Genomic DNA, 69,926 nt, shown 5'->3' with positions numbered 1-69,926 from the left:
TGAGGGAGGATGGGTGATTCAATAAGAGTCTTAGAAAATTCTAGAAGTGTTACTTAGGGTATAAGGGGCAGTTTGGCATTGCAAGAAAGAAATGACTCAGCTGCCTCGTCTTGCTGCCCTGCTTGTGTCTTACTCATGCTACAGGCAGTCACAAAGTACCTGCCCTGATAAAGCATGAGGCTGAGCCAGCTGGCTCTGCAGCCAGACTGCATGGGTTCAAATCCTGACTCCCCCACTTGCTAACTGGGTGGCCTCAGCAGGTCAGCTCCCCTCTCTAGAGACCACTTTCCTCAGCTCTAAAATGGAGACGATGCCCAGGCATGGTGGCTCACAGCTGTAATCCAGCACTTTAGGAGGCTAAGTGGGGAATCACTTGAGCCCAAGAGTTCAAGACCAGCCTGGACAACATAGTGAGACCCCATCTCAATTAAAATAAAATAAAGTAAAATAGATGATGATGCTTTTGCCTCCTAGGAGGCTCTGTGGTTATGAGCACCTGACTTCAGTGTGCCAGGCCATCTGTCACCCTGGCTTGCGGCACAATCCCTGGTCACAAGCACAAGGCTATCTGACTGCCTGGGCTGGCAGCTCAATCCTTTACATCCCGGCCATGGTTCGTTGGGAAAATTTCATCACTCTTGCATCCTTCCGTGTGCCTCATGTGCAGACTGGGAGAAATCAGTCTCCACGCACAAGATGGTTGTGAGGATCGAATGAGTCTGTGCAGGAAAGTGCTCAGAACAACACTTGGCACAGCATGAGCCGTCGGCAAATGCGGAATTCCCGCTGGTTGTCGTGACCACCCTGCATCTTAATCTCACTGCAGCCCTAGCAGGAGGTATGCATTCACTCGCTCCGTCACTGCTGTGGACGGAACATTTGTGCCTCTGCCATTCCAGATGTTGAAATCCTGACCTTTCGTGTGATGGTTTTAGGAGGTGGAAACTTAGGGAGGTAATCAAGTCCCTCCCAATGGGATTAGTGCCCTTATAAAAGGGATCTCTGAGATCTCTCTTGTTCACTTTACACCACGTGGGGAATGCAACTAGAAGACGGCAGTCTGCCACCGAGAAGGGAGCCCACACCAGAACGTGACGATGCTGTCACCGTTATATAGGGCTTCCAGCCTCCAGAATTGCATGAAGTAGCTTTCTGTTCTTTATAAATCACCCACACTGTGGTCTGTTACAGCAGCCCAAACTGACCAAGAGCCACTCAACACACATTTCCTGAGTGCCTACTGTGCCTGTTCTAGGTGCTGGGGACATAGCAGATCACGAGACCATCAGACGAGGCTGGATGCAGTGGCTCATGCCGATAAATCCAACACTTTGGGTGGCCAAGGTGGGATAATTGCTTGAGCCCAGGAGTTTGAGACCATCCTTGGCCCCCATCTCTACAAAAAAAATTAAAAGAAAAAAATAGCAGGCATGATGGTGTGTATCTGTAGTTGCAGGACTCAGGAGGCTGAAGTGGGAGGATTACTTGAGTCTAGAAGTTTGAGGCTGCAGCAAGCCATGATTGCACGACTGCACTCTGGCCTGGGTGACGGACCAAGACCCTGTCTCTAAAAAAAGAAAGAAGAAAGAAAAAAAAGAAAGAAGGAAAGAAAGGAAGAAGGAAAGGAATGAAGGGAAAGGAAAAAATGAAACAGAAAGGAAAAGGAAGGAAGAAAGAGAAAGGGAGGGAGGGAGAGAGGAAGGGAAGGAAGAAGGAAGGAAGGAAGGAAATAGGAAACAAAAAGAGTAGGGTAAGGAATATGATTATTCCATCCCATAGTTAAAAACACTGAAGCTCACAGAAGTGAGATGACCTGGATAGAGTCACAGGGCGTCTCTGGTCCTGGCCCTCAACGTCCGTGTTCCCCTTTCCAAGGACCCTTGGATTGCCCCCAGCCCCACCTTTCTGTACACTAAGATAATGATCACCTGTGGCCACATCACCCTGCCACACCCTCAAACTCTATGGCTCCCTGTGCTGAGACCCAGGCCAGCCCAGCATTCAAGGCCTCTGCCACCTACCTCGTTCTTCCCAGAATGTATGAACCTTGTGACCACCTTCCTTCTCCCAAACCAGGTTCCCTCCCCACCACCTCTGCCCTGAGGCACTCTCTCCTCTTCCCCTCCTCCCCACCCAAGAGGACAGAGCTGCTGCTGGAGTGGACTTCCCAAATCTGCCCCTTCATGCAGAGGCAGGGTTTTTCTCTCCTGCAATCCCCACCAACTCACCTACCAAGCCCCTAGGGCAGATTCCGTCTTATGCTGCCCCAAGGAGAGAAAGGGACTTTTTGGGTCCCTCCCTGTATCACAACTTTCAATTTATTTCCAACAGGTGAAAATAAACCAGGTCCTCTTTACTTCGCATTCTCACCTACCAAGTCTCAACCATGCAGGCTGGCTCAAAAATGGTGTCTTCCCTGGTGGGACTGACCTCCCAGCCCAGGCTGCCGCCCTATGACTGTGCCTTCCCAAGTCCATTCACTCAGCAAAGATTTATATGGCCCTACTATGTGCCAGGCACTGTTTCAGGTTTCGGGGAATGCCAGCAAATGAAACAAATAGAGATCTCTGCCTTTATAGAAATAACATGTTTTGCAGTGCTGGGAGGGGAGGAGGGAGACAAACAGTAAGCAAGATACATGGAAAATAACTTGCCGGCATGGTGGCTGGGGCCCATAATCTCAACATTTTGGGAGGCTGAGGCAGGTGGAGCACTCGAATCCAGGAGTTTAAGACCAGCCTGGGCAACATAGCAAGACCCCACCTCAAAGTAAAAATATGCTTTTTAAAAAAATGTGAAAATATTAAAAATAAATTTTTAAAAATTAGAAAATGTGGCCAGGCACAGTGGTTCATGCCTGTAATCCCAGTGCTTTGGGAGGCTGAGGCGGGAGAATCACTTGAGCCCAGGAGTTTAAGACCAGCCTGGACAACATAGGGAGACCCCATCTCTACAGAAGATTAAAAAGTTAGCTGGGTACGGCGATGTGTGCCTCTACTCCCCACTACTCAGGAGGCTAAGGTTGGAGCCTTACTGGAGTCCAGGAGTTTAAGACCAGCCTGGGCAACATGTTAAAACCCTGTCTCTACTAAAAATACAAAAATTAGGTTGGCATGGTGGCGGGCACCTGTAATCCCAGCTACTTTGGAGGCTTAGGCAGGAGACTCTCTTGAACCCAGGAGGTGTGGGTTGCAGTGAGTCAATATAGCACCTCCAGCCTGGGCGACAGAGCAAGACTCTGTTTAAGAAAAGATTATTAAAAAAGAAAATTTTCCAAAATTAGATGGGTGTGGTGGTGCCTGTGGTCCCAGCTACTCAGGAGACTGAGGCAGGAGCATCTCTTAAGCTCAGGAGTTGGAGGCTGCAATGTGCTGTGATCACACCTCTGCACTCCAGCCCAGCTAACAGAGCAAGACCCTATCGACCATATCTCCAAATTTTTTTAAAAAAAAGATTCATTTTTAAAAAGAAAGACTGTGGGAAAGTATCAAATTAAAAGAGGGTAAAGAGACAGGAAACAAAATGCAGTATCTGACTAGAGACTGGATCCTGAATTGGATGGGGGAATAGGCCATAAAGGACTTTACTGTGCCAATTGACAAAGTTGGAATATGGATGATAGATTACATAAAAGTATTGTATCCCTGGACATTTACGATGGTGATCATTGTGGGTATGTAAGAGAGTATCTCTGTTCTTAGGAAACACACACTAATATGTTTATAGGTAAAGAGTCGTGATGTTTTTAATTTACTCTCAAATGGAGGGAGGGAAGCGGGGGGAGAGAGAGCACAAATGATAAAGTAAATGAGAATAAATATTGACAGTAGATGAATCTGAATAAAAAGCATATGGGTGTTCTTTGTACTCTTTATTTTTGCAACTTTTTATAAATTTGAAATTATTTCCAAATAAAATGTTTCAAAATGTTATTATAGAAAAGACCAAGTAGCCCTCAGAAAATGTTTTGCTCCTACACTCCCATCAACCACTTAGGAGCGCTCACTTCCCACACCTTTGGCAACATTGATTAGAATCACACTTGAAAAGTTTTAAGAGGCTTATAAATAAGGGATTGCCTTTATTATTAGTGAGGTTGAACACCTTTTTATATCATTATTGACCATTTCTATTTTATCATTTATATCATTTATATAAATAATGATATCATTTATATCATTATATCATTATTGACCATTTCTATTTCTTTCTCTGCAAACTGATTATCCAAATCTTTCTCCTGTTTTTTCTATTGAAGTATTTTTTCTTAGTGATTTGTGGAAACTCTTTATTTATTGTATATATTATACGCAGACTTTATGTGATAAGTAAAAGGATTAGTACAGGGAAGGATACAGAATAATTACTCAGAAGAGGGATGCTTTGAGCACTGTTACTTTAATAAAAGGGTGGGGGTGGTAATATTTAAATTCTTTAATGTAGTAACACTCTAATGTAGTACTCAAGAACATGGGCTTTAGGGTTGAGCAGAGACTGGGTTCAAATCCCAGCTCCATGGGTGCCACTGGCCATGTGGTTAGGCTCCCTGAGCCTTAGCTTCCCTACTCATGAGTCTTATCTAAAAGTTGTAGTGAAGAGCCCATGACATTCTATCTGCAAAGGATATACAGTACTTAGTACACAGAAAGCACTTTATAAATGTTATTGTTTATTGTGCTACCAGAGAGCCTCCCCACTGCTTCCCGAGGGTACCAGAGACAAGTAGCATAGCATGATGGTAACTGCTTTCACCAGAAGAGATGAGATGCAGGGTGTAGATGCCATCGTCCAATGCACACGCATCAATAATGGTCAGGGAACCATCAGGACTGCCTGTTTCCCTGCCAGTGTGGGCTGGTCCTGGGGTGTAGCCATGGCTGAAGAAGTTAAAATTGAGGATCCAGGTAACCTGACTGGTGGTTGCTCCTCGGAGTCAATTGTAGGAGATGAGATTCTGAGGGATCCCCTGGACAGACAGGGTGACGTTGCCCCCCTTAATGGCCCGGGAGGGAAGGATGTGATCGTCACCTGAGCAGACACCTGCTTCCTGCAGAGATTCAGGAAAAAAGCCAAGGGAGGAAAGGAAGCAAAGAGCACTACTACAGAGGGCACTTAGCAGTATTGCACGCTAGACTCAGCCACTGCCAGAGACTCACTCATCGGAGTTAAACTGTGGGAGTGGGAAGAGCATGTGCAAAGGCCCTGGGGCAGGAGAGAGATCATTATTTTGGAGGGAAAAGGAGGGAAATCAGTGTGGTTGGAATTGAGTAAGTGAAAATGAAAGAGGTAAGAGATAAAGTCAGAGAGGTAGGAGAGACAGATAAGTTACAACTGGCATTGGCATTTTTGGCAAGACAGTTATTCCTGCTGTGGATCCGTCCTGTGCATTGCAAGGAGTTCAGCCCCACTTGCTCTCCCTGCAACAATGGCAGCAGTTCCCTCCAGGCATTGAGGCCAGAGAACCTTCCCACACATTGCCAAATAGCCTCTAGGGGGCAGTATTAGCTCTGGTTGGGAACATCATGTAGGATCTTGTAGATGATTATAAGGGCTTTTTTTTTTTTTTTTTTTTTGGCGACAGAATCCGCTCCGACACCCAGGCTGGAGTGCACCAGCATGACCATGGTTCACTGCAACCTCTGCCTCCCGGGTTGAGGCCCACCACATTATGGAGGGTAATCTATCTGCTTTACTCAATGTCTACTGATTTAAATGTTAATTTCATCTGAAAAAAAAAAATTCTTTTACCATGACATCTAGACTGTTCTTTGACCAAATATCTGGGCACCATGGCCTACCCAAGTTGACATATAAAATTAACCATCATAAAACTTGAGTAAGGTATTCATAAAATATACTGGGGTGAATCCATTTGATGGAATATTTCAGAAGTCTGAAAAATAAAATAAGAACAGAACATTTATCTACAAGGTGATTCTTGTACCTCAGCCTCCCGAGTAGCTGGGACCACAGGCATGTGCCACGATGCCCAGTTAATTTTTGTACTTTTTTGTAGAGCTGGGGTGTTGCCACGTTGACCGGGCTGGTCTTAAACTCCTGGCTCAAGTGACCCTCCTGCCTCGGCTTCCAAAAGTGCTGGGATTACAAGCATGAGCCACTGTGCCTGCCCGTAAGGACTTTTAATTGTATTTTGAGGGAGTCAGAGAACGACTGAAGAATTTTGAGTTAAAAGATTAACACGCTGTGTGCCTCATATTCTGAAATGATCATTCTGGCTGCAGATTGAATTGATTTTGGAGTTCAAGGGTAGGGTTGGAACATTGCTCAGCTCCTCGGAGTGAAAGAAGTAGCTGGAAGCCAAGGGACTGGGGGGAGCCCGTTTGGGGGGGTCTGGATGGTTGACTCCTAGGAATCAAGTTCAGCATCTTCACCGTGGCTGCAGAGCTCCCTGATGTGCACTAGAGGGCGCGCCGGCCCCGCACTCCCTGGGTCTGGCTTCCTCCCGAACCTCACGCCAGTAGAGCCTGTGCCTGCCACTATCCCCTCCAGGTTCCGCGAGTTTGGGAACTTCTCAAGAGCCAATTGGCTCAGGCTTGGGAAGGCAGGCTGCTGCCCGCAGCCCTGCCTCATCAGCTATGCAAGGGATATGTGTGGAGTTACCCTGCCGCCCCCTCCCTGGGCTTGTCCAGAGATCTCAAACTCGTTTGCCCCTGAGGCCACGTAGGTCGTATAAATGGATGAAGCAGTTGGGAGCCTGCTTCACTTTTACTTTCCCACTGTTGCTGGAGACAAAGACATCGTGCTGAGAGAAAGTTCCCACAATCTAGTGGATAACTGCCGCCTACCTTGAGAGCAATAGAGTGTGGTGGATCCCCATCTGACCGTGGCCGCTGCCATATTCAGGCGTAGCTAATTGCTCTGATTGCTCTGATGTGGGAATGGAGGCCTAATGCCAGAAATCTGGAGAAGCCAGAAATACAGATTTGTATGTGAGATGTCCTGATTTTTAAATTGTTGGCAGAAACTAAATTAATTCAGAAATTAAATCTGTAGGCCAAACAAGGTGCAGGACCCAGCTTTGGCCCCACGCCCCTGTAGGTCCCTCTGGAACAGTCACCACTGGGGCCCTGGCTGCTCTGCCAGTCAGGGATGCTGGGCACTGCTGCGGGGTGGCCAGGGTGTGGGCTATGCGCCCAGCATTGTGGTTCCTTGGTCCCGCCTAGCAGTGTCCTGGGCCCCTAACAGGTGCTGGCTGTGAGTGGTTTATACACGCTGCAATAAATGCAGCTCACAGTGTTAAAATATATATATATATAATAAATAAAATAAAAATAGGCCGAGTGCGGTGGCTCACACCTATAATCCCAGCACTTTGGGAGGCCAAAGCAGGTGAATCACTTAGGTCAGGAGTTTGAGACCAAACTGGCCAACATGGTGAAACCCCACCTCTACTAAAAATACAAAAATTAGCCGGGTGTGGTGGTGTGCACCAGTAATCTAAGCTACTCAGGAGGCTGAGGCAGGAGAATCGCTTGAACCCAGGAGGCGGAGGTTGCAGTGAGCCAAGATTGTGCCACTGCACTCCAGCCTGGGAGATAGAGTGAGACTCTGTCTCAAAAAATAAAAATAAAAATAAATGTATGGACTGCTTTGACCAATGGAAGAAGTTGGGGTAATGCCCTCAGCTATCGTGGTGAGGTCATAAAAATCAAATAAAAATATAAAATAATAAAATAAAAATAAATGTAAAATAAAATAAATATATAAAATAAATGTAAAATAAAATAAGTAAAAATATAAAATAATGTAAAATAAAAATGAATAAAAATAAAAATAAATTATTTTATTTTATATGTTGAAATAAAAAGATTGGCTAAGTGTGGTGGCTCATGCCTGTAATCCCAGCACTTTGGGAGGTCGAGGCTTGTGGATCACCTGAGGTCAGGAGTTCAAGACCAGCCTGGTCAACATGGTGAAACCCCATCTCTTTTAAAAAAAAAAAAAAAAAAGATTGTATATATTGAAGCCGGGCGCGGTGGCTCAAGCCTGTAATCCCAGCACTTTGGGAGGCCGAGGCGGGTGGATCACAAGGTCAAGAGATCGAGACCATACTGGTCAACATGGTGAAACCCCGTCTCTACTAAAACTACAAAAAAATTAGCTGGTCATGGTGGCGCGTGCCTGTAATCCCAGCTACTCAGGATGCTGAGGCAGGAGAATTGCCTGAACCCAGGAGGCGGAGGTTGCAGTGAGCCGAGATCGCGCCATTGCACTCCAGCCTGGGTAACAAGAGCGAAACTCCATCTCAAAAAAAAAAAAAAAAAGATTGTATATATTGAAATCCTAATGCCCAAGGTGATGTTATTAGGAGATGAGGGTCAGGGCAGTGATTAGATCATGAGGGAGGAGCTCTCATTGTGGGAGTGGTACCCTCTTATAAAAGAGACCCCAGGGAGACCCTCACCCCTTCTGCCGCGTAAAATCCACCCAGCATGCTGAGAGCTGGGATGGTTCACAATAAGCAAGGATGGTCTTGGTTTTCAGAGCCAGATTTGGCTCCAGCCCCTTGAGTATTGACCCTTTGCCTACTGAGTTCCCTCCACCAGACTTCCCCTCCCTCCTGTTCTCCACTTCCCACCCACTCCTGCCGGTTGAAACTCAGCTGAGCCTTCATAGCTGAACAGTGAGTGAATGGATGAATGAATAATCGAAGACCCAGCTTCCTGCTTCAAGCAGGAAGTCCCTCCCAGAACACTGACAGCATCAGTCTTATCTCCTTTATTCACCATAAATTTCCCAATTACAAACACAAGGCCTGATTCATGTGGACGTCCTCCTCTTATTGAATTTCATTTCTATGCCAGGGACTTTACACGCCTTATGTCACTGAGTCCTCACAATGACACAGCGACATTCCACAGTGACACGTCATTCCACAGAGGAAGAAACAGGATAATGTGCACAAAGTTACCTGCCCAAGACTGAGATAGAGGGAGGATGCAGGTGTAAGCATAGGACATTGATGTGGAGCCCCAGAAGAACATGTATTCTGGCCGGGTGCAGTGGCTCAAGCCTGTAAGCCCAGCACTTTGGGAGGCTGTGGCAGTTGGATCACCTGAAGTCAGGAGTTCGAGACCAGCCTGGCCAACATGATGAAACCCCATCTCTACTAAAAATACAAAAAATTAGCCGGGGGTGGTGGTGGGCGCCTGTTGTCCCAGCAACTCGGGAGGCTGAGGCAGGAGAATTGCTTGAACCCAGGAGGCAGAGGCTGCAGTGAGCCGAGATCCAGCCGAGATCCATTGCACTCCAGCCTGGGTGACAGAGCGAGACTCCATCTCAAAAAAAAAAAAAAAAAAAGAACATTAAGAGCTGCACCTGCCCTGACAGGATGCACCCTGCATTCCTCCTCCCAGAGAGAGCAGTTGTGTAGGGTCCAGCCCTACAGGATTCTGTGAGCCCCTCTCTGCCGGTATGGAGACGAGAAATTGTAAAAATAAAAGACACAAGACACAGAGATAGAGAAAAGGAAGTTTGGGCCCAGGGGTCCACTGCCAACCAAAACACGGAGACCAGCAGTGGCCCTGAGTGCCTGGACGCTCTGACTTTTATTGAGTTGCAAATCTGGGGGCAGGGTAGGCAGGGTATGGCCTTGATGGTCGTCGCTGGCGGGGGGTGGGGGGGAGGCAGGGTAGATAGGGGATGGCAGTGACAGGGTCAAGTACAGCACGTGTCATATACGTAGGGGCTCAGGAATTTCTAGTAGCCGAGATGAGGTAAGGAACATAATGCATCAGCACTTTTTCCATACTTGTTAGAATAGAACAAAGACATTAAGATTTATAATACTTTTACTGATGATCTCTTCTAAGTAAAAAGGAACCAGGTGCATAAGTGGAGCATGAGCGTGGATGTGGAACATGACCACTGAAGCACAGCATCACGTAGAGACAATTAAGCCCCTGGATGTCTGCGGGCCTCCCTGACATCGTCAGGTCTACCACAGGATTTTGGAGGAGTGGAATTTTTTCCTAATTCCTCCGAGGAAGGAGATGTCTCAGCTATTTTGGACGTCTCCTTCCCTAGCTGGGTAAACAGCGGGCACCTTCCCAGTGCTGGCACTGCCGCACAGCCAAGGCGCCCTCCAGCATCCCGTACACAGGTGTGACAGAGGGCTTAAAGCATCTTGCCTCAGGGTCATTCATTTGACAATGTCGCCCAGGTTCACATTTCCGACCTGAGAGGCATTAATAAAAGAATTAATATCACTAATAAATAACTAAGATGACGTATGAATAACTAATAACTACTACAGTTATATTTCTAGTTTTTTTCTTCTTCATTATTTATTTGGAAATAGGCTGAGGCCTCTGGCTTCTGCCTCGGCGCTTATGGGCTCTCCCCCCGACACATTTTGTCAAGACTAGGTCCAGCTGCAAGTAACAGAAAACCCCAAAATCAAATGGCCTCAACAAGATGGAAGTTTCTCTCTGACATAAATGGAGACTGGAGGTAGAGAGTTCAGGACAAATGTGGCAGTTTCATAATCCTGGGGACGAAGCCTCGTCCTATGATTATTGCTCTGTCATCTTCAGTATATAACTTGCGGTCCAAGATGGCTGCTGGAGCTCCAGCCATCATATCCACATTCTGGTCAGCAGTGAAGGGTTAGGAACAAAAGCTATCTTTAAGGCCAGCTCCTGGTAGTCTCATACAACACTTCTACTTGTATCTATTGGCCAAAATTCAGGACATGGCCACACTTAGCTTCAGGGAATGCAGAGAATATAATATTTTTGGCTGAACTCCCACGCATCCATTTAAAAATCAAGGTATGGGCCAGGCGCAGTGGCTCACGCCCGTAATCCCAGCACTTTGGGAGGCTGAGGTGGGTGGATCACCTGAGTTTGGGAGTTCGAGATCAGCCTGACCAACATGGAGAAACCCCGTCTCTACTAAAAGTACAAAACTTAGCTGGGTGTGATGGTGGGTGCCTGTAATCCCAGCCACTTGGGAAGCTGAGGCAAGAGAATTGCTTGAACCTGGGAGGCGGAGGTTACAGTGAGCCGACATCGCACCACTGCACTCCAGCCTGGGCAACAAGAGCGAAACTGTCTCAAAAAAAAAAAAAAAAAAAATCAATCAAGGTATGTATTACCAAGGAAGAAGAGGACGTGGACATCAGAAGCATATTTTCCAAAACCTTATTCCTTGTCTAGAGATGGTGGGCATCCTAAACGTTCAGCCCCTGAGGGTCTCTAAACTGAAAAGTTTCCTGACAGTCATTTGGAGAACTGATTCCACCAAAACCTATCCACAGTGTGCCAGTGGATGTCACTCACCTGGGGCAGATCGTGACCTGGGAAACAGGCACAAGGCAAAGCAGCCATTAATCTCTTCTTGGAGCCCAGCCAAAAGAAACTCTTGATAAGACAAAATCCCTGCCCTGCCCTGCCCTGCCCAGCTGGGAGCCAATGTGAATCAATAATCCACAGTGAATCAATAATCCACTCTTCCCATGCAGCAGCCACAGAGAGTATTTACCTGGTGATATTCAGTAACTGTAAATGGGGTGAGTTCCAATCTTCTTCACTTCCCCAACCCAGAGATGAGAGGTCTAGTCTTGCACCCGCTTCTAGACAAGCCCTCATCCCACCATTGCCTTCACCCAAAGTACACACCTCCACCACCAGGGGACACCATTCACACAGAGCACAGTAAATGGCTCCTACCAGTGTGGGCAAGGCAGTGGCCCTGATTCTGATCCACAGCCACCTGGGATAAGAAAGGCATGTGAGAACTAGATTGAGTGGGGGGTATCCCCCCCGTATCCACTTCTAGAGAAGGGCAGGGCAAGGTGGAGCAGGATAAGGTAGAAGAGTAATAATAGCTTCTATATATCATTCACACAAGATAGATTACTCTTGTTACAGCCCAAATGACAGGGTTATAGATGAGCAACAGGAAGAATTTGGTGGCAAATGGAGGACAGTCTAGGAGAAGAGCAGAGGGCAGCCTGGCCCGGGTAGCACATCCGGAACTATCAAAACTGTTCTTTCAGGCATCCTTGTTAGGGTCCTGACCAGCTCTCTAGATGAGTGGGAACTGGGGGCTTTGGGTATTCTTTGGACGACTGGAGAAAAAGGGAAGAAGAATGGGCATGGGACCTGGTTCTGGCCAGTGCCAAGTGAGAAGTCTGCTGGGGCTGATGGGAGAGATTTTTTGTTTGTTTTTTTGAGATGGAGTCTGGATTCTTTACCCAGGCTGGAGTGCAGTGGCACAATCTCAGCTCACTGCAACCTTCACCCCCAGGTTCAAGCAACTCTGCCTCAGCCTCCAGAATAGCTGGGATTACAGGCGAGCGCCACCACGCCCAACTAATTTTTGTATTTTAGCAGAGACGGGGTTTCACCATCTTGGCCAGGCTGGTCTTGAACTCTTCACCTCATGATCCACCCACCACAGCCTCCCAAAGTGCTGAGATTACAGGTGTGAGCCACTGAGCCCAGCCGGGAGAGATTTTTATTGGATCTTGAAGAGAACTAGGAGCAACAATTCCCCTTTTGTGTCTCTGGATGTGGCTGGCCACTATCTTGGACTGGGAGGGAAGTCACCATGAGAGGACAACCTGCCAAGGCTGGGTAGGAAGATGAAGAACCTGGACCTTTGGTGTTATTACTGAGTCACCATATCAACCAACCCAGGAACTGCCCTGTCATTGGAATCCCTGCTACATAGGATAATACATGTCAGTATTTTAAACCACTTTTGAGTTATCCATTTTTTATGGCCAAAAGCATCCAAAGTGATGTCTAGGGGGCTGGTTTAATCATCTAAACATACCCCAGGCTCAGTTAAGCATAGGATGGGATGAGGAACAAGAACACAGGAGACAAGGAGGAATGTCCCTGAAAAAGTTTGTAAATGTGGGATGGACACCAAGACACAGAGGGGAACCCAAGTAAAACTTAAAGACTGCAGTTGTCGGCTGGGCACGGTGGCTCACGCTTGTAATCCAAACACTTTGGGAGGCTGAGGTGGGCAGATTACAAGGTCAGGAGTTCGAGACCAGCCTGGCCAAGATGGTGAAACCTGGTAATGACACTCCTTTTTCCTGAAAAAGTACAAAGAATTATGAGTTTTCCTTGGCCATTCTCCCTTCCCCCCACCATCATGGAGCTAAAAAGACCACCCAGGACTCTGCTAGATATTTTTATTAAAACAGAGAGGTAATGTAACAGTCTTGTCTTATTTAAATGAATATTTTCCTTCCTGCTGATTTATGGACGGTGGCTGAAAACAGCAAGATGAGAAAATTGCTTTCTGTGAGAGATAGGAAAGTTCTTCAAAGTTTATATCTTAGACTACATTATAAGGAGTTCCGATCTCTTGCTCTATGGCCATTATCCGCTATTAGCATAAATATAACCGCATGTATATATATTCTCTAAATCAGCTACCTTGACTTGCTCTGGCATGTCTGAACAGAACTGGGCAGGCTCCAAACCCTGGTGCATGCCATTCCTTATTTAGAAACCCTCCTGACCTTCTCCTGACTAGCTTCCTCTTCTTCCTCCTTATCTATTCAGGAAATTTCCAAGTTTTTAGCCAATCGGGTTAAGCATAGAATGCGAGGTCCCATTCCAGCCAGTGGAAACTGAACACAGTAGTAGGGCGATTGCGTCAGGTTAGGAAAGCTATAAATGTCTCTTGTCTCCCTTGTTCAGGTGAGCTCTCGTGGCAAGACTGCCAGTGAGGTGCACCCTTCCTGCAGGAAGTGAACTAGCCTTGCTGAGTCATCCATTGTCTCGGAGTGGATTCTTCCCGACATTATAAACCTGTTTCCAACACTTTCATTTGGAATGCTATTGCATTTGCATTTCCTAAGGTATTTCAGGGGCAGGTCGGGTGTTATGACATTCTTTTGCATCTGATTTGACTGAAGATTGAATTAATTCAAATTCTTTTTTTTTTTTTTTAAAGACAGGGTTCCACTCTGTCTCCTGGGACTGGCTGGGATAGGAGTGCAGTGGCAGGAATCGTAACTCACTGCAGCCTTCAACTCATGGGCTCAAGCAATCCTCCCACCTCAGCCTCCTGAGCCGCTGGAACTACAGGCACACACCATGCCCAGGTAACTTTTTTTTTTTTTTAACAGATGAAGCCTCACTATGTTGCCCAGGCTGGTCTGGAACTCTTGGCCTCAAGCAGTCCTCTCACTTTGGCCTCCCAAAGTACTGGGATTACAGGTGTGAGCCCCTGCACCTGGCCTAATTCAATTTCTGAGAAGGCAAAGGAGACAGATCCATCCCTGGGAAAGACATCTGGGTGTCCTCTGATGGAAAAGAGAAAGGACTCTGACTCCATTAGGCCCCCACGATGACCTGAAGCTGCAAAACTGACCCATCAGAGGAGCTGTTGTCTTCACCATCACAGGCCGCGGGGAATAAAAAAGCTGCTGCTGTCGCTGCTCCTGGAGTCGTCGGCTCCAGACCTGTGCAGTGCTGGCCGAATTCACACAGGCAAGAGCCTCTCAGGACGCACGAAGCTAGTCACTAGTGGTGATATGCTTGGTGGAATTTCTCTTTTAACAAAAAACAACCCTAAAATAATTCCTTTCCTAAACAAAGAGCAGTCTGAAAAACTGGGCTGCAGACATAGATAAGCAAGCTGGAAGCTTGCAAGGGTGAATGCCGGCCGCTGTGCCAACAGAAAAGGGCTACCTGGAAGCCGGGTGTGTTCAACATGAAGGCTCCATCTTCCCTTTTCTTTGTTACCACGTGTGCAGTAAAAAAGCAGGCAACATGGCACTGGCCAGGTAGAAAACCCATCTGCATAATAAAGCTGGATGGGCAGCACGCTTCTTTGGACACTACACAAACAGCACACTTAGTCCTAACCAGTTCATCACGTGCTATGCAAATGCCACACCTGGTCCGACCGATCTTTCGTGGCCTATGTAAATCAGACACTGCCTGCTCAAGCTCATCTATAAAATCTTCTGCATTTCACTGAGGAAGTGGCAACCCATTTTCTCCAGGACACCCTCCCTGCACAGAGAGCTCTTCTCTTTCTTTCACCTATTAAACTTCTGCTCTTCACCTCACTCTGGTGGTCCACGTCCTACTTTTCTGTAGCTGTGAGACAATGAATCTCAGATATTTACTCCAGACAATGACACTGCTTCAGTGGAATCTCAAAAACAAACTCTAAACCAGGCAAGGTGGCTTACACCTGGGAGGCCAAGGCAGGCAGATCACCTGAGGTCAGGAGTTCCACACCAGACTAGCCAAAATGGCAAAACCCCATCTCTACTAAAAGTATAAAAAATTAGCTAGGCGTGGTGGCAGGTGCCTATAATCCCAGCTACTCAGGAGGCTAAAACAGGAGAATCGCTTGAACCTGGGAGGCAGAGGTTGCAATGAGCCAAGATCGCATCATTGCATTCCAGCCTGGGCGACAGAGCAAGATTCCATCTAAAACAAAAACAATCTAAGCCAGGTGTGATGGCTCACGCCTGTAATTCCAACGCTTTGGGAGGCCAAAGCAGGCAGATCACCTGAGGTCAGGAGTTCAAGACCAGCCTGGCCAAAATGGCAAAACCCCATCTCTACTAAAAATACATAAAATTAACTGGGCGTGGTGGCGGGTGCCTGTAATCCCAGCTACTCAGGAGGCTGAGGCAGGAGAATTGTTTGAACTCGGGAGGCAGAGGTTGCAGTGAGCCAAGATTGTGCCATTACACTCCAGCCTGGACAACAGAGTGAGACTCTTAAAAAAAAAAAATCTCTCCACAACGTTTGCCAGATAAAGTGGCAAAAACGTCATAACCACAAGCTCCACTTTTCAAACATCATAAATATCACTTCCACTTTCCTAATCGCACACAAATACGTCAGATTGGCAGAAACCTAGATTCACAGGCAGTGAGGAAGTATCATTTTCAACTTGCCAATCTCTGCAGTACAGAAAAGCCACCAGAAGGAAGAAGGCACCCATGCTGAGCAAGCCAGTCCTCAACAGAAAACCCCCAGGACAGTTTCTCCTTAGCCTCCTGTGTCCATGGGAACCCTGCAGCTGGTGTTTCCCCTGTGAAGTTAGGGCCTGCTTTTCAGACGATAGTCGAAATAAAACTTCTGGTTTCTCTGCACCTAACTCTCCCTAGGTGGAGGCTTCAGATCCCAATGAATGTATAAACCAAAAAGAAAATTCTAAGCCCCAAAACCAACTGGTTGGACCCTTCCTCTCAGCCAAGAGGATTCCAAAGAAACCTGAAAGGCTAATTGAGGCCATGATTGGGGTCAGTTGTGTCTCCTTATACTCTCTTCCCTTTGGAACATTAAAATAGAGACCTTAAGAATGATAAAACAGGGCCGGGCACAGTGGCTCATGCTGTAATCCCAGAACTTTGGGAGGCCGAGGCAGGCGGATCACGAGGTCAGGAGTTTGAGACCAATATGGTGAAACCCCGACTGTACTAAAAATATATGTATTTTTAATTGTGTAGCCAGATACATTTTATAGAAAAAAAAAAGAAAAGAAAAGAAAAAAAATTATCCAGGCGTGGTGGCAGACACCTGTTGTCCCAGTTACTTGGGAGGCTGAGGCAGAAGAATCACTTGAACCCGGGAGATGGAAGTTGCAGTGAGCTGACGTAGCACCACGGCACTCCAGCCTGGGCGACAGAGTGAGACTCCATCTCCAAAAAAAAAAAAGAGTGACAAAACAGACTGTAGTATTGAGATGCGAAATTTCAACCAGAGTATAGCATCACATAACAGCAGGCTCTGAAGGAAACCAAAGTATTTTATCCCAAAATAAATTTTTTTGACATATTTTGAAATAGTCCTCCAAAGCTGTCTCTTGTGGGTGAAATTTACATTCTGTAGAGGTTCCCCTTCCCTTTTTGGATCTTTTTCGGATCCTGAAGGGATTAGCTGAGAGTCTAGTACCTTTTAAAGTCTGAGTAGGAAACATTCGCCATCCGCTGCCTCGAAGGGTGGCTACCTATGAGACTTCATCTATGCAATAAGAACCTTAATCTCCACAGCAGCTTATCCCAGACACTCCTTTCTATTGATTCCACGTCTTGAGATAATAACTCTTTCAACGAATTACCAATCAGAAAATCTTTGAATCCACTTACGACCTGTAACTCCTCTGCCTCATTTCAAGTTGTCCCACCTTTCTGGGCTGAACCAGTGTATACCTTACGTGTGCAGATTGATGTCTGCCTGTAACTTCCATCCCCTAAAATGTACAAAATTAAGCTGTAATCCAACCATCTTGGGCACACGTTCTCAGGATTTCCTGAGGCTGTGTCACAGGTCATCGTCCTCACATTTGGCTAAGAATAAATATCTTGAAATATTTTACAGAGCTTAGCTTTTCACATCAACAAATGACATCCTTAGTCCTGGCCTGAAGTCAGAACTAATTAAGAGAGAGACAGATCAGCATGTCATCAGTATTTCCTAAGCAATGTAACCAAACAATGTATCAGGGAATGTAACTAAGCCGTGTAGCCCAGCGGGTTTGTTATGACCTCCCTTGCCTCCTGTCACCTGTAATCTAAACATCTTAATTTAGGATATAAGTTTAGATGCTGGTGACAGATTAAAAATAACAATGGGGCCGGGTGTGGTGACTCTTGCCTGTAATCCCAGCACTTTGGGAGGCCAAGGCGAGCAGATCACCTGAGGTCGGGAGTTTGAGACCAGCCTGACCAACATGGAGAAACCCCATCTCTACTAAAAAATACAAAATTAGCCAGACGTGGTAGCACACATCTGTAGTCCCAGCTACTCAGGGGGCTGAGACAGGAGAATCACTTGAACCCAGGAGGCGGAGGTTACAGTGAGCCGAGACAGTGCTATTGCACTCCAGCCTGGGCAACAAGAGTGAAACTCCATCTCCAAAATAAATAAATTAATAAAAATAACAATGGCTTAAATTCCATAGAAATGCCTTTCTCTCTCCTGTAACAGTCCTAGCTGGTATGCAGCTCTGCTTTGTGAAGGTATCATGAGTCTGTGCTCTTCCATCTTGTTCTCTGCTACACCTATGATGCTGTGCTTGTAAACCATAAATACAATTCAAAGCTGCCCCTACCACACACCTAAACCATATGGCCCTCCTCGGCCAGGCCACTCCAAATTTAACCTGAAAGACTGATTCAGGTTAAAGACTGATTCAGACCCAGTTCAGTTCGATGTCATATCCTTCTCATAGAGATGTGAAAAATGTGTGACTCCCCCACACAGGACAGGAGAAATGATGACTGATGGTACAGGGACGCAAGGAGCCAGGAGAACAGGTCTTGACCTTGAACGTCAGTAAATTCATTGTCTGAGGATGGGAGGAAGGAAGTGAGGCTGGCTCACAAGTTCACGGGTGGGGGCAGGAAATAAAATGTGTTTAGACCCAATGAGTGAAATTCAACCAGAGAAAGCCAAGCTGGTTCTCGGGAATAATTATGAGAGTAATCTAGGCTTTGTATATGGCAGTAAAGGCTGGAATGGCTGCTGAGAAAATTGGAACCAGGAACTGACCAAGGAGAAATAAATGGATTCCCAGAAATTGCTCAGGGTCTGCTCGAAGTTGAATACATGGATTTGAAGTGGTTCCAGGATGGAAGGACAAGTTCAACCTGTCTTTTCCTTCAATCTGGAATGTTCTTCCCTACAGCCCTATACTCTGACCCAGCACTGACCTCTCTTCACCTATCACAGAGCCAAACTCAGAAGCCCAGGTCCAAATCCCTAAGTCCAAATCCTGGTTCTGCCACCTACTTGCATGTGAACTTGGACAGTTTATTTCACCTCCAGAAATCTCTGTTTCCTCATGTGAAAAAATGGAAGCGATTTACCAGCTGGGGAGGTTAGGAGACCCAAATGACTTTAAAAGGTTGCTGCACTTGAGACCACAGGCTCCTGAGCCTGATACCTGGGTCTGCTCAGCTATTCAGCAGCTGTGTGGCCTGGGTAAGTCACTTAACCTCTCTGTGCCTCAGTTTCCTCCTCTGCAGTAGGAGAATGGCAGCACTTGCCTCCTAGTGTTGTTGAAAGGATAAAAGAGCTAACTGATATAAAGTGTGAAGTTATAGAAATGAATATATGTAGAGCTCATCTATGCAAAGAGTAGGACCGGGCTCAGAGCCAGGTTCTCCATAAATGCTCGCAGTTGTCACAACTGTTTCCTCCATATGGGGCTCCTGTTTTTTTGGTTACACATCAAAAAATTCCACAAGGTACGTGGACAGAGATGTTTTGTTTTCTTTTCTTTCTTTTTTTTTTTTTTTTTTTTACTGTCATCACCATTTAAATGTAATTAGCATCTGCATATGTAATTTTGTGGATGCTATTGTTTAAAACCCGAGTGAACTTATTTTAGATGAGTCTTTTTTTCAACTTCTTTTTTAATACTTTAAGTTCTGTGGTACATGTGCAGATCTTGCAGGATTGTTACATAGGTATACACAGCCATGGTGGTTTGCTGCCTCCATCCCCCTGTCACCTACATTAGGTATTTCTCCTAATATTATCGCTTGACAATCTCCTCACCCCCTGCTATCCCTCCCCTAGCCCCCCACCCCTCAACAGACCCCAGTGTGTGTTGTTCTCCTCTGTGTCCATGTGTTCTCATTGTTCAATACTCACTTATGAGTGAGAACATGAGGTGTTTGGTTTTCTGTTCTTGTGTCAGTTTGCTGAGAATGATGGTTTCCAGCTTCGTCCATATCCCTGCAAAAGACAGGAACTCATCCTTTTTTTATGGCTGCATAGTATTCCATTGTGTATATGTGCCACATTTTCTTTATCCAGTCTATCATTGATGGGCATCTGGGTTGGTTCCAAGTCTTTGCTATTGTAAACAGTGCTGCAATGAACATATGTGTGCATGTGTCTTTATAATAGAAAGATTTATGATCCTTTGGATATATACTAGTAATGGGATTGCTGGGTCAAATGGTATTTCTATCTCTAGATCCTTGAGGAATCACCTCACTGTCTTTCACAATGCTTGAACTAATTTACACTTAGTAAAAGTGTTCCTATTTCTCCACATCCTCTCCAGCATCTGTTGTCTCCAGATTTTTTAATGATCGCCGTTCTAACTGGTGTGAGATGGTATCTCAATGTGGTTTTGATTTGCATTTCTCTAATAACCAGTGATGATGAGCACTTTTTCATATGTTTGTTGGCCACATAAATGTCTTCTTTTGAAAAGTATCTGCTCATATCCTTTGCCCACTTTTTGATAGGGTTGTTTGTTTTTTTCTTGTAAATTTGTTTTAGTTCTTTGTAGATTCTGGATATTAGCCCTTTGTCAGATGGGTAGATTGCAAAAAAATTTTCCCATTTTGTTGGTTGCTGTTGGTTGATTGTTTCTTTTGCTGTGCAGAAGCTCCTAAGTTTAGTTAGATCCCATTTGTCTATTTTGGCTTTTGTTGCCATTGATTTTGGTGTTAAAGTCATGAAGTCCTTGCCTATGCCTATGTCCTGAATGGTATTGCCTAGATTTTCTTCCAAGGTTTTTCTGGTGTTAGGTCTTAGGTTTAGATCTTTAATCCATTAGATGAGTCATTTTAAATAAAAATATTGAGTAAAGAAAAGTGGGACTGGGTGCAGTGGCTCACACCTGTAATCCCAGCACTTTGGGAGGCCAAGGCGGGTGGATCACTTGAGGTTGGGAGTTTGAGACCAGCCTGACTAACATGGTGAAACCCTGTCTCTACTAAAAACACAAAAATTTGCTGGGTGTGGTGATGTGTACCTGTAATACCAACTACTCAGAAGGCTGAGGCAGAAGAATTACTCAAACCCAGGAGGGGGAGGTTGAAATGAGCTGATATCATGCCACTGTGCTCCAGCCTGGGCAACAGAGAGAGCCTCAGCTAAAAAAAAAAAAAAAAAGTTGTACAGCGTCAATGGGATTAGGCCAGCCGTGTCTGCTAGCTGGCAATTGTCATAGTTAGAATTCTATCCTCCCACAGAGACAGGGAGATGAAGATCCTCTCCTTCTGACAGTTATATTTCAAAGGAATGGCTTTCAGGTACTCTAGAAACACCTATGAGTTGGCCGAGCACGGTGGCTCCCACCTGTAATCCCAGCACTTTGCAAGGCTGAGGCGGGCGGATCACCTGAGGTCAGGAGTTTGAGACCAGCCTAGCCAACATGGGGTGAAACCCCATCTCTACTAGAAATATTAAATTAGCCGGGCATCATGACAGGCGCCTGTAATCCCAGCTACTCGGGAGGCTGAGGCAGGAGAATCGCTTGAACCTGGGAGGCAGAGGTCGCAGTGAGCCAAGATCGCACCATTGCACCCCAGCCTGGAGGACAAGAGCAAGACTTCGTCTCAAAAAAAAACAAAAAAAAAAACAAAAAAAACAACCCTGAGTTGTGGGATATAGATACATATACACACACATCCCAAAGAGAAAGAGGAAGGATTCACAATTGTAGGCCCTTTTTAGTAAATGCTCTGAAAAGGGAATAGGGCTATATTGCCAAATGTTGGCTAGGTCAAACAGTAAATTATCCTGGCAAGGTAGAGCTTCCTTGGGTGGCATTTTATTGGGGGGCTGGAATCATCCTAAGAACATGCCTTATGCTACTAGAAGCCCTGCTAAAGTTTAATCATCTCTTTCTTTCTTTTTTTTTTGAGACAGAGTCTTGCTCTGTTGCCCAGGCTGGAGTACAGTGGCTTAATAATAATTCACTGCAGCCTCGAACTCTTGAGCGCAAGCAATCCCCCCACCTCAGCCTCCCAAGTAGCTAAGACTACAGGCGCAAGCACGTCACCATGCCCCAGCTAATTTGTTTATTTTTTTTGTAGAAATGAGGTCTTGTCCTGTTTCCCAGGCTGGTCTCAAACACCTGGCCTCAAGCAATCCTCCCGCTTCAGCCTCTCTAAGTGCTGGGATTATAGGCAAGAGCCACTATGCCTGGCCTTGGTCATTTCTTAGTGCAGAGGTTTGCATGGAGTCCAGCAATTCTCAGAAACAGTGACCTGCTAAGTTCTCCTTCTCTCTCGGTGGTCAGCTTCACCGTCTCTTCCCTGGAGTCTTCCCTTCTCCAGCCTGAGTCTCAGCTAGATTGAGAGTCAGATCCTTTCAAAACTCTGTTCTTCACTGTGGGAAGCAGAAATGTTCCTTTTTAAAGTTTCCTTTCTCGTTAAAGAATAAGTGTGCTAATAACTTTGTTAAGCCCTATCCTATGTAGCTGTTAGACATGCCATGCTTATAGGCACATAGTACATTCTATGTCCTTGTACTTTAACCAAGATATCTGTGCTGGATGTGCTCACAGGCCTGTCCCAGCTCTCCATTGCTTTTACCTGTTTAGAAAAGTTTTAAGTTGTTAGCCAATCAGGTTTTAGTTTAGATTTTGAGGTCTGTCTCCAGCCAACAGAGATCAGACACAGCAATAACGATGACCCCAAACATATAAGGGATAAATTTGTGTTTTCCTTTGTTCATTGTACTCTCACGGCACAATGGCTAGAGAGAGTACCCTTCCTGCAGTCCAGGAAGTAAAAACTATATTGCTGAAAGATCCTTTGTCTCAGTGCTAATTTTTCTTTGCAGCACCGATTATCTATTTCCAGCATTCATCTTTCCTTTCAATCAAAGCTCTTTTGGGATTTAAAGTAACTGAATCCCAAAACAAACTGACTCAGGGGAAACAATGAGAATACACAGAGCAGCATGGCACATAAGCTGAAGGATCAGTATGGACATCAGGCACAGCTGAATCTAGGTGTTTAAATGATGCTATCAGAAATCTCTCTTTCCATGCACTGACTATACTTTCATATGTGTTGACCTCGTTCTTAGGTAGCCTCTCTACCCACAATAGAAAGATGGTCCCAGCAGCTGCACATTGAGATTTCTGCAGCTCAGCAAACCCAGAAGAAAGAAAAAATGCTTTTAGGCTGGGCGCAGTGGCTCACACCTATAATCCCAGCACTTTGGGAGGCCAAGGCAGGCGGATCATTGAAGGCCAGGAGTTCAAGACCAGCCTGGGCAACATAGTGAAAGACTGTCTCTACTAAAAATAAAAAAAATTAGCCAGGCATCATGGCACATGCCTGTAATCCCAGCTAATCTGGAGGCTGAGGCATGAGAATCTCTTAAACCTGAGAGATGGAGGTTGCAGTGAGCCGAGATCACACCACTGCACTCCAGCTTGAGCAACAGAGCAAGACTCTATCTCTAAATAAATAAATAAAACTTTAAAAACAGGGCCGGGCACAGTGGCTCACGCCTGTAATCCCAGAACTTTGGGAGGCCAAAGTAGGTGGATCACAAGGTCAGGAGTTCAAGATCAGCCTGGTCAAGATGGTAAAACCTCATCTCTACTAAAAATAAGAAAAATTAGGCAGGCATGGTGACTAGTGACTGTAGTCCCAGCTACTCGGGAGGCTGAAACAGGGAATTGCTTAAACCAAGAGGCGGAGGTTGCAGTGAGCCAAGATCATGCCACTGTACTCCAGCCTGGGTGACAGAGCAAGACTCATCTCAAAAAATAAATAAATAAAAATAAAAATAAGAAATTTTTAAAAAGAAAAAATGCTTTATTCCCCAGAGTTCCAATAAAATCCCTAAGACTGCTTTCTCCTTGGCCTGTTCTGGGTACCAAGGCCAGGTCAGGAGTTCAAGATGGTGAAACCTCATCTCTACTAAAAATACAAAAATTAGTCTAGCATGGTGGCAGGTGCCTGTAATCCCAGCTACTCAGGAGGCTGAGGCAGGGAATTGCTTGAACCCAAGCAATTCTCCATAAATCACTGTTGTCAGGGGATGCAGTGCTCTGATTGGCCAGTCCTAGGCCCCTCACCTCCTTGGAGCCATGAGGAAGTTGGTTTCCAAAGGGAACTCCAGGTGCAGTTACCTGGATAAAAGAGAGTGAATGCTGGCTGGGCAGAAACCCCAGAACCTTACAGCATAACGGCTATTAACTGCACTGCAGATATTTACTTTTTGCCTATCAGTGGTCTCCTGGCCTCGCTCATCACGCCAGCAGAGGCCTTCAGACCAACCGTAAAAGAAGCACTTTAGCAAATGCTAATAAGAATTAACTGTGTCATCTGATGATGACTTATTGACAACTCATGGGTGAACCTTAGCCCCTGGGTGGAACCTGAACCTCTCTGGGAGGGAAAAGCATGAGCTTCTGAGTCAGACAGATCGGAGTTCAAGTCTGGACACTCCATCTCACTCACTTGCCCTTCATCCATTTATTCACTAAAAAGAAAACATGTTGGCTGGCGCGGTGGCTCATGCCTGTAATCCCAGCACTCTGGGAGGCTGAGGCAGGAGGATCACTTGAGCCCAGAAGTTCGAGACCAGCCTGGGTAATACAGTGAGACCCTGTCTCTACAAAAAAATGTTAAAATGGGCTAGGAGTGGTAGTTCAGACCCAATGAGTGAAATTTAACCAGAGAAAGCCGAGCTGGTTCTCAGGTATGATTATGAGAGTGACCTAGGCTTTGCATATGGCAGTAAAGGCTGGAAAGCCTGCTGAGAAAATTGGAACCAGGAACTGACCAAAGAGAAATAAACAGATTTCCAGAGATTGCTCAGGGTCTGCTTGAAGCTGGGCGCATGGATTGAAAGTGGTTCCAAGATGGAAGGACAAGTCCCAGCTACTCAGGAGACCGAGGCAGGATTATTGCTTGAATCCAGAAGGTTCAGTCTGCAGAAAGCTGATTGTGCCACTGCACTCCAGCGTGGCTGATAGAGTGAGACCCCATCTCAAAAAAAAAAAAAAAAAAAAATGTATTGAGCACTTGTTACGTGCAAGGCACTGTTCTAGTCACCAGGGGCACAGCCACACACCAGATTAACACCCCTACCCTCCTGGATCTGACGTTTAAGTTGGAGGGGTGAGACTAAGGAGGAGAGACATAACACAAGTGGACAAAGAAATCATCTAAGAGAGCGGTAAATGATGTCAAGAAGAAAACAACACAGTGTGGCTTGCTAGCAAAGAGCTGGGGGCCTGAGTTGCAGCAGACATTAGGAAAGGCCTTTGTGAGGAGGTGATGTGTGTGAATTAAGCCAAAATAATGAGATAGTCGGCTTTGAGATTACATGAATAAGGGTCTAAGAAAGGGAAGAGCACATGCAAAGGCCCTGAGCTGGCGCCCTCCAAAATCCTGCAGAAAGCCCCTGTGAACGGCTGTGTGACGGTAGGCGAGTTACTCCGCGCCTGTACGCCACTGGAAAATGAGGACGCTCATATCTACTCCTGGAGGTTAGTATGAGGATCCAATTAGTCAACGCTCTTACAGGGCTAATGCTGTGTCCAGCATATAGTAGGTGTTGAGTAAACACCAGCGATTGGTTCGAGCAATATAATTATTAATTTGAGGAGGAAAAAACGGGCCTGGGGAGTGAAAATGGTGAGGAAAAAGGAGCTAGTTAGTGTAGTGTGGCTTATCCTTCTAGAATCTAAAATTCAGGATATAGTCTGAGCAAGGTCCTGATACCGGGATTCTGAACACGCCTCCAGGACATCTTAGATATCAAATTATAATTAGCACTGACTTCATAGTGACTGACATTCATCAAGCACCTACTATGTGACTAGGCACAACGCCAACCACCTTGTGTCTACGGTCCCCTCTGACTCTGGGGCAGGCACTATTATTAACACCTTCATTTTGTTTTAAATTTTCTTAGCAGAACAATATATCAATGAATATGCAGTAAAGTATCTCCCCACAATCTTTCCAGAAATGACAAGGCAGGGAGTGAATACTTCTTTTTGGCTTCTCTGGAAATTTTTAATGTACACATGAAATAAACATTTTCTCATTACAGAGGAAGAAAGCTGTGGTTCAGAGTCCAGGAGAGAACCCAGGAGGCCAGCAGAAGGCCCCTTCACCTCCTACCAGGTGACCTTTGGCCATTCCTTGCCTTTGATGTGAATGATCGGGCGATTCTGCTCCTCCCTCCATCTCCCGGCAGGGGTTGTAGCGTGAAGGAATGAGAGCAAAACCTCAGGTCCTCCTCCCCAGAAACCCTGTCCCGGTCTGGTCCCCACCCACCGCCACCACTGACCCAGTGCTAGAGAAGGGTGCAGCTGGAGGTGACTTCCCAGCTAACTCAAAAAGTCACAAGGGGACGTGGCCAGGGTGGGCGTGGTCATTGTGGCCGGGGTCCTGCAGGGCGGGGCCGAGGCTGCAGACGCGACTGCGCAGGTCTATAAAGACCAGACGTGTGAGGAAGAGACCTTCTCTGCACGGTCCCTGGACAGAATTCGAGATGAGGAGTCCTGTGGACGTCAGCTCCGGCCACACCCCTGCCTGGAGGAAGCTGCTTTTAACAGGTGCGTTGGAGACAGCTGCTTCACCACGGGGAGGGACAACAAGGAGGAGAGAGTCTGTCCATATCCAAATCGCCCCACTCAGAGCTTCGACCCTGGGCAGTTTGAGGCCCAAGAAGCTCAGGCTACCAACTTACCGGAACTCTTGAAGGCCACCCTGACGCAAGAGATGATCCTATTGGCTTCTTTTAGGAAGAAGGGAAGTGAGGCTCAAAGAGGGGACCAGGTCACCTACCGAAGATCTCAGGGCTGGCAAGGGGTGGGATCAGAATTCGGGACCCCAGCCCAGCCCCCTTCCACCAGGTGCCCTGTCTCACCCCAGCAATCCACAACCTAGTAATAATCAATATAAGTAATAACAATAATAAAATAACATCAGCCGTAATAGAAGGTCGCCGTGACTGAACAGGTCTGCGTACCAGCCCGCTTGCGGTGTTTGTTTGTGACAAGGTCTTGCTCTGTTGTCCAGGCTAGAGTGCAGTGGCATGACAATGGCTTACTGCAGCTTCCTCTTGCTGGGTTCAAGCCATTCTCCTGCCTCAGTGTCCTGTGTAGCTGGGACCACAGGTATGCGCCACCAAACCCAGCTATATATATTTTTTATCTTTAAGTAAAGATGAGGTCTTAACTATGTTGCCCAGACTAGTCTTGAACTCCTGGGCTCAAGCGATCCTCCTGCCTCAGCCTCCCCGAGTGTCAGGATTACAGGTGTGAGCCACTGCGCCCAGCCTGTCAGCCCATTCTAAGTGCTATCATGTAGTAACATTTAACTGTTATCACAACCCTTTGAGATCAGGGCTGGATGATCCCTATGTCACAGAAGGGGAAACTGAGGTTCAGAGAGGCCATGTGCCCTCTCCGGGTCGCACACATGGAAGTGGCAGAATGAAGATTTGAAGGCAGGTGGGCTGGCTTCCCAGACAACACTTGCCAGAGACCACATACACCTGTCTCTCAGACAGTGACTGAATTACTTCCTGTTCCAGGTCTTACAAGTTCAGTTCTGTGTAGTTTTAAAACCCAAAGTCCACCCAGTTCAAAGCTTTGCTGTGTCCCCAGCTCAGGCCTGTGTCACACTGGAAGGAGGAAAGGGACATGATGGTCCTCTTCCCCATTTCATCAGAGCTGTTGTCTGAGGCTTCTCTCAGGGCAGAGGGCAGAGGGGAGGAAGGAAAGAAAAGCAGTTGGGAAAGTTTCTCCTTGGCTGCTGTCGTTGTAAGTTGGAAAAAAGGCATGCTGTGTGCTGCTGGATCTTCCTGGGGTGGGGACAGAGAGGGTGGGGCACTTTGGGAATTGGCTATATCACTGGATAAAATAGCAACTAGCTTTTAGAAACTTGTTTTTCAAGGCCAGGTGCGGTGGCTCCCGCCTGTGATCCCAGCACTTTGGGAGGCCGAGGCAAGCGGATCATGAGGTCAAGAGATCGAGACCATCATGGCCAACATGGTGAAACCCTGTCTCTACTAAAAAAACAGAAATTAGCTGAGTGTGTTGGCACACGCCTGTAGTCCCAGCCACTTGGGAGGCTGAGACAGGAGAATCACTGGAACCCAGGAGGTGGGGGCCGCAGTGAGCTAAGATCACACTACCGTACTCCAGCCTGGCAACAGAGCAAGAGTCCGTCGAGAAAGAGAGACACAGAGAGAGAAAGGAAGGGAGGGAGGGAGAGAGAGAGAGAAAGAAGGAAAGAAAGAAAGGAGGGAAGGAGAAAGAAAGAAGGGAGGGAAAGAGGGAGGGAGGGAGGGAAGGAAGGAAGGAAGGTAGGTAGGTCACACCAGCTGCTGACTTGGAGATTAACTCAATCGAGGTGGGAGGTGGGCAATGAGTGACCCCCACAACTCCCAGCTCTCCACTATGACTCTGAATCTAAGACTCAAACTTGCTTTCCCTTAGTTTCTTTCCCTGTAAAACAGACCAGCACCAACTTCAGAGTTGTTGAGGGGCTCAATGAGGTATCCTGGTCAGGATACCAAGTTGGAAGGGCTTTGCATGGTCCCTGGCACTCAGCCTCAGCCAGCATGCAGTGTCAGCCGATCACCCAAAGCTGCTTCTGAGACCTCACACCCGCTTCCAGAGCCCAGAGTGTTTGTATCTGGTGATGAGCTCCTGGGAGTGGGTATCTCCAGCCACCACATCTCATTCGTTTAACCAAGAAGAAAGCTGATGTTTTAACATGCATTCTGTAAATGGATATTTCTGACCCTTAAAAGTTACCATCTATTATATTACTTTTTTAAGAGAGCTTTAAAATAAGTGATTACATTTATGAAATAAGTGAACCATTATTTATTTCATCAGTCCCCTATTGTTGAAGTGTTGGGTATTTCCAATCTTTTGCTATTGTAAATAGGGTGTGGCAACACTGTGAACTGGTCATTTTGTTCTGTGAAAGTCTTATCTATAGAACGCGTCCCTGACATTTAATTAGAGGGTCAAAGGATACAAGAATTTGTAATTTTGGGGCCGGGCGAGGTGGCTCAAGCCTGTAATCCCAGCACTTTGGGAGGCCGAGGCGGGTGGATCATGAGGTCAAGAGATCGAGACCATCCTGGTCAACATGGTGAAACCCCGTCTCTACTAAAAATACAAAAAAATTAGCTGGGCATGGTGGCGCGTGCCTGTAATCCCAGCTGCTGGGGAGGCTGAGGCAGGAGAATTGCCTGAACCCAGGAGGCGGAGGCTGCGGTGAGCCAAGATCGCGCCATTGCACTCCAGTCCGGGTAACAAGAGCGAAACTCCATCTCAAAAAAAAAAAAAAAAAAAAAAAGAATTTGTAATTTTGAAGGACTTTACCAGATTGCCCTCTGCAGGGCACGTACCAGGAAAGCATAGGTGTTCCTGTTGCCCTCAGCATCACAACACAACAAGTCATCATCAAGCTTTTGGATCTTTGCTGAAAAGGTTATCTCAGCTTGTTTTCATTTACATTTATCTTACTATGAGTAGAATTGAGCATTTTCCCTACATTGAGAGATAGTTTTCTTTTCTATGAACTGCCTATTCATATGCTGTGTGTATTTTTCTGCTGGGTTGCTGATATTTTTCTTATTAATTTCGAGGAGCTCTTTATATATTAGTGATACGAGCTCTTTGTCTATGACGTCAGTTAGAATGAGTTTCTCCTGGTTGTCGTTCTTTTGACTTTGGGAGTGTTGGGGATTTTTTTTAACCTTTCAGGTGTTTTGGTTTTTTTTTCATTTTACATAATTTTTTTTTAGTCTTTATGGCTAGAGCTTGTATTCCTACCACACCATTCCAGTGAGAGAAAGAAGAGCAGGTTGGGTAACTGTGTGGGATCTGGAACCAAACTCCAGGGGTTCAACTCCAAGTTCCAAGCAATATGGAAATTGAATGAGAGGACGTGAGAGAAACTAAGGCAGGAGTTGGGCAGGATAGTTTAGTAGCTGAGAATTTTGACTGCCTGCATGTGGATCATGGTTCTGCTGTTTACCACCTATGACATCCTGGGAAAATGTTTCAGATTCTCTTAGTCTCTGCTTCCTCATCTAAATGGGGTACCGTAGTCGTGTCAGTCAGGGTTGAGGCAAGAAACAGTTGGTCTACTCTAAGGGAGTGGTAAGGAGAGTTTAAGACAGGGACTATTTGCAGCAGAGGTGCAGGTGAGGGATAGGAAGAGCATGGGATAATGCAGCACCCAGGGCCTAGCAACAGCAGGGAGCTATTACCTCCCTCAGGCTGGAAGCTATAAGGAGAAAAGCAGATCCCAGAACCGGAAGACATCAGTAGTGTATGGAGAGGGCCACTCAGCAGGAGCTGTGGGCTGGAACAGAGGGACCCAGCCAACTGTGGGACTACTCCCTTCAAGCTCACTCCCCGGCTGCCCTCTCTTCTGCCAGTGCACCACTGACAGAAACTAACCCGCAGCAAAAGGTAAGGGGACCCCAGCAACACAGCTCAGAGAAGTCAGCCTTTCAGGCAGCAGAGTGGAGCAGAGAAGGTAGAAAACCACTTTTTGCAACATCCAGTGTAATACAACTGTGTGCTCCATAGGGTCAAGGAGAGGAACCAGTGAGGTGATACACAACCAGGCTGGAAACTTAGAACAGAGTCAGGCTTGTGGTGGGTGCTAGTGAGTGTTCTCTGTGAGTGTTCTCCTCTACGTTTATCATTATCGTCACTGTCATCGTCAGCTCTCGATGCCCCACACTCACTCTCAGCGGCTTGGGAATGGTCACTGGCACGGACAGCATTTCGCCTTTGTTCTCACTTGCCCCCCTTGTCTCCTCCTTCCCTGCTCCTCCAAGGCATCCTGCTCACATCCTGCACCTGCTCTGCCTTCTCGGAGCTGCCCTTCTCAACACAGCTGAACACCTGGACCGAAGGAGCCAGTGCCCACCTTTCTGTCCCCAGAAGACTCGATGGCATTTTCACCACGTCTTGGTTCCGAGGGCATGACGCCCAGCCAGCAGCCATGATATTCTCCCCGGAGGGCCTCCCAGGACCTGCCCACACTGGCCGGGAGATGCTGGGCACCCAAGGCAGCCTGGTCATTCGAAACGTGACGGCTCAGGACTCGGGCAGCTACACCGTCGTGCTGGAAACCAGCAGGGGGCGCAGGAGTGCGACAGAGCAGATCCATGTCAAGAGTGAGTGGAGCCCCAACATGGGAGGGACTGACTTCTCAGAAAGCAGACCCACTGGACCCCAGAAGAGCCCACCAGGACACATTCTGTGCTAGTTATCAATCGCTCCCCAACAAACCACCCCAAAACTTAAAATATCAATCACTTATCTAGCTGGATAGTTCTTGTGGTCAGCTGTTGGGGTGTCTGGGTGTTAGCTGGTCCAGAATGGCCTCCATCATGTGCCTGGCGATGGCCTGGCTGGTGACTGGAGTGATGGGGGTGAGTGGGCCATAGAGCCTCCCGTCCTCCAGCCGGCTATCCCGGGCTTGTTCACTCAGCAATGAAAGAGGAACAAGAGGTGAGGCTGCAAAACTCCTTCAGGCCCAGGCTGGAAACTGACTGCCATCACTTCCGCCACCTTCTATTGACCAAAGCAAGTCACATGGCCAGCCCAGCTTCAACAGGAGGAAAATAGGTCCCACCTCTTAAGGAGAGGAGTTATAATGTGTTGTAGCTATTTTTTGTCATTGACATTGTGTTAGGTTGTTCTTGCATTGCTATAAAGACGTACCTAAGACAGGGTTATTTATTTTATTTTTTTAAAGAGGTTTAATTGGCTCATGGTTTCACAGGTAGAAGCATGGTGCCAGCATCTGCTCAGCTTCCAGGGAGTCCCCAGGGAGCTTCTACTCATAGTGGAAGGCAAAGGAGGAGCAGGTGTCTCTCGTGGTGAGAACAGGAGCAAGAGAGAATCGGGGGAATTGCCACATTTTACAACAATCAGATCTCACGAGAACTCACTACCATCAGGACAGCACCAAGCCATGAGAGCTCCGCCCCTGTGGCCCAAACACCTTTACCCATGTGTACTTGGCTCATAGCAAGGGCCCAATCGATGGTCAGGCGCAGTGGCTCACACCTGTAATCCCAGCACTTTGGGAGGCCAAGGCGGGTGGATCACCTGAGGTCAGGAGTTCAAGACCAGCCTGGCCAACATGGTGAAACCCCATCTCTACTAAAAATACAAAAATTAGTCGGGCGTGGTGGTGGGTGCCTGTAATCCCAGCTATAAGGAGGCAGAGGCAGGAGAATCGCTTGAACCCAGGAGGGGTATTTTCCTTAGGAATCCACATGGCTCCTTCCTCTGCTTCTTCAGGACTCTGCTCAAACATTAGCTCCTCAAAGAGGCCCTCCTTGATCTGCTTTACCTGAAATGGGCTTACCCCACCCGCAGTCCAACCCCTCATCTCTCTGCAGTTTTCCTCACAGCACTTACCACCACCATATGTATTTATTGGTCTGTTTATTGACTCTCTCGTCACTCAATCATAAGTTTCATGAGGGTAGTGACTGTGTCTGTTTCATCACTGCTGAGCCCCTGAGCCCTAGAGCCTCAGAGTCCTAGATTTGGTTCACCCAGATCCAGAGCCGAGGATTTAAGGTCAAATAGTCTGTTTGAGAGGTGCAAGGAACTGGAGAATGAGGAAGTTAGGCAGAGAAGGCAGGAAATAATAAGAGCTGTGTTCCCAACCTGCTTACTGTGGGCAGCTAGAGCACAGTCCCACTGGGGAAGTCAGGGCCCTGGTGTGGAACGACTCTGCAGAGTTATCCCATGTGACAGCGAGGGATCTGGGGTATTTATACGCCAACCTGTGCCCAGCATTGTGGAAGGCTGCTCCCAGGTGTGCTCATTCCCCAGCACTTCCAGCCTGCTGCCTCCATGGGCAGAGTAGGCTTTGGCCGCCATTGAAGACCCTCAGGCAACAGGATGCAGGTGCTGGCCACTGAAGTGGGAAGGGGAAGGGGTTAGACTGGGGACACTGGGCACAGACTGGGCTCTTCAAACACATTCTTGGACGAATGAATGAATGAACACATGAAAGAATGAACATCTCGTGGCCAGGCGCGGTGGCTCAAGCCTGTAATCCCAGCACTTTGGGAGGCCGAGGCGGGTGGATCACGAGGTCAAGAGATCGAGACCATCCTGGTCAACACGGTGAAACCCCGTCTCTACTAAAAATACGAAAAATTAGCTGGGCATGGTGGCGCGTGCCTGTAATCCCAGCGACTCAGGAGGCTGGGGCAGGAGAATTGCCTGAACCCGGGAGGCGGAGGTTGCGGTGAGCCGAGATCGCGCCATTGCACTCCAGCCTGGGTAACAAGAGTGAAACTCCGTCTCAAAAAAAAAAAAAAAGAATGAACATCTCTATGGTGGGCAGAAGACATACCCAGCTTTTCTGAGTGGTCTCCACTCTTGTGGCCTTGTTCCCTGTTTGCACAGACAGCTTCCCACCAGCGCAACTGAAGACATTCCCAGCCGCTTTTGAGGGCGTCATCCAGACTGAGCTCAACTATTCTGTGATCCTGCAGTGGATGGTGATAATGAACCCTGAGCCTGTGGTGAGCTGGACCCACAATGGGGTGCCCTGCGGAAAAGGAGAGAGGCTGTTCATCCGGCGGTTGTCCACGGAGCAGTTGGGCACCTATATGTGCACAGCCACAAACAGCAAGGAACAGCTGGTCTCTGCGCCTGTGACCATCTCACTGCCAAGTGAGTCCCCCACCCTACCCAAGAGCCCTGCACCCTCTCCAGCCTGGGGCAGTCTTGCTGATTCCATTTAGCCACCTTCTATGAGCAGTCCCTGTGAGACCCTTTATAGGCAAATGTCATTCCAATGTTTCATCCACCTGGTAAGCTATGGATTATTAGGCCACTTTCTTCCTCCTTCTCCTCCTCCTCGTTTTCCTTATCCTCTTCCTCCTCCTCCTTCTTCTTCCTCTTGAGACAGAGTCCTGCTCCATCACCCAGGCTGGAGTGCAGTGGCACAATCTCAACTCACCTGCAACCCTTGCCTCCCAGGTTTAAGTGATTCTCATGCCTCAGCCTCCCGAGTAGCTGGGATTACAGGCGTGTGCCTCCACACCTGGCCTAGTTTTATATTTTTAGGAGAGACGGGTTTTCACTGTGTTGGCCAGGCTGGTCTTGAACTCCTGGGCTTGAGTGATCCGCCCACCTTGGCCTCCCAAATTGCTGGGATTACAGAAGTGAGCCACCATGCCCAGCCAATTAGGCCATTTTCAGATGACAGGCTCAAAGAGGTTAACTACAATGAAAGCCCAGCTCAGGATCTGGACCAGGCCACCTGGGTCCTTGGCTCCAACCATTTGCTGGCTACATGAACATGGGAAGCCTCTTCACCTCACTGAGTCTCAGCACATACCTTCAAAAAATGCAGATCATAGTCTAAGAAGTGGGCCAGGCACAGTGGCTCACACCTGTAACCCCAGCACTTTGGGGAGGCTGAGGTGGGAGGATCACTCAAGCCCAGAAGTTAGAGACCAACCTGGACAACATAGTGAGAATCTGTCTCTACAAAAAAAACTAAAAAATTAATTAGGCGTGGTGGCACCACCTGTAGTCCCAGCTGTTTGGGAGGCTGTGATGGGAGGATCAGTTGAGCCCAGGAGTTTAAGGCTGCAGTGAGCTGTGATGGCACCACTGCACTCCAGCCTGAGTGACGGAGGAAGACTCTGTCTCCAAAAAAAAAAAAAAAAATCATCATCATCTAAGGAGTGGTTCAAAGCAATGGCTTTGGAATTTGAATCCCTGGCTGTGTGACTCTGAGCCAGTGTCTTGACTTCTCTGTGCCTCAGTTTCCTCATCCATAACTCTGGGAAGATAATAGTGCCTACCCTGGAGTGTAGTTGTGAGTATTCAATGAGATAAGCAGGTGAATAGCTTGAAATAATAATGCTTAGCCCTACTGAACACTAATGGGTGCTCAGTAACCGTGAGCCAATATCACTGTTGCAATTAGCATTGTCGTTATTAATTGTAACTATTACCATATGCAGTAGGTATATGGAGACCTGAGTGGCAGTCAAACTGACAGCAGGTTGTTGGGATCAGAGAAGTGGTTTGGGACCCGGTCAAAACTTAGTTCAGTCTCTGTTCCCATGCCTTCCTGGCTGGGTGACTTAGGGCAAGTGACTTCTCTCTGAGCCCCAGTTTCCTTGTGTGTATAATAGGGGTAATCCTATATACCTCTGCAGGGTTGTTGGAAGAAACACAGGCCGGGTGTGGTGGCTCACGCCTGTAATCTCAGCACTTTGGGAGGCTGAGGCAGGCGGATCACCTGAGATCAGGAGTTCGAGACCAGCCTGACCAACATGGATAAACCCCGTCTCTACTAAAAACACAAAAAATTAGCGCAGACCATTTGGAGGTCGAAGCAGGTGGATCACTTGAGGCTAGGAGTTCGAGACCAGCCTGGCCAACATGGTGAAACCCCATCTTTATTAAAAATACAAAAATTAGCTGGACATGGTGTCATACACCTGTAATCCCAGCTACCGGGGTGGCTGAGACACAAGAATTACTGGAACTCAGGAGGTGGAAGTTGCAATTAGCCAAGATTGTGCCACTCTACTCCAGCCTGGGCAACAGAGTGAGACGCTTGTCTCCAAAAAAAAAAAAAGGAATTCTGCAATCCAAGGGAGAGAAATGGCATAAATGCATTCCAGAGAGAGAGTGCAGCATGGACAGGCCTGGAGGCAAGAGAGAAAGAAAAGAGTGAGCTTGGGAAATTGAGTGGAGTCCAGGGTGGCAGGGCTGTAAAGGCAGGGCAGTGAGAGAGATGAGGCTGGCCAGGTGGCAGGGCCCTGAAGGCTGATATGAGGAACTGACTTCTGCTCCAGGGTGCTGGGGAGCCAAAGCAGGGTTCTGAGCAGGGGAGGAACAGGGTCAGGTTTGAGCTTTAGAAAGATCCTCCTGGCTTCCAGGTGGAAGGAAGGTGGGTGGGCGCTGGACTGGGGCAAGAGAGCAGGGAGGAGAGGGGGCTGGAGAGCTGGAGGATGGAAGAGAAGGATGGATTGAAGAGACACTTGGGAGGGGGAATGGCGGGAGGGAGGGGAGCGCAGGGAGGGTGGGCAGATGGCTCCTCCAATCTCACTCCTCCTTGGTCCACTGAAGCCATCATGCAGCCAACAGAAGCAGAGCCCATGGAGCCAGACCCCACTCTGTCCCTGTCCGGAGGTGCTGCCATTTCGCTCATCGTGGCTGGAATCTCGGGAGCTGGGGTGCTGATTGGAGGCTTGTGTTTCACCATCATCCGGAGCCTAAGGTACTTCTGTCCCTCACCCCCCTGCACTGGGCAACATCCACTCAGCCCCCATGAGGCACTGAGCTTGCCCAACAAGGAAACAGAGATGAAACCAACAACCCCGTCAAGGAGGGTGACAGGGACCCCTGAGGAGCCCATCTGACTCATTCGTTTCCAAAATGGGATCACAGCAACAATGAGATAGAAGAGGACACTAGAGCTGGGCTGCCTGGGTTCAAGTCCCAGCTCCGTAACTTACTACCAGGGAGGCTGTGGGCAAGCCACTTCCCTTCTCTGTGCCTCAGTTTGCCCATCCGCAAAATGGTGAGGATAATAATGGCACCTGACTCTGGGTTGCTATGAGTGAATATTTCTTCTTCTTCTTTTTTTTTTTTTTTTTTTTGAGACAGAGTCTCACTCTGTCACCCAGGATGAAAATGGCACCTTCTCGGCTCACTGCAACCTCTGCCTCCTGGGTTCAAGCGATTCTCCTGCCTCAGCCTCCTGAGTAGCTGGGATTACAGATGTATACCACTACGCTGGCTAAGTTTTGTATTTTTAGTAGAGACGGGGTTTCACCATGTTGGTCAGGCTGTTCTCGAACTCCTGATCTCATGATCTGCCCACCTCAGCCTCCCAAAGTGCTGGGCTTACAGGTGTGAGCCACCACGCCCAGCCAGTGACTGAATATTTCTAAGAAACTTAAAGCAGTGCCTGGAATGTGGTAAGTACTATGTTCGTCCCCCTACACGTATCTGCAGAGTGACTAGGCACTGAGGTTACCAAGGGAAGAAACTGCGGAAAGTCCCTGCCCTCATGGAACTTGCATCCTGGTGGCAGATACCATCAGGAAACACAGTGAACAGGTGAAATATACACAGTATACCAGATGGGCCAATACACTATCTATATTTCTATATATAGGATATTGGATTGCTTGAACCTGGGAGGCAGAGGTTGCAGTGAACCAAGACAGCACCTGTGCACTCTGGCCTGGGAGACAGAGTGAGAGTTTGTCTCCAAAAAAGAAAAAAAAAAAACCCAGGAATATGATTATACCTCCTTCCAAGGATAGGAGTGAGGATTACGTAAAATGGTGAGAGTCATGAGCTGTGAACCGTGTCTGGAACGTGGTGAGCCTTCAGTAAACCTCAGTCATATGATGAAGATGATTGTATTAGTTTTCTCCAGCTGCTGTAACAAAATGCCACAGACTGAGGGGCTTAAACAACAGAAATGTATTTTCTCACAGTTCTGGAGGCTGGAAGTCCCAGATTAAGGTGGAAGCCAGTTTGATGTCCCTGGGTGCCCCTCTCTGTGGCTTGCAGAAGGCCACCTTCTCGCTGTGTCCTCACGTGGCCTTTCCTCTGCGCTCATCCCTGGTGTCTCTTCCTCTTCTTATGAGGACACTAGTCTTAGTGGATCCAGGCCCCATGCTTATGACTTCATTTAACTTTATTATGCCTGAAGAACCTGTCTCCAAATATGGTCGTATTGGAGGGCTAGGACTACATATTAATTTGGGGAGTGGATAATAATTCAGTTAATAATGGTTTCTCTCTGTCTCTGTCTCTCTCCACTGCAGACGGAGAATATCCAGCTGAAACATGGGCAACAATCCCATCAGCTGAGGAGGTAATACCAGGAAGGGTGTGAAGGGAATCATAGGTTTGGGAACAGAATGAGGCTCCTGGGTAGAGACTCCATATGTGACTTCCTCCCTGCTGCTTCCCTGGCCATTTGTCTGTGAGATGTTCCCCTCCCGTGGAAAGCTCTGGGAGGTGCTTTTCTCTCCTTTTGCCAACTGCCAGCACCCCATCTTCCCACCTCAGCACAAGCCTGGAAGCTGCCTAAACAAGCAGTTTATATTTCATAAACCCCTTGGGCTGCCTGCAAAAGAAACTCACTACAGTAGCTCAGGAAGAAACAAAATGAACAGTTTAATATGAGGATCTTTGAAATTTTCCAGCAATCCATAGGTGTGACAGTCAGCATCTGCTGTGTAACAGATTGCCTCCCCAAAACTTAGTGGCTTGAATCAGCCATTTATTTAGCTTGCAGTTTCATGGGTCATCCATTTGGGCTGGCCTCAGCTGTGCAGTTCTTCTGTTCTCTGCAGGGCTCGCTCCTGCATCTGGGCTCAGTTGGCAGATTGCCCAGGGGCTATCTGGACTAGGATAGCCTCATAGCTGGGACAACTGGCCTCTCCTCCACATTGTCTCTGATCCTCCAGCAGAGTGGCCCAAGCTTGTTCACATGGCAGAGACAGGATTCCAAGAGGAAGAGCAAAAACTACAAGGCCCCTCAAGTCTCAACTCAAAATTGGCATGCCATCACTTCTGCCACAGAAGGGACTTCATTGGCGAAAGTCACGTGGCTGGCCAAATTCAAGGGGTGGGGAAGTTGATTCCGCCTCTTACTAGGAAGGGAAAAATCCGTGGCCTATTTTGCAATCTACCAACAAATGTGGAAGTACACTGCTCTCTCTCCCTGCCTCCCCCGCCCACACACTTCACCCCCACCCCAAGCCCTTACCAGTCTTTTTCCCCTACACGTGGAATTCGTAGTTCTCCGTCTCTCTCTCTGCAGGTGGGCACTTTGTACTTCTCTGTCCACGTGGAAAAAGCCTCCATCCCATAGCTTCCAAGTCCACAACATCTCTGTTCAAGGGAACAACCCAGCTTAACCAGACTCCGTTTGTCCTGTTTCTGTAACACCTGAAGAAAGCATCTGATGGGTTGACCCGGTGCCATCCGTGGTCCCATCGCTGTGACACGTTGTGCAAGCAAAGCACCATGGGCTCTTCCCTGTCTGTGGAAGCTCAGTGCTTAGAAAACAGGTGGGAGGTTTTACCTGGGAAATTGCCCAGACCCCAAAATATGTCTATTACACATGCTGCTCTTTTTTTTCTTTTTGCTCTTTTTCATAAAGAACCAAAACATAAATAAAAACACCACCAGGTCTGAGTGGTTTCTCATGAAGCCTCTCTTCCTGAGAAGTGGGGAGATGGTTCCCAGAAATCCGTGGTGTGTTTGCAAATAAGATCAACCTTTGAGCTTGGCGTTGCTCACGTTTAATACCCCTCCAGCAGAGGATCCCGACAGATGGCAGGCACAGAGCACGCAAGTGTGGTTGGAACTCCTCTGGGGATACAGCTCACATCTGAGGAACATTCAGTGCTTCTGTGACCAAGACAATCACCTAAGCAGCATTATGCTTAGCAGTAATAGTAGCAGACCTGAGTCCACGTCTTGTCTGTTGAGCGCTCTCCATGTGTCAGCCATTGACTATTCACCTTAAGTGATTAATGCATCATAGCCGGCCGGGCGCAGGGGCACACACCTGCAATCCCTCCACTTTGGGAGGCCGAGGCAGGTGTATCACCTGAGGTCAGGAGTTTCAGACCAGCCTGGCCAACATAGTGAAACACTATCTCTACTAAAAACACAAAAATCAGCCGGACGTGGAGGCACATGTCTATAATCCCAGCTACTCGGGAGGCTGAGGCAGGAGAATCACCTGAACCCAGGAAGCAGAGGTTTCAGTGAGCCAAGATCATGGCCATTGCACTACAGCCTGGGTGACGGAGCGAGACTCTGACTCAAAAAAAAAAAAAAAGCAAAAAATATTAAGAGACGTTAGCCAGATGTGCTGGCTCACGCCTGTAATCGCAGCATTTTGGAAGGCCAAGGCAGGTGGATCACTTGAGGTCAGGAATTCAAGACCAGCATGGCAACATGGTGAAACTTCATCTCTAATAAAAATACAAAAATTAGCAGGGTGTAGTAGTGGGCACCTGTAGTCCCAGGTACTTGGGAGGCTGAGGCATGAGAATAGATTGAACCCAAGAGGCAGAAGTTGCAGTGAGCAGAGATCACACCACTGCACTTTCGCCTGAGAGACAAAGCAAGACTCTGTCTCAAAACAAAAAGTAAGAGACATAACATAAGAAAATTGAGGGCCGGGCACAGTGGCTCATGCCTGTAATCCCAGCACTTTGAGAGGCTGAGGCAGGTAGATCACCTGAAGTCAGGAGTTCGAGACCAGCCTGGCCAACATGGCGAAACTCTGTACTAAAAATACAAAAATTAGCCAGATGTGATGGTGGGTGCCTGTGATCCCAACTACTCAGGAGGTTGAGGCAGGAGAATATCCTGAACCTGGGAGGCAGAGGTTGCAGTGAGCCAAGACTGCACCACTGCACTCCAACCTGGGCAATAGAGCAAGAGTCTGTCTCAAGAGAGAAAGAGAGAGAGAGAGACAGAGAAAGGAAAGGAAAGGAAGAAAGAAAGAGAGAAAGGAAAGAAAAAGGAAAAAGAGAAAGAAGGAAAGAAAAAAAATTGAGAAGCCACACCTGGCACCTGTTCTGGTTAATCTGTAACTAAGTAGATATCACATATTTGCATCTAGATATGACACAAAAACAGAAAAATTAATTTATTCTGTCTTCAGATGTTACTGATCTCAACCCAGACCCCAGGAGCAGGCTCTTGGGTCTCACACAAGACAGAATTCAGGGCAAATCACAGCATACTGTGAAGTTAAAATAGCTTATTAGAGACTATTCTATTACAGAGCAGGATGTCCTCAGAAAGAAAGAGGAGGAATGCCCCCACCTCAGATACAACGCTTGCTTATATAGGATGACAGAACTAAGAATAATGCTTTTTGTTTTTGTTTTTTGAGACGGTCTCGCTGTCTCACCCAGGCTGAAGGGCAGTGGTGCAATCTCAGCTCATTGCAGCCCCAACCTCCCAGGCTCAAGCAATCCTCCCACCTCCACCTCCAGAGTAGGTGAGATCGTAGCTGTAGGCACGTGCCACCATGCCAGGCTAATTTTTGTATTTTTGTAGAAACAGGGTTTTGCCACATTGCCCAGGCTAGTCTCAAATTCCTGGGCTCAAGCGATCTGCCTGCCTCTGCCTCCCAAAGGGCTGGGATTACAGGCCTGAGCCACCACACCAGGCCAAATAATGTTCTTACCTGCTTTATTACAAAGGCTTGTGATCAGCTTGTGACAGGTTTTTAGCATTGTTATTCTTTTGTGTAACTATTAATTTCAGCAAGAATTTATGGATATGCTATTACCTTTCAAGCAAAACCTAGTCTTTTTTTTTTTTTGATACAAAGTCTCACTCTGTTGCCGAAGCTGGAGTTCAGTAGTGCGATCTCGGCTCACTGCAACCTCCACCTGCTGGGTTCAAGGGATTCTCCTGCCTCAGCCTCCCCAGAAGCTGGGACTACAAGTACCCGCCACCACGCCTGGCTAGTTTTGTTGTTGTTTTTTTTTTTTTTTTTTTTTTTTTTTTTAGTTGAGACAGGGTTTCACTATGTTGGCCAGGCTGGTCTTGAACTCCTGACCTCATGATCCACCCGCCTTGGCCTCCCAAAGTGCTGGGATTACAGGCGTGAGCCACCATGCTCAGCTCAAGCAACACCTATTCTTAATCTAGCAGTGTGTTTTGTGCTTAAGGTATCAGGACACCAAGACATTTCTTTAAGTTCTTGGTTTAGTGAGTAAGTACCATTAACTTGTTCCCTGAAAGATAAATATCTTGGGACCAAGAGTGTTCAACTTCCTGGGAATGTAACTCAGAAGGTTTTTTCTTACTTGGCCTTTATTTAAGATGGAGCCACCCTGGTTTGGACGTCTCTGGCACAGGTACTCTCTGCCCCCCTGGTATCTGTGTGTGTCATGATGTCTTGGGACAGGCATTCTCTGCCTCCCTGGCAGCCATATGTGCCATGATGTATTGATGCAGGGCAGGATCTTGGCTTTGCTTGGGAAAGAATCCAAGAGCGAGCAAGTAGCAGAAGAAAACAGCTTTGGCCAGGCACAGTGGCTCACGCCTGTCATCTCAGCACTTATGAGAGGCTGAGGTGGGAGGATTGCTTGAGCCCATGAGTTCGTGACCAGCCTGGGCAACATAGTGAGACCCTATCTCTACAAAAAACAAAAAAAAGAAAACAGCTGTATTGAGGTGGCTGTGTTACAGCTCTGTGACTGTTCCCGCAGAGCAGAGATACCCTGTAAGCAGCTCAGGGGCAGTTTTTGCAGTCATATTTAAACCCATTGTAATGACATGCTAATTAAAGGGTGGGTTACTGAGAAATTTTGGCGGGTTGAGGTAGCTCACGCCTGTAATCCCAGCACTTCAGGAGGCTGAGGTGGGTGAATTACCTGAGGTCAGGAGTTCAAGACCAGCCTGGCCAACATGGTGAAACCTCGTCTCTACTAAAAATACAAAAAATTAGCCAGGTGTGATGGTAAGTGCCTATAGTTCCAGCTACGCGGGAGACTGAGACATGAGAATCGCTTGAACCTGGGAGGCAGAGGTTGCAGTGAACCAAGATCATGCCACTGCACTTCAGCCTGGGCGACACAGCAAGACTGTGTCCCAAAAAAAAATTTTTTTTTAATTTTTTAAAAGAGGAGCCAGGTCTCCAGAGTGATATTTACCAGGCATTGCACCAAAGAGCTTTAATGCATCATCCTCATTTATGTCTCTGAACCCTAGAAAGCAGGTGCTATCATTAGCTCCATTTTACAGATGGGGAAATTGAATAGTCACTTCCTAGTATGAGTTACGCAACCTTGGCCCTAGTGCCATGAAACTCACAGCCTGGAGGCAGGAGAATCACTTGAACCCGGAAGACGGAGATTGCAGTGAGCCGAGATCGCCCACTGCACTTCAGCCTAGCAACAGAGCAAGACTCTGTCTCAACAAAAAAGAAAAAAGAAACTCACCACCTGGTAAGTGACACAGACCTCCCCGTCCCTAGAGAATGGCAGACTCAGAGTGGGCAGGACTGGGACACAGAAGCTTAGAGGGCTGGGGAGACCAGAGGAGGCATTGCCCAGCCCAGGTGTCCAGGAGGGCTTCCTGGAGGAACAGGTGGCTCAACTGTGATCTGAAATATGGTAACAATTAATCAGATGAAGAATGGTGGGGGTGGGGGGAACGTTCTGGCCAGAGGGCCCAGCAAGTTCTAATGCCTGAAGGTGAGAACACATGGTTTGTTTAGAGTGGCTGCCAGGGTTCCACTGGCTGATGGGGAAAGGGAAAGGGGAAGCGATGTCAGAGCTGTCCTCAAAAGCCAGAGGCCTCAGGATTTAGTCATCCAGCCTCAAGAACATGAACACTGTCCTGACAACAATACCTGCAACAGGGTGTCAATCCATGTCATCTGTGGTAGCAGCAGACTGTGAGGGCAGGTTTCATTTCCTTCCTTGGGCCTTGAAAGAGCCAGAGATCGGTGGCTCACACCTGTAATCCCAGCACTTTGGGAGGCGGAGGCGGGTGGATCATAAGGTCAGGAGTTTGAGACCAGCCTGGCCAATATGGTGAAACCCTGTCTCTACTAAAAATACAAAAATTAGCTGGGCATGGTGGCATGCGCCTGTAGTCCCAGCTACTCAGGAGGCTGAGGCAGGAGAATCGCTTGAACCCAGGAGGTGGAGGTTGCAGTGAGATGAGATTGGCCACTGTACTCCAGCCTGAAGAACAAGACTCTCACAAAAAAAAAAAAAAAAAAAAAAAAAAAAAAGGAAAGAAAGAGCCAGAGATGTGGAGGGAGAGAAAGAAGGAAAACAACCATGGTGAGGCACCTCTACACCCCAGGTAGATGTGGGCACGGTGCGGGGACGGGAGGGAAATGAGAGAGGGGACGTGCTTCTCCATGGCCGCAGGCTATTGGGGAAGGACAAGCAAGCTTATGTTTCCAGGGTTTTCTTTTCCAGCTTTTACATACGTATCCTCAGAGTACAGAAGATGAAAGCTTTGCCCTACCAAAACCATCAACCCCATTCTCTGTCTCTCACCACAGTGGCACCATAAAGAGGGCAGGACATGAGTTACACAGCCTTGGACTAGCTGCCGTGAAACTTACAGCCTGGTAGGTGACACAGACTCGTTCCTAAAGAATGACAAACTCACTACCATTTTCTTGTTTTTCTGTTTTGTTTTGTGTTGTTTTGTTTTTTGAGACAGAGTCTCGCTCTGTTGTCCAGGCTGGAGTGCAGTGGCATGATCTCAGCACTGCATCCTCCACCTCCTGGGTTCAAGCTATTCTCCTGCCTCAGCCTCCTGAGTAGCTGGGACTACTGCAGGTGCACTGTACGCAGGCACCACCACGTCAGGCTAATTTTTATATTTTTAGTAGAGATGGGGTTTCACCATGTTGGCTAGGATGGTCTCATTCTCTTGACCTTGTGATCCGCCCGTCTTGGCCTCCCAAAGTGCTGGGATTACAGGTGTGACCCACCACGCCCGGCCATCACTACCATTTTCTGTGTGAGGAACATGAGATTTAGCTCTGATGCAGCCGCTGCCCTGCGTAAAACTCTCTATAGCTCCTTACTGCCTGTGGCAGTAGTTCCTAATCAGGAGTGCCCAGCAAGGTAATAAGGCACCCCTGATCAGAAACAAGTTAGTGGCTCACTGCAGCCTCTAACTCCTGGACTCAAACAGTCCTCTCGCCGCAGCCTCCCAAAGTGCTGACATTTCAGGTCTGAGCCACTGTGCCATGCCATGCCCACCCTTTTCAGATGAAGAATCATAAGTCCCAGGAAACATGAATAATAATTGCTGCCATTTGTTCAGCAGTTAAATAAATAACTTTTTAAACCACATACTTTTTTTTTTTTTTTTAGACAGAATCTCACTCTGTCACCTAGACTGGAATGCAGTGGTGTGATCTTGGCTAACTGCAATCTCCGCCTCCTCAGCTCAAGTCATTCAGCCTCCCAAGTAGCTGGGATTACAGGTTCATGCCACTACTGCCCAGCTAGTTTTTGTGTTTTTAGTAAAGACAGGGTTTCACCATGTTGGCCAGGCTGGTCTTGAACTCCTGACTTCAAGTGATCCACCCACCTCTGCCTCCCAAAGTGCTGGGATTGCAGACATGAGCCACCACGATCAGCCACATACAATTTGTTTCTGAATAACTTACTTAATTATCACCTCATGTTTTTAAAAGCCCCTATTTTGTGGATGAGAAAAAAGAGGCAAGAGAAGCAATACAGGTTGCTTAAGATTCCCAGTAACCAATGGGTGGAAGCAGAATTTGAACCAAGGGAGTCTCTGGAGCCCTCATCCCCAGCCTTCTCTTCTTACTCTCCAGGTCTTTCTCCCTTTCTTCCCTGCTCCCAGGCCTCCTACATCACACCCTTCTGGACAAAGCTTCACATCTGACATTTTCCTTTTTGGGGTGGACAGAGTCTCACTCTATCACCCAGGCTGGAGTGCAGTGACGCAGTCATCACTCACTGCAGCCTCAAACTCTGGGGCTTGAGGGATCCTCCAACCTCAACCTCCCAAGTAGCTGGGACTACAGGCATGTGCCACCCACCTGGCTCATTTTTAAATTTTTTGTAGAGATGGTGGGGGTTCTCGCTATGTTGCCCAGGCTGGTCTCAAACACCTGGCCTCCAGCAATCTTCCCACCTCAGCCTCCCAAAGTGCTAGGATTACAGGCATGAACCACAATGCCCAGCTGCACATCTGAAATTTTTAAACTTTGAGTCACTGCCATGAGCATTCCTGGGTAGAAGCCACTCCACGCCCTTACTTTGCTGGCCTGGGGGCTGGACAACAATTTGGCAATATCATCTAAACCAGGAATGCATGCCCTTTGACCCAGCAAATCTGTTTCTGGGAATAAAAATGACAGACGCTGTCACATACATGGGAAATGCCATGGACATAATGACCCAGGGAAGCACAGACTGCAAATACAAAAGAGCTGGAAACACCCAAAAAGGCCCATCCCCTGAGGACAGTTTCGAAAATGACTCTGCAGTCACACAATGTCCTACTACACATCTGTAAATAAATGAGTGAATGAGGTAGCTCAATGTCTGCCTATGGGAAAATCACCAAGATATGTTGCTAAGTTTAGTTCAGACCTGTTGCTAAGTTTAGTTCAGTTTAAGCCATTTAGTTCAGACTTGAAATTGAGCTAAGCAGTTTCTTGTTTAAGCTTTTTACAAACCACGATGTGAGGTGGTTTGTAAAAGAGACGGAACAATGCTACCATTTTATTTTTTTAATGGGAGAGGGAAGAATAAGGAAATGGATTCATATTTTTACAAGCTTCTTAGCGATCCTTTTGGATCCAGAGGTTTGAAAACCACAGCATGAAAAAGGATACCCACTGGGCGCGGTGGCTCACGCCTGTAATCCCAGCACTTTGGGAGGCTGAGGAGGGTGGATCACCTGAGCTCAGGAGTTCGAGACTAGCCAGGCCAACATGGTGAAACCCCATTTCTACTAAAAACACAAAAAATTAGCTGGGTATGGTGGCTCAGGCCTCTAATCCCAGCTACTTGGGAGGCTGAGGCGCAAGAATCGCTTGAGCCTGGATGGCGGAGGTTGCAGTGAGCTGAGATCGCGCCATTGTGCTCCAGGCTGGGTAACAGAGCGAGACTCCGTCTCAAAATAAACAAATACAAAAAAAGAGGATACCCACTGGAGATGTCCATTCACTGTTTATTCAGAGGATATTTTAGCACTTGAGTGAAGAAAATGTTTACAACTGATCCAAATACTCAAGGAATTTAGACTCTTGACAGAGAAACACAGAAGCAAGCAGATATGCCCCAAACCGAACTTGCTTTTTTTTTTGTAAGCCTGCTTCTTCAGGGCAGCCTCTGACCCTCTGGGACCTGAGAGGATACCCTGGAGCCACAGGAGCTGGGGAGCCCTGAGAGGCGGGGGAACCCCAGATGGTGACGGCATCGTCCAGAGGAGGAACATGACGGCTACAGATTCCCCATTTGGAAATAGCAGAACAAGAGTGACAGAAAATTCAGAGATTTCCAAGAGACCAGCCTCCATGTTTCCATTTAGAAATTCACCTACATTCATCCAGGGTGAGAGACCCCAACCATCAGATGTGTCTTGAGCAAGCATCAGATCCAAGTCAAAGAGGGCACCCGGGGACAGAAACCTCTGAGCCAGCCAAAACCCAAAGGAGGGACTTTACAGAAAGCTACGGGAATGTGGGGCCGGGTACAGTGGCTCACGCCTGTAATTCCAGCACTTTGGGAGGCCAAGGTGGGAGAATCGCTTGAGGCCAGGTGTTCAAGATCAGCCTGAGCAACATAACGAGACACCGTCTTTACAATAAATTTAAAAACTAGCTAGGAGTTATCACATACGCCTATGGTCTAAACTACCGGGGAGGTGGAGACAGGAGTAGTTGACCCCAGGGGGTGGAGGCTGCAGTGAGCAATGATGGTGACACTGTACTCCAGCCTCAGTGAAATAGTGAGATCCTGTCTATAAAATTTTTTTTAATAAAAAGGATATAAGGATGTTAGAGAAGAGGGACCAGAGCTGCTGTTAGTTGGCCTCAGGGAGACCCTGGCTGGGACAGACGCCTCGGGACCAGGAAGTCTCTCAGGCTCCATCTCTGAGGGTATGGCTCTCCCAATCTCTCTCACCTCTCATTTCTCTCTCATCTCACTCTTGTCTATGCTGTGTCTCTCTTTTACTCTCTCTCTGTCTCTGTCTCCCAGTCCCTATCTCTGAGTGTGTCTCTCTGTTTCTCTCCCATTTCTTCATCTCTCTGTCCCCCCCTCCTCCCCTCTCCCTACTGCAGCTTGGTCCATAACACTTATCTCCCCCAGACATGATGGAGTTCTCTGTGTTTATCTATTTATGGTCTGTTTCCTTCCACTAGAACACAGTCTTCCTTAAAGGCAGAGATTTTTGTCTGTCTTATTTTCTGCTGTATCCCCAGTGCCTGAGTTACTGGCTGGCTTAATACATATACCTTGAATGAAGACTGAATGAATCACAATTCTCATGAACATTATTTTTTGATGGCAACTGTAAAGCAACAATAATAATAATCGCCACTGCTACTGCTGCTATTGTTGGTATATCTGCTTTTTACTTAGTTCAGACCTGAAATTGAGCTAAGCAGTTTCTTGTTTAAGCTTTTTACAAGCCACGATGTGAGGTAAGTACTGTTAGTATGCTTTTTCTTTTTTCTTTTTGACATGGAGTCTCACTCTGTCGCCCAGGCTGGAGTGCAGAGGCCGGATCTCGGTTCACTGCAACCCCACCTCCCAGGTTCAAGCGATTTTCCTGACTCAGCCTCCCTAGTAGCTGGGACTACAGGCATGTGCCACCATTTGTATTTGTAGTAAAGATGGGGTTTCGCCATGTTGACAAGGCTGGTCTTGAACTCCTGACCTAAGGTAATCCACGCGCCTTGCCCTCCCAAAGTGCTGGGCTTACCAGCATCAGCCACTGAGCCTGCGCCCCCAACCCCCAACTTTTTTTTTTTTGAAACGAAGTCAGGTTTTGTCACCCAAGCTGTAGTGCGGTGGCATTATGGTGGCTCACTGCAGCCTCTAACTCCTGAGCTCCCACAGTCCTCCCGCCTCAGCCTCCCAAAGTGCTGAGATTTCAGGCCCGAGCCACTGCGCCCTACTATGCCCATTTTTCAGGTAAAGAATCAGAGGGCCCTCGAGGAGAAGCCATTTTCCCAACATGAGAGCCCACGGGTTTGGGCTGCTTGGAAGCACAGCCTGGTGGGCTCAGGATCTGTCCCATCACGAGTTGGAACCTCGGCTCTGCCACGCTGCAACCCTGAGCCTCGGTTGCTGAATCTGTCCGCACGCCTCTGGAAAGTTGGCGTCGAGAAGCCGCCTCTTCTCATGCGCACCTAGGGAACCAGCGAGCGTCCGTCTCCAGACTGAGGGCCGGGAGAGACATGCGCAGATTGGGGCCCCCGCGCGCGGGGGCACCCGGCTGTCAGCTCCCCTCCTCGTCAGTCACTTGTCGGGAGCTTAAAGAAGCGGGTATTCCCCTTCCCAGGCACGGGGGGGAGCCGCCCCGCGGGGATTCCAGGGCCCGAGCTCCGGGATCTGGACTCACAGGAGCTGCGGCAGAGCGAGCGCGCCGGGGAGCGTGGAGGCGGCCCTCCCGCCGGGGCCCAGCTGCCCAGAGTGGCTGGTACGGCCCAAGCCATGGCGGCCGCCGGGTGGCCGCCGCTGCTGCTGCTGGCTCTGCTGGTGCTGTCCCCGTCACGCCCGGAAACCGGTGAGTGACCCCCGCGCAGTCCGGCGGCCCCGTCCTCACTCCCAGCTCCGCAACCCGACTGGGCACTCGGCCCCCCCGAGTCCCCGAAGGTGACGGCGCCACCGAACCCCCATCTATGCCCTGGGGTTGGAAGGAACACGGGGAGAGAGCAGGACCCGCCTCTTAGCCACCCGGATAGCTGCCTGAGTTGGGCTTCGAACTTCCTCGAAATCGGCAGGAACACGGGGCGAAGGCAGGACCCTCCTCTTAGCCTTAGCCACCTGGATGGCAGTGGGAGTTAGTTGGGCACAGAAATTCCTCGAAATTGGTAAGAACACCGGCTGGGCCCCGCCCCCCCCCAGAAAGGGGATAGAGTTGGGTACAGAAATTTTTCCAAAATGGCAAATGAATCAGGGAAAATCAGCAGACGGTGATTCAAGCCGAATTACCTCACTCAGGCTCCGGCTCACCACACTCAGGCCACACTCCCGCTGGGTATGCTGCTGAGTCTGCTGTGTCTGGGCAGAGAGGATGGTCGGTGTTGGGGAGGAGGACAGTGGGAGACACTTGACACCATTCCCCTTCTGACCCCAATGTTTGGGAGCCATTCATTCATTCTTTTTTTTTTTTTTTTTTTTTTGAGACAATCTCACTCCATCTCCCAGGCTGGAATGCAGTGTCCTGATCCCCACTCACTTCAGCCTCCGACTCACTGCAGCCTCCGCCTCCCGGGTTCAAGCGATTCTCCTGCCTCAGCCTCCTGAGTAGCATGTGCTACCACACCTGGCTAATTTTTTTTCTTACCTTTTTTTTTTTTTTTTTTTTGAGACAGAGTCTCACTCTGTTGCCCAGCTGTAGTGCAGTGGCACTATCTCTGCTCACTGCGACCTCCACCTCCCGGGTTCAAGCGATTCTCCTGTCTCAGCCTCCTGAGTAGCTGGGATTACAAGCGCCTGCCACTAAGCCCAGCTAATTTTTTGTATTTTTAGTAGAGACGGGGTTTCGCCATGTTGGCCAGGCTGGTCTGGAACTCCTGACCTCGTGATTGCCCCATCTTGGCCTCCCAAAGTGCTGGGATTGCGGGCGTGAGCCACCACACCCAGCCATTTTTTTGTATATTTAGTAGAGACAGGGATTCATCATGTTGGCCAGACTGGTCTCAAACTCCTAATATAAGTATATATATTATATATTATAATTTTATATATAATTATATATTACATGTTATATATTTATTAATAAATATATATATTATATAAATTTATATTATATATTATATAGTATATTTATTAACTATTTTAAATATATAGTATATATTTATAACATATTATTTATATAATATGCTATCAATATTTAATGAGTACATAAATATGTATATATATATATATATATATAGTGTGTGTGTGTGTGTGTGTGTGTGTGTGTGAGACAGAGAGAGAGAGAGAGAGAAACAGGGTCTTGCTCTGTTGCCCAAGCTGGAGTGCAGTGACACAGTCCCTGCTCACTGCAAACTCAAGTTCCCGGGCTCAAGCGATCCTCTCACCTTGGCATCTGGAGTAGCTGGGATAATAGGTGTTCACCACCACACCTGGCTAATTTCTTTGTGTTTTTGTTGTAGATGGAGTTTTGCTGTTCTCCCCAGGCTGATTGCAGCCAGGCACAGTGGCTCATGCCTGCAATCCCAGTACTTTGGGAGGCTGAGATGGGAGGATCACTTGAGCTTAGGAATTTAAAACCAGCCTGGGCAACATGGCAAGACCCCATCTCTACAAAAATAATTAAATGAACATTTAAAAATTAAAAAGAATGAATAGGACTATGTTTATTAGTCTCAATAAGAGCTGACATATATTAGGACCTACCATGTGCTAAGGCCCTTAGCAGAAAGATTTTCATATAGGACCTAGGGGATCAGAGGTCAGACTCTGATTACAGACCACCCAGGTTCATATCCCACCTCTGCCACTAGACCTCCATATGACTTGGCTGACACTGCACTCTGTGTGTCAGTTTCCTTACCTGTAAAATGATGCTAACAGTACTGTTTGCCTCACAAACCAAATGCCAAGAGGTATGTAAAGTGCCCAGAAGAGCCCCTGAGCTGTGTCAGCACCCTGTGAATGTCCGCTGTTGTAAGTTTCATTTTACTAACTAGGAAAAAGAATCAGAGAGGTTAAGTAACCTGCCTGAGACCTCACAGCAGAGATCTGAAGGAACCCAAAACTCCTGGCCTATAATTGCCTTCCTTTTGTGCCACTATCCCCTACATTCTTCCAGCCAGGACCCACCCAGAGTAATACAGTGTTTCACAGATTTGAAGACCCAAGAGTTCTCCCCGTTTTCTACATTGGGAACAGCAAGTTGTGCTGTAAATTACAGCAGTCATAGTATGTGAAACCTGCAACACCGGTGTGATGAAAAAGTTCTGGGCCAGATGTGGTGGGTCACACCTGTAATCCCAGCACTTTGGGAGGCAGAGGCGGGCGGATCACGAGGTCAAAAGATCAAGATTACGAGATTTTCCTGGCCTATGTGGTAAAACCCCGTCTATACTAAAAATGCAAAAAATTAGCCATGCCTGGTGGCACGCCCCTGTAGTCCCAGCTACTCGGGAGGCTGAGGCAGAAGAATGTTTGAACCCAGGCATCGGAGGTTGTAGCGAGCCAAGATCTCACCACTATACTCTGGCAGCCTGGCATCAGAGTGAGACTCGGTCTCAAAAGAAAAAAAAAAAGAAAAGAAAAGAAAAAGTTTTGGAGCCATGCAGTGGTAGTGGTTGCACAACATCGTGAAATGTACATAGTGCCACTGAATTGTGTGCTTTAAATGGCTTAAATGGTAAATTTAGTGTGTGTGTGTGTGTGTGTGTGTGTGTGTGTGTGTGTATTTTTTGTTTTTAATGTGGAGTCTGGCCCTGTCACCCAGGCTGGAGTGCAATGGTGAGATCTAGGCTTACTGAAACCTACGGCTCCTGGGTTCAAGCGATACTCCTGCCTCAGCCTCCCGAGGAGCTGAGATTCCAGGCTCTCGCCACCACGCCTAGCTAATTTTTTGTATCTTTAGTAAAATTGGGTTTCACCATGTCGGCCAGGCTGGTCTAGAACTCCTGACCTTATGAGCCGCCCACCTCAGCCTGCCAAAGTGCTGGGATTACAGATGTGAGCCACCGCACCGGCGGTAAATTTAATTTTTTAAACCACAGTATTTACCACAATTTTTAAAATCGATGATGCCGAGATTGAGGCAAATACGGTAATAATAGAGGAAATATGATAATAAATAGCCAAAAAGTGAAAGGGCATGACCATCCCAGACGCCCTAACCCTCCTCGCCTGTCATAACCCCAAGTTGTGCCCCAGTTCCCCCTCTCCCCACCTCCCACCGCCCACCAGGGATCCAGGGTCCCAGCGTGCCAGTGCATGCCCGGGTGCCAGCCCTCCCGGAGCCCCTCCCTATCTGGCCCTGGAACGCCCCCGATCTGACACCTTCTCTTCGGTTCTCCGCAGGAGACATCGTCCTGAAGGCGCCCACCCAGGTGCACGGCTTCTTGGGCGACTCCGTGACGCTGCCCTGCCAGCTGCAGCTGCCCAGCACGGAGGTGACGCACGTGTCACAGCTGACTTGGACGCGGCTCAGTGACTCCCGCAGCGTGGCCGTCTTCCACCGTACTCAGGGTCCCAACTACCCGGAGTCCGAACGGCTGGAATTCGTGGCCGCCAGGCTAGGGGCGGAACTGTGGGATGCCTCGCTGAGGGTGTTGGAGCTGCGCGCCGAGGATGAAGGCAACTACACCTGCCTGTTCGTCATGTTCCCGCAGGGCAGCAGGAGCGCGGTTACCTGGCTCCGAGTGTTCGGTGAGCGGGGGCGCGTTGGGGGCAGGGGCTGAATGAAAGGCGGAGATTTGGTGGGAGGATCAGGGAGGTAGGTACAGAGCGGGAAGGCCCGGGAGGGAGGGAGATTCCCTCCACAGCGGATTCCCTGGGACTAAAGGAGAGGGCAGGGCAATGATGAGGGGTGGAGTGGGGGAGGCTAGCAGTGGAGGGGCTACAGGGCAGGAAGAGAGGAAAGATCACCGGGAGGAAGGACCCCCAAGCCTGGGATCAGAACACCTTGAGGGAGGGGAAGGAGCATATTGGAAAGGGGGCTGGGAGGGCACTGGGAAGGGAGGAGGCCTGGGTGGCGGCTTCTGGGTCCCTCCTTTCCTCATCTGTAAAAGGATTGGTGACAATAGCATCACTCTTGGAAAGCTGTCATGAGTGTCCGGGTGAAGGCTTAGAGCAGAGGTGCTTCATGGCCCATGTGAGCTCCTTAGAGTTGTCAGTTACTGTTACTTTATTTAGTGAAGAAGGAGAAAGTTGAAACAGACAGAACAGCAAAGATCCTCATACCCAAAAGAGGAGGGGGTCATGCGTTCATTTTCTTGAGCTCCATGAGGCCATCCTCCTGGAACTTGAGCAAGAAGTCTCTGTGCCTCAGTTTCCTCATCTGTGGGATGGGGATCACCATAAGGATTCAAAATAACTGACTCTTTTTTTTTTTTTTTTTTTTTTTTTTTTTTGAGACAGAGTCTTGCTCTGTCGCCCAGGCTGGAGAACAGTGGTGTGATCATAGCTCACTGCAGCCAGGAACTCCTGGTTTCTAGGAATGCTCCTGCCCTCCCTGTAGCTGGAATTACAGGAATGTGCCCCCATGCCTGCCTTTTTCGTTGCTGGTGTTTGGTTTTTAAGTTTATGTGCCAGGAACTATTCCAGGCTTGTGCATGAGCAATTCATGAAATTTCAAGGGTTTGCAACGGGCACACAGCTTCCAATCAAAGGCAACTCTTGTCACTCCAACAAGCCTGGGATTCTGGGTATCATGGTTTATAGGATGAGGTAAAACAGAAACAGTGAGTCAAGTTAAGGAGAAACCTTGGGTAAATAATAATACAGGTAATGATGGGGAAGGAAGTCCCAGGTTTGGGAATCACCAGGATGATGATTAAGAGATGGTCAAGGTGGTTTTGGAGTCGAACAGACTTTATGTGAAAGTCTAGCTCTGCTGCTTATAGCTATGTGACCGTGGGCAAGACACTTCCCTTCTCAACTTCAGAGCTCAGGCTTCCTCTCTTCCCCTGAGCACCAGACTAGGATAACCCCCTCTGGGTTTCCCCGTCCCAGCCCTGCCTTTTCCAAGTCATCACTGCCTGGAAAAGAGTATTTCTGCCCCTTGGACTGAGTACCCATAAGGGCAGAACCAGGGTTATTTTGGTCACTGCTGGGCCCCAGCACTTTCCACCAAATAATATTTATTGAGCACTTATTATGTGCCAAGTACCGTTCTTAGAGCTTTACCAGAATATTCTCATGCCTGTGATCCCATCATTATCTCCTGTTGACAGACAAGGAAACTGAGGCACAGACTTGCCCAAGGCCACCCAGCTGCTCAGGGACAGAGCTGGGGTTTGAACCATGCCATCCTGTACATTTTTGTGGTTTTTTTTTTTTTGAGACAGAATCTCGCTCTGTTGCCCAGCTGGAGTGCAGTGGCGCAATCCTGGCTTACTGCAACCTCTGTCTCCTGATTTCAAGCAACTATCCAGCCTCAGCCTCCCAAGTAACTGGGATTACTGGCATGTGCCACCATACCCTGGCTAATTTTTGTATTTTTAGTAGAGACAGAGTTTCACCATGTTGGCCAGGCTGGTCTCGAACTCTTGACCTCAAGTGATCCACCCACCTCAACCTCCCAAAGTGCTGGGATTACAGGTGTGAGCCACCATGCCCAGCCACCATACCATCCTGTACCCTTAATGATTCCCCCTCTTCTACCATGGAGGGGTTCATTGGATGCCCTGTTGCTTTTGTTCCTCTTCTTAGCCAAGCCCCAGAACACAGCTGAGGCTCAGAACGTCCAGCTCACCGGAGAGCCTGTGCCCGTGGCCCGATGCATCTCCACAGGGGGTCGCCCGCCTGCCCGAATCACCTGGTACTCAGACCTGGGCGGGATGGCCAATATGAGCCAGGAGCCAGGGCTCCTGTCTGGCACAGTCACCGTCACCAGCCTCTGGATTTTGGTGCCCTCAAGCCAGGTGGATGGCAAGAATGTGACCTGCAGAGTAGAGCATGAGAGCTTCGAGAAGCCTCAGCTGCTGGCTGTGAACCTCACCGTGTACTGTGAGTGTGCCCAAGTCAGCCACGGCGAGAACCCCTGCCGGGCCGCCCCCACCCCTGTCTACACTGACTCCCCAAGGCACTGTAGGCATTGCTTCCATCATCTGCACAGGCTCCCCTGACTACTGTCTGCACGGCCCACCCCCACTGTCTACACCAGCTCCCCTGGGCCATAAACATCACTGCCCCTATTGTCAACACCAGCTAATTGGGCCACAGTCAATGCTGACACCCACATTGTCTGCCCTCTTTTTTTTTTTTTTTGAGACAGAATCTCACTCTGTTCCCAGGCTGGAGTGCAGAGGTGCAATCTCAGCCCACCACAACCTCTGCTTCTTGAGTTCAAGCAATTCTCCTGCCTCAGCCTCCCGAGTAACTGGGATTACTGGTGTGACTGTGGCTCCTCTAGCCACTGTCTACACTGGCACACTCTGTTGACTCCCTTGAGCACAGTCTGCACTGCCCCCAAACATTGGCTATACCTGCTTCCCCAGGCAACTATCCACAATGACCTTCCCCGCGTTGGCTCTCCTGGCCACTGTCAGCACTGCCTCCCTCATTGTCTACACCCACTCCCTTGTGCATTTTTTTTTTTTTTTTTTGAGACAGAGTCTTACTCTGTCACCCAGGCTGGGGTGACCTCGGCTCACTGCAACCTCCGCCTTCCATGCTCAAGCCATTCTCCTGCCTCAGCCTCCCAAGTAGCTGGGACTACAGGCACATTTTTTGTATTTGTAGTAGAGATGGCGTTTTGACATGTTATCCAGGATGGTCTCTATCTCCTGACCTCGTGATCTGCCCTCCTCAGCCTCCCAAAGTGCTGGCATTGCAGGCGTGAGCCACCGCGCCCAGTCGTAGGCACTCTCTAAAGTGCCCCCTCCCATTGTCTACACTGCCTCCCTGGGGAACTGTCTGCATTCACCTCCCACACTGTATCTACCGGTTCCCCTGAGCCACGATCGACGGTCTCCCCTGGGTGCTGGCTGCACTGATCTTCCCACATTGTGTGTGCTGGCCAACCTGAGCAGTGTCTGAAGCCTAGCCCCCTAGTGTAGTCTACACATCGCCCTGCCCAGTATTGTCTACACTGGCTCATCTACAGGCTGTCCAGTCTCACCCCCCATCGCCACACTGGCCTACACAGCCCCCTCACACCGTCTGTCCTGGTTCTCCTGCACAGCGTCACCTCCACTAGCTCCCTCATGGTGCCATTGACATTGACACCCACACATTTATCTCCACTGATAGCCCCAGGCACTCTCTCACCAGTGCTGTCTAACAGAAATAGCATGCAATCTGCATAGAGGACTTTAAATTCTCCAGCAGCTATCCATTACAAAATTACAAGAAAGAGATGAAATTGATTTGCGTATTTACTTATCTGTTTATTTATCTGAGATGGGTTCTTCTTCTGTTACCCAGGCTGGAGTGTGGTGGCCAGCTCACTGCGGCCTTGACCTCCTGGGCTCAGGCAATCCTCCCACCTCAGCCTCAGTCTCCTGAGTAGCTGGGACCACAGGCATGTGACACCATGCCCAGCTAATTTATTTTTATTTATTTATTTATTTTGAGACAGAGTCTTGCTCTGTTGCCCAGGCTGGAGTGCAATGGTGCAATCTTGGCTCACGGCAACCTCCGCCTCTCAGGTTCAAGTGATTCTCCTACCTCAGCCTCCCCAGTAGCTGGGATTACAGGCGCCCACCACCATGCCTGGCTAATGTTTGTATTGTTAGTAGAGACAGGCTTTCACCATCTTGACCAAGCTGGTCTCGAACTCCTGATGTGATTCGCCCATCTTGGCCTCCCAAAGTGCTGGGATTATAAGCGTGAGCCACTGCACCCAGCCTAGTGTATTTTTTGTAGTGACAGGATCTCCCTATATTGCCCAGGCTGGTCCCAAACTCCTGGGCTCAAGCAATCCTCCTGCCTCGACCTCCCAAGGTGCTGAGATTACAGGCATGAGCCACTGTGCCTGACCAAAATTAATTTTAATAGTTGCCTTTACTTACCCCAATATACCCAAAATATTATTTCAACTTGTAATTCGTTTCTAATTTTTTTTCTTGAGATCTCTCCCATTTATTTTGCCCTAGTAAGCCTTTGAAATTGGGTGTGTATTTCAGCCTGGCCATATTTCCAGGGCTCGGTAGTCACATGTTGCCAGTAGGTTCCATATTGGAGAGCATAGATCTAGACTAAGCTCCCACATCGTCTATACTGGCTCATCCAAATACTGTCTACACACACAGACACACACACACACAGAGCCTGTTTTAATTTCACCAGCTCCCTGGGACACACTCTATATATGGGAGTGATCTCACCCCCACCCCAGCATTTTGAACACTGGCCGGACATTATAGCACCTGCTGTGATATTCTAACACCAGGTCTACACTGAGCCTGTCACTAATATCCACACAAGCTCTTCTAGGCATCATCCATACTGTTCCTTCCATCTTTGTTTATACTGCCTGCTCCCCCGCCAGGCAATTGGTACACAGATTCCCTCATGTGCTGTCTATACTGGAGTCCCTCCATGCTGACTCCTACCCCTCACCCCCCAACAAACCTTGTCCTGCTGACCTTCCTCCTGAGGACGCTGAAGGATCTTCGCTGTCAGTCATGTCTGGGATGGCTGAGCAGCTCCCTAGAGCAGGGTGATTTATCCAGGACCCTTTCCCACAGGACTTGTCAGAGCCTTGAATACACTGCTGTGTGTTACGAGTGACAGTTGCCTATGAGTGAGACAAGGAGGCTTTTTCCCGCAGGACACCCAACACATACCTGGACCAGGCTACCTAGGAAAGCTGGTGGAGAAAAGCAGGTCCTCAGAAGCCTTCTCCATGTCCCCACTGACCAGGGACTCCCAGGCTTCTGCTCTCTGTGGCACCCCATCTCCCTAGACCCCTCCTAGGCCTCTCCAGCTCCCACTGTTCCCCAAACATGTCCAGACCTTTTCCTGCAGTAATGTGAATCCCACATAGCCCTAGGCCCACCAAAGGCTCCCTGTCTCTGAACCTCTGTGTCCACTTCCTGCAGATCCCCCAGAGGTATCCATTTCTGGCTATGATGGCAACTGGTACCTTGGCCAGACTGAGGCCAGCCTGACCTGCGACGCTCACAGCAACCCAGAGCCCACAGGCTATGAGTGGAGCACGTGAGTCCTGGGTCTTAGGAAAGAGGGGCTTGGGGCCTGGACTCCTGGGTCTGAGGGAGGAGGGGCTGGGGGCCTGGACTCCTGGGTCTTAGGGAAGAAGGGCTGGGGGTCTGGACTCCTGGGTCTGAGGGAGGAGGGGGCTGGGTCCTGGACTCCTGGGTCTGAGGGAGGAGGGACTGAGGGCCTGGACTTCAGGATCTGAGGGAGGAGGGGCTGGGGCTCTGTCACCCAGGCTGGAGTGCAGTGCCATGATCATAGCTCACTGCAGCCTGAACCTCCCTGGGCTCAGTGATCCTCCCACTTCAGCCTCCTGAGTAGCTGGAACTACAGGCATGGGCCACCACACTCCGCTAATTTTGTTGTATTTTTTGCAGAGACAGGGTTTTGCCACATTGCCCAGGCTGGTCTCAATCTCCTGGGCTCAAGCAATCAACCCACCTCAGGCTCCCAAAATGCTGTGATCACAGGCGTGAGCCACCTTGCCCAGCCTTAGGCCTTTTTCCTTATTACAAAAATAACTCGTGTCCGCTGTAGAAATGTCAGGCCATTGAGTTATGAGCAAAAAGAAGACAGCAGCACCTCTAGTCAAGTGTACCCAGCCACCTCCAGAAATACCCAGTGGCCCTTATTATACACCCTTCTGTCTTTTTTCTCTGTGTTTCTAAACAAAAACTGGAATTATGCTATACATATAATTTTGAAACTTTTCCTCTATCTTGTGAATACCTTTCCATCTCAAAGCACACAGGTCCACAAGCCCATTTCCCACATATTGTATTAGGAAGATTGTCAAACATACAGGAAAATCCTAATTTTCCAGTGAACACTTAAGATTCCACCATGTGGATTCCCCCACTAATATTTTACTCTGCTTGCTTTATCACATTTCTGTGATTCCTTCTGTCCCTCTATTCACCCATCAATCATATTATGCATTTCAAAGCACCCTCAGCTCCCCTGCTTTGTTCTTTTTTTTTTTTTTTTTTTTTTTTTCTTAAACAAGGCCTCACTCTGTTGCTCAGGCTGGAGTGCAGTGGCACAATCACAGCTCACTGAAGCCTTGAGCTCCTGGGCTCAAGTGATCCTCCAGCCTCCCAGATAGTTGGAACTACAGGGCACACACCACCACGCTTGGCTAACAGGGCCCCTTTTTTAATGTTGCTGGGATTTCATCACCTTTAAAAAAAAAATTTAAGAAATAGAGATGAGATCTCACTATGTTGCCCAGGCTGGTCTTGAACTCCTGAACTCAAGCAGTCCTCCCGCCTGGGCCTCCCAAAGTGCAGGGAAGAGATTCCAACATACATGGATGTCATCAGTTATTTAACCATCCCTAGTACAGGACACAGATGTCAGTTTCCATTTTCAACTCTGCAAATGCCATGGTGGTGACCATCCCCCGTGGTCATTTGTCAGTTGTCAGCGGAAGGAATTGCCAGTCAGAGGTTTTTGATGGTGTGATGGTGCCTTTACTGTCCTACCTCAAAGCACCACAATTCAGCCTCTTGAGCCAGATGGCTGCGTTTGCATCCCAGCTTTGCAGAGTGCCCAAAGCCCAATACTTCCATCTCTACCTCTGTTCATTAAACTAGTGTTTCTTGATGACTACTGTGTGCCAGGTGCAATTAACCAGCATATAGTAGTCAATGAAACAGACCAGATTTCCTCCCCATATGGAGCTTCTATTCTAGTGGGGAAAACAACAAGAAGCAAGATAAAGTGGTAAAGTGTGTAGAGTGTGTGCAATGGTGATAAATACCATGGAGAAGATAAAGCAGAAAAGGGGATGGGGGCCAGGCGCCATGGCTCATGCCTGTAATCCCAGCACTTTGGGATGCTGAGACGGGAAGATCACTTGAGGCCAGAAGTTTGGGACCAGCCTGGCCAACACAGTGAAACCCCATCTCTACCAAAAAAGAGACAAAACTTAGCTGGGTGTGGGAGGACGCACCTGCAGTCCCACCTACTCAGGAGGCTGAGGTGGGAAGATTGCATGCACCCAGGAGGTAGAGGTTGCAGTGAGCCAAGATGGTGCCACTGCACTGCAGCACGGGTGACAGAGTGAGGCCCTGTCTCAAAAAATAATAAAATTAGAGAGGCAGAGAGAGAGAATGGGGATGGGAAGGGTGGTCATCACAGCTGAAATAGGGTGGCCAAGTGAGATGTTACTAAGGTGAAGGAGGTGAGGGTGAGCTCTGTGGGTACGTGGGGGCAAAGCATTCTAGCAGAGGGAACAGTATAGGCAAACTCATTTCTTTTTTTTCTTTTGAGGCAGAGTCTCACTCTGTCACACAGGCTGGAGTGCAGTGGCGCAGGCCCAGCTCACTGCAACCTCCACCTCCCTGGTTCGAGCAATTCTCTGCCTCAGCCTCCTGCGTAGCTGGATTTACAGGCGTCGGCCACCATGCCCGGCTAATTTTTGTATTTTTAGTAGAGACGGGGTTTCACCATCTTGGCCAGGCTGGTCTTGAACTCCTCACCTCGTAAACCACCTGCCTCGGCCTCCCAAAGTGCTGGGATTACAGGCGTAAGTAAGCCACTGAGTCCGGCCAGGCAAACCCATTTCTATCCATCAGTCCCTGCATAAGCAAACACCCAGGACACCTAACTGGAGAGTTTGAGGACCAGCAAGGCCACTGTGGATACAGAGGCGGGAACAAAGGGGAGGGTCGTGGAAAACAGGGGCAGAGGTAGCAGGGGCCAGATCACGTGGGGCCTGTGACACAGAGGAGAGAGTTCGGTTTTACTCTGAGCCAGGCTGAGCCACCAGAGGGTGCTGAGCTGAGGGATGGGAACTGATTTAGGGTTCACAGGCGACCTCTGGTGGCCAAGTGGGGAACAGACGAGGGGGCGAGGGCAGAAATGGAGCCCAGCGTGGAGGCGGCTACTGGGGGCCAGGATGTACCGGGTCAGAGCAGGGAGGCAGCCGTGGAAGCCCTGAGGAGCGGTAGGATTCTGGATAGATCTTAGGGCGGGGCCTAAGGATTGGCTGATGGATTGGGTGTGGGCATGAGAGGAAGGGAAGAGTCGGGGGTCGGGGGGGTCCTCCAGAATTGCTCTCGGCTTATATCATAGAGGGCATGAGGGTTTCTGGCAAGTAGTGGGTGCTCAATCACTGTCACTCCAGACTCGCAGCAGAAACCCTTCTGTCTCTCCCAGAACCATGGGTCCTCTGCCACCCTCTGCTGTGGCCCAGGGCGCCCAGCTCCTCATCCATCCTGTGGACAAGTCAATCAACACTACTTTCATCTGCAACGTCACCAGTGCCCTAGGAGCTCGCCAGGCAGAACTGACTGTCCAGGTCAAAGGTGAGGAACTCCCTGGGTGGAGAGAACAGGGACCAAAGGAAGAGGTCGCGGCAGGGTTCCCTCTCCAATGCTGTGAACCAATCACAGCAGCCGGCTCCCATCCTTCTCCTAAGCCTTCTCACGAAAGGACCAGTGAGGCCAGCTTTACTCTCCTGTTAACTCCATACCTATACCGCTGGTACCATTGTTCAGCTACCTGAATACACTCCCTCTGCACACCCAGGTTGGGATAGATATGGAATCCCTCTCTCTCAGGGACTCAGGCCTTTCCAAATGTAGTAGGCAGAACTCTATCAATTGCAGTTGACAGAAACACAACTCAAAGTAGTCTAAGAAAAAAAGCAAACAAAAATCCAGGAGTTTATTGAAACGTCACCTTCAGGTATGGTTAGATACAGGGGTTCCAACTATCTAATCCAGGAACTTTTATTTTATACATCTCTTATCTCTGCTTTTCGTTGTACTGGCTTGATTCTCAGGAAGACTCTGTCCTCAGGGAAGCAAGATAGCCCTCAGCAATGACAGGCTCACATCCTACCAGAATAGCAACAGCAGGAGAGAAAAAAAACGCCATTTTCAATAACTGTAGCCAAAGTCCCAGGGCTGGCTCTCATTGGCCCAACTTAGGCCACAGCCCACCTATGAACCAATCACAGCAGCCAGGGAGAATGGAATGTTCTGATTGGCCAGGCCTGTGTCAAAGTCCCATCCTAGCAACCAGAGGGTAGGATCCAGTCCACCTGAATCAAATAGACTGAAGCAGGTGGAGTGGTGGCTCCATAAGGAAATTTGAGATGCCATTTCAAGAATGAGGGATAAACCCCAAGAGTTTCCTTACCTAAATACCTGTTTCCTTCTCTTTCAGAGGGACCTTCCAGTGAACCCCCAGGCATGCCCAAGAACAACATCCTCCTCCTGATTCTGGGACCCCTGGTTGTTCTGGCCCTGCTGGGGTTTGGACTTTATTTCTATTGGTCCAGATGTTCCCGTAAGTTCCTTTGGCGTTGCCATCTGTCTCCACGGGTGAGCATCACCAGAGCTGCCATAATGGAGCACCTACTGTGTGCTGGGCTCTGTGCTAAGCCCTTCCCGTGTGCCTCTCACTGAATCCTCACCCCAGTGCCATGAGGTTTTCCCCATTTGACCAACGAGGGTGCAGAACCAGGAAATCCTGTTCACTGCTTCATTGATTACATTTACAAGTATTTACAGAGTGGGAGAAGATGTTATCTGGCCTGAGGCTTCAGCACTTCATTCAGGTGATGTGGGTGGGAGTCCCTGCCAGAAGGATGGGGGTGAAATCATGCTTAACCCCTCAGCCTTACTCCATCTGCCTTTTTCAGGAGTGACTCTAGAAGGAGGTGGCAGGAACTGGCACGTCTGATCCTCAGCTCTAACAGGGTCTGATGCTTTCACACCTCAAGAGATTTGTATAGGCCGTTCCCCTGCCTGGGTCACCCTCCCATGGCTCCTTCTGGAGAAGTGCACCAGCTAATTCTGTAATCAGAGGAGTGATACTTTACTGAGCACTGTCCATGTGCTGCTTTATATGTACGACCTCCTGGATTTTAATTTTTAATTTTTACTTTTGTTTATTTATTTATTTTGAGGCAGGCTGTCACTACAACTTCCTTGATTTTAATATTTATTTATTTTTGAGGCAGGCTGTCACTCTTTCACCCTGGCTGTAGTGCAGTGGCACGACCTCAGCCCACTGCAGCCTCCATCTCCCAGGTGCAAGCGAATCTCGTGCCTCAGCCTCCCGAGTAGCTGGGATTACAGGCGTGCACCACTGCACCCAGCTAAGTTTTGTATTTTCAGTAGAGACGGGGTTTCACCATGTTGGTTAGGCTGGTCTCCAACTTCTGACTTCATGATTCACCGCCTCGGCCTCCCAAAGTGCTGGGATTACATGCGTGAGCCACCATGCCTGTTTTTGTTTGTTTGTTTGTTTTTTCTCTCTGTTGCCCAGACTAGAGTGCAGTGGTGTGATCTCAGCTCACTGCAGCCTCACCCTCCCAGGTTCAGGTGATTCTCCCACCTCAACCTCCTGAGTAGCTGGGACTATAGGCATGCACTCCCAGGCCCGGCTAATTTTTTGTATTTTTAGTAAAGTTGGGGTTTTGCTGTGTTGCCCAGGCTGGTCTTGAACTGGACTCCAGCAATCCACCCACCTTGGGGAATTCCTCCCAGAGTACTGGAATCCTCCCAGAGTGCTGGAATTACAGGCGTGAGCCACCATGCGTGGCTAAGAGCAGGCGTTTTTGTCTGTTTTGTTCACAGCTGTGTCCCCAGCACCTAGAATATACCTGGCACAAAGTAGACATTTACCATTTGCTGAATACTACTACTGTTTGCTAAATAAACCCCTGTTCAGTAGTTTAGGAAACTGAAACCAGAGAGGTTAAGTCACTGGTCTAAGGTTACACAGCTCCTAAAGGACAGAGATGGAATTTGAACCCATCCATCTGGTTCCAGAGCCCAGGCTCGATATTTATGGATCTTTATTTAATTAATGGATATTTAAAGAATCTAATTTTTGTATTTTTAGTAGAGACAGGGTTTCACCATGTTGGCCAGGCTGGTCTTGAACTCCTGACCTCATGATCCATCCACCGCAGCCTCCCAAAGTGCTGGGATTACAGGCGTGAGCCACGGTGCCCGGCCTACACTGTCATTTATTTTATTTTTTATTTTAGAGGCAGGGATCTTGCTGTCTTGCATAGGCTGGTCTCAAATCCTTGACAAGCACACCCGCCATCCCTGTGTGACAAACGTGTATAGCGTTGGCCGGGCGCGGTGGCTCAAGCCTGTAATCCCAGCACTTTGGGAGGCCGAGGCGGGTGGATCACGAGGTCAAGAGATCGAGACCATCCTGGTCAACAAGGTGAAACCCCGTCTCTAATAAAAATACAAAAAACATTAGCTGGACATGGTGGCGCGTGCCTGTAATGCCAGCTCCTCAGGAGGTTGAGGCAGGAGAATTGCCTGAACCCAGGAGGCGGAGGTTGCGGTGAGCCAAGACCGCGCCATTGCACTCCAGCCTGGGTAACAAGAGCGAAACTCCATCTCAAAAAAAAAAAAAAAAAAAAAAAAAAAAACGTGTATAGCGTTACGGGAAGTGGCACCCCATGTAATGGCAGAGGCAGAACTTGGCGTTTTCAGGGCCCTGACACCCGGGCATATCTTCTTCCCAGCTTCCCAGCCTTGTTCCTTCCTGATGACTTCCCCTCCTATTTCCCCAGGTCCAATGGCTGCCAGCACCTCGGATAATAGGGTAAGTGCAGTGTGGGAGCTGAGGAGGGGGTGGGGTCTGCACGAACTACAAACCAGACGTCTCCACATGCCCAGCCCAGCCTCAGGAGCCTGGGTCTTCTGGGTCTTTTCTCCTGCTGCCTTGAGCAGCATTTCCCAACCCTTCCTGCTGGGCAGAATCCCCTCTAGAGTTTGCTAAGACGCAGCCCCTGACCGTGTGGTCTGTGCTGAGGCCAGGGAATCTGCATTTTAATATCGGCCCTCCCCACCAACTCCACCCTTGGCCACACCTTAAGAAGCACTGCCCTGGCTTCCAGGGAGAGGGAAGGGGACAGGCCTGTAGTTCTTTGCACATTGGTCTTCGGTGGGAAGATGTTCTTTGATTTTGTTTAAAAGAGCCCTGAGGCTAAGGTTTGAAAACTCTTTTCCAATAAAATAAAATTAAAAAAAAAAAAAGAAAACAAACGAAAACTCTCTTCCAGCCCGTCTCCTATGCCCCTGTGGCCAACTCTTCCCAGGATTCCCAGACAGAGGTCACAAGGTGACAGCATCGGGCCTGAGCGGGGAGAGACTGGAGCTGGCAAGGACGTGGGCCTCCAGAGTTGGACCCCATCCCCACGGATGAAGACCCCTCCAAAGAGACCGGCCTCCTTCCCGTTCCAGACCTCAAAACGAGGTGGTAGGTGCATGTTCAGAGGTCTCCAAGACCACCCTGAGCTCATTTGCTAGAAGGACTCACTGGACTCAGGAAAGCTGTTAAGTTCCTAGTTACGGTTTATTACAGCAAAAGAACAGAGATTAAAATCAGCAAAGCGAGGTGCTGCCCAGCACACGTTCTGGGAGAGATGAGCCAACAGCTTCCAGCTGTCCCTTCCCAGTGGAGCTGTGTAGGCAGCACCTGATTCTCACAGCAACGACATGCGACAACACACAAGAAATACTGCGAACCAGAGCAGTTCACTCGAGACCTTCGTGTCCAGAGTTTTTTGTTTGTCTTGAGGCAGGGTCTGGCTCTGTTGCTAGACTGGAGTGCAGTGGTGAGATCACAGCTCATGGCAGCCTTGACCTCTGAGGTCCAAGTCATCCTCCCACCTCAGCCTCCTGAGTAGCTAGGACCACAGGCATGTGCCACCATGTGTGGCTAATCTTTTTATTATTTGTAGAGACAGGGTATCCCTATGTTGTCCAGGCTGGTCTCAAAGTCTTGGCCTCAAGTGTTATTTCTGCTTCAGCCTCCCAAAGTGCTGAATTAAGCAGCTCACCACCCACATGGCTGACCTCATGCATCAAGCCAATACCATGTGGCCCAAGGCCCCCCCACCATAAATCACAGCATTAGCATGATCAGTTCAGATGGGCTATCAGTCAGGGTCTTCCAAGAGCTTAGAGTTGAATGCCCAGGAGCTGAGAATACAGGGCCCCGTCTTTCTTTGCGCAAGGCTAAGCCTTTCCTGCATAGTGGACCACACAGAAGGGTGTGGACCCCCAGAGAATTTGGGTAAAAATTTGGCCTCTGGCCTTGAGCTTCTAAGTGTCTGTATCTGTCAGATCTCTGTGGTTACAAGAAACAGCCACTGACCCTGGTCACCAGAGGCTGGAACTCAGACCACAAGCAGCTGCCTGGGTGTTGTCCAAGGAGCAGAGACGCGAACTTGGAGAAGGTTGTCAGCTGCAGCCCCTTTCTGCCAGCATCTGCAGCCAGCAAGCTGGGGCTGGCAGGAAATAACCCACAAAAGAAGCAAATGCTATTTCCAGCACAAGGGGGAGGGATGCAGGGAGAGGTGGTGCTGCGGTTGCTCAGGACACACTCTATAGGGCCAAGATGCAGGAGACCCAAGACCAGGAGGCTGAGCTGCTCAGCTGCAACTGACAAATTTACTTTATAAAGGTCTACGATCGGCCGGGTGCGGTGGCTCACACCTCTAATCCCAGCACTTCGGGAGGCCAAGATGGGTGGATCACAAGGTCAGGAGTTCAAGACCAGCCTGGCCAACATGGTGAAACCCCATCTCTAATAAAAATACAGAAATTAGCTGGGTGTGGTGGCATGCATCTGTAATCCCAGCTACTCAGGAGGCTGAAACAGGAGAATGGCTTGAACCCGGGAGGTGGAGATTACAGTGAGCCGAGATCGCGCCACTGCACTCCAGCCTGGGTGACAAAGCAAGACTTCATCTCAAAAAAAAAAAAAAAAAAAAAAAAAAAGTTCTAGGATCTTGAGGGCAGGCACCAGAATTCCTCTTATAAAGAAAACTGTCTAGGAAAATAGAATGAGGGAGAAAAGACCTTGAGCCAAGATGCTAAATGGGAAAGCAAAGCTTGAGCTGCTCTGCAAGAGAATATAAGCGGGACATAGCATTTGCTCTGGACAGAGATGGAGGAGTGGGGAACAGGGACGTGTGGGGAAGAGACCAGAACCGGCAGAATGGCGGGGGCAAGGGATTCAAGGGGTGACGAGGCCAATAAGACCTTACAGAGTTGGGGAGACAAAGGGACATTGGTTGCTTTGGTGGCACGTAAGATCCTCGTCCGTTTCCAGCCTCCAGAACCTCATTAAAGCTTATTTATTGCACCTGCACTGGCTGTGTGCAATGGGGCCTCCTGTGGAAATCAAGGAGGAGACAGGTTTCAGGTGTACTGTTGCCACGTGGGATGGAACCAGGGGCACGGAAGCAAGATGTTAAATGAAGCAGGCCATAAGGGCTGTGATTCCTTAGGAACCGCTTGCTTGTCTTTTTTTTTTTGTCTCCCAAAAAAAATTTGAAGAGACAGTGTCTAGTATCACCCAGGCTGGAGTACAATGGTACTACCCTAGCTCATTGCAGCCCCGCCAGCTCCAGGGCTCAAGCAATCCTCCCACCTCAGCCTCCCAAGTAGCTGGACGACAGGCACACCTCACTGTGCCAATCTAATTTTTTAAATTAGATAGTACATCAGCTCCCCAAAATTCGAAGTGACAAAAAGATATCAGGGATCCATGCTGAGTTAATTTGTGTATGGAGTAGTGATCCAGCTCCATTGTTTTGCACATGGATATCCAGTTTCACAACACTATGAATGCAGTGAATCCCGCTGACTCATACACTCAAAAGTAGCTAAAATGGCAAATTTTCTGTTATCTCTTTTTAACCACAATTTTGAAAATATATTATGTACCAAAAACACCATTGAATAGTACCCTTTATTTATTTATTTAGTTGTTTATTTATTTATTTTAGAAAGAGTCTTCCTTTGTTGACCAGGCTGGAGTGCAGTGGCCTGATCATGGCTCCTTGCAGCCTCCACCTGCTGGGCTCATGTGAGCCTCCTGTCTCAGCCTCCTGAGGTGGGCACCACCCCACCTGGCTAAAATTTTTTTTTTTTTTTTAGAAATGGGCATCTCGTTGTATTGCCCAGGCTGGTCTGGAACTCCTAAGTTCAAGTGCTCCTCCTGCCTCGGCCTCCCAAAGTGCTGGGATCACAGACATGAGCCACTGCGCCCAGCCCTGGACCTTTTGCTGCTCACAGTTTCTGGTAATTCACAGAATGCCTCCTTAGTTATTCTACCTCATATTCCATGGGAGGGATGTACAGGTTTTTTAACCAGGCCCCAAAGGACAGGCATTTGTATCATTTCCAGCCTTTTATTATTACAGTGTTATAGTGAATAACTTTACACACTGTTATGTATTTTATTTATTTTATTTTATTTTAGAGACAGGGATCTTGCCATCTTGCCCAGGCTGGTCTCAAACTCCTGGGCTCAAGCAATCCTCCCGCCTCAGCCTCCTGAAGTACTGGCATTATAGGCATGAGCCACCGTGCCTGGCCAAGGCACACTGTCATTGAGCTCATGTTGACACCTGAGTGTTGGACACACTCCTGGAGGTGGAATTGCTGGGCCAAAGAGTATGTTTCTTGTCATTGTGATTAATATGGACAAATGAACCCTCACAGAATTTGTGCTGAGCTCTGTTCCCACCAGCGATGCAGCTGATGACCTTTATCTGGAGGGAGGGGGCATCCTTGGAGTCCACAGAGCTAGGAATGGAGTGTGGACCCAGAATTTTGGTATAGGTCTTGTATAAAGTTATAAGTTTAAGAAAACAGCCAAGCACGGTGGCCCAGGTCTGTAAACTCAACACTTTGGGAGGCTAAGGCAGGTGGATCACAAGGTCAAGAGACCGAGACCAACCTGATGAACATGGTGACACCCGTCTCTCTAAAAATACAAAAATTAGCTGGACGTGGTGGCACACACATGTAGTCCTGCTACTTGATAGGCTGAGGCCGAAGAATCACTTGAACCCGGGAGGCGGATGTTGAAGTCAGCCAAGATTGTGCCACTGTACTCAGAAAGAAAAGAAAGAAGAGAAGAAAGAGAAAAACTGCAACTATCCATATCAGAGAATTTGTGAGAGGCGGGATATGATGGAGATCATAAAGAGGCTAAAACACTCCAAACCCTCCCTCCACATTGCTCCTGCATGCGGGGGGGGGGGTCTTTTCAGGTCAATATGATCTCGTCCTGAGTAGCTGTGAGGTCCCAGAAGCCTCTGGGTTGCAGATTGCTTGGAGTGAAAATGCCTGTGCTACTGAAATCTAAAAAAAAAAAATTTTTTTCTTAAATTATGGGCTGGGTGTGGTGGCTCATGCCTGTAATCCCAGCACTCTGGGAGGCTGCAGCGGGTGGATCACTTGAGATCTGGAGTTCAAGACCAGCCTGGCCAAGATGGTGAAACCCCATCTCTCCAAAAAGTTAGCCAATCATGGTGGTGCATGCCTGTAATCCCAGCTACTCAGGAGGCTGAGGTGGGAGAATCGTTTCAACCGGGGAGGCGGAGGCTGCAGTGAGCCATGATCGAGGCACTGCACTCCAGCCTGGCTGACAAGAGCGAGGCCCTGTCTCAAAAAAAGAAAAAAAAGAACTGGTCTACTCTGGGCACGGCTCTACTTCTCTGCTGTTTGTTCAGCTTTCCTCCACATACGGGCATCACCCTCTGGTGCCAAGATGGCTGCTGCATTCCGGGCATCACATCCAGACTCAGACCCA

At 48.4% G+C, this 69,926-nt stretch overlaps 2 protein-coding genes across 14 annotated transcripts; both read left to right on the top strand.

The window, feature by feature from the left end:
* Positions 1 to 25,752: 25,752 nt before the first annotated feature.
* On the top strand, positions 25,753 to 38,967 carry IGSF23 (immunoglobulin superfamily member 23). 9 transcript variants are annotated; one of them, XM_032262712.1, is made up of 6 exons: positions 25,753 to 26,301; positions 30,564 to 30,905; positions 33,166 to 33,435; positions 35,868 to 36,007; positions 37,572 to 37,621; positions 38,220 to 38,482. In XM_032262712.1, the coding sequence occupies exons 1-6, from the start codon at positions 25,959 to 25,961 to the stop codon at positions 38,407 to 38,409; spliced, it is 1,335 nt and encodes a 444-aa protein (XP_032118603.1). In that variant the 5' UTR covers positions 25,753 to 25,958; the 3' UTR covers positions 38,410 to 38,482. The 9 variants fall into 9 exon arrangements, with proteins under 9 accessions (XP_032118603.1, XP_032118606.1, XP_032118605.1 ...); XM_032262714.1 differs by having other exon boundaries at positions 25,757 to 26,301; positions 38,106 to 38,447; XM_032262713.1 differs by lacking the exon at positions 38,220 to 38,482 and adding an exon at positions 38,576 to 38,967 and having other exon boundaries at positions 25,761 to 26,301.
* Positions 38,968 to 43,577: 4,610 nt separating this feature from the next.
* On the top strand, positions 43,578 to 65,655 carry PVR (PVR cell adhesion molecule). Of its 5 annotated transcripts, none has more exons than XM_032262708.1 (11): positions 43,578 to 43,608; positions 43,814 to 43,882; positions 48,795 to 49,041; positions 52,527 to 52,874; positions 54,879 to 55,175; positions 58,214 to 58,331; positions 61,491 to 61,639; positions 62,505 to 62,627; positions 64,339 to 64,411; positions 64,738 to 64,916; positions 65,377 to 65,513. In XM_032262708.1, the coding sequence occupies exons 3-10, from the start codon at positions 48,969 to 48,971 to the stop codon at positions 64,910 to 64,912; spliced, it is 1,356 nt and encodes a 451-aa protein (XP_032118599.1). In that variant the 5' UTR covers positions 43,578 to 43,608; positions 43,814 to 43,882; positions 48,795 to 48,968; the 3' UTR covers positions 64,913 to 64,916; positions 65,377 to 65,513. The 5 variants fall into 5 exon arrangements, with proteins under 5 accessions (XP_032118599.1, XP_032118598.1, XP_032118601.1 ...); XM_032262707.1 differs by having other exon boundaries at positions 43,580 to 43,608; positions 43,728 to 43,882; XM_032262711.1 differs by lacking the exons at positions 43,578 to 43,608; positions 64,339 to 64,411 and having other exon boundaries at positions 43,636 to 43,882; positions 64,885 to 64,916; positions 65,377 to 65,655.
* The last annotated feature ends 4,271 nt before the right edge of the window (positions 65,656 to 69,926 follow it).

The sequence above is a fragment of the Sapajus apella genome, unplaced genomic scaffold (genome assembly GCF_009761245.1).
Source record: "Sapajus apella isolate SASKATOON/1434 unplaced genomic scaffold, GSC_monkey_1.0 scaffold130, whole genome shotgun sequence".
Lineage (NCBI taxonomy): Eukaryota > Metazoa > Chordata > Mammalia > Primates > Cebidae > Sapajus > Sapajus apella.
The sequence above is the reverse complement of the archived record's forward strand: the minus strand, read 5'-3'. Positions and strand labels throughout refer to the sequence as shown.

Bases quoted from the DNA above. Each gene is read 5' to 3' on its own strand.
- IGSF23 (XM_032262712.1), top strand. From the start codon at position 25,959: ATGAGAGCAAAACCTCAGGTCCTCCTCCCCAGAAACCCTGTCCCGGTC. The intron at 30,906-33,165 runs GTGAGTGGAGCC...CTGTTTGCACAG, and splicing joins AGAGCAGATCCATGTCAAGA to ACAGCTTCCCACCAGCGCAA. The intron at 37,622-38,219 runs GTAATACCAGGA...CTGATCCTCCAG, and splicing joins CAATCCCATCAGCTGAGGAG to CAGAGTGGCCCAAGCTTGTT.
- PVR (XM_032262708.1), top strand. From the start codon at position 48,969: ATGGCGGCCGCCGGGTGGCCGCCGCTGCTGCTGCTGGCTCTGCTGGTG. The intron at 49,042-52,526 runs GTGAGTGACCCC...GGTTCTCCGCAG, and splicing joins CCCGTCACGCCCGGAAACCG to GAGACATCGTCCTGAAGGCG. The intron at 58,332-61,490 runs GTGAGTCCTGGG...TGTCTCTCCCAG, and splicing joins ACAGGCTATGAGTGGAGCAC to AACCATGGGTCCTCTGCCAC.